Source organism: Camelina sativa, chromosome 20 (genome assembly GCF_000633955.1).
Source record: "Camelina sativa cultivar DH55 chromosome 20, Cs, whole genome shotgun sequence".
Classification (NCBI taxonomy): Eukaryota; Viridiplantae; Streptophyta; class Magnoliopsida; order Brassicales; family Brassicaceae; genus Camelina; species Camelina sativa.
Genome location: NC_025704.1, coordinates 29,253,013 through 29,323,963, shown reverse-complemented (window position 1 = coordinate 29,323,963; position 70,951 = coordinate 29,253,013). Strand labels below are relative to the sequence as shown.

General features: G+C 38.6%; 9 protein-coding genes and 1 pseudogene across 9 annotated transcripts; 7 read left to right on the top strand and 3 right to left on the bottom strand.

Annotated features, from left to right (window-relative positions):
* LOC104771982 (probable disease resistance protein At5g47260) lies at window positions 1,282-3,803 on the top strand. The gene is made up of 2 exons (XM_010496616.2): window positions 1,282-1,469; window positions 1,692-3,803. Exons 1-2 carry the CDS (start codon window positions 1,438-1,440, stop codon window positions 2,035-2,037), a joined length of 378 nt encoding a protein of 125 aa, XP_010494918.1. The 5' UTR covers window positions 1,282-1,437; the 3' UTR covers window positions 2,038-3,803.
* Window positions 4,079-4,878, top strand: LOC104772943. Its single transcript, XM_010497499.1, has 2 exons — window positions 4,079-4,423; window positions 4,501-4,878. The coding sequence occupies exons 1-2, from the start codon at window positions 4,079-4,081 to the stop codon at window positions 4,876-4,878; spliced, it is 723 nt and encodes a 240-aa protein (XP_010495801.1).
* On the top strand, window positions 17,564-17,891 carry LOC109131271 (putative defensin-like protein 126). Its single transcript, XM_019241983.1, has 2 exons — window positions 17,564-17,609; window positions 17,707-17,891. Exons 1-2 carry the CDS (start codon window positions 17,564-17,566, stop codon window positions 17,889-17,891), a joined length of 231 nt encoding a protein of 76 aa, XP_019097528.1.
* On the top strand, window positions 37,055-39,753 carry LOC104771981 (probable receptor-like protein kinase At5g47070). The gene is made up of 4 exons (XM_010496615.2): window positions 37,055-37,892; window positions 38,285-38,536; window positions 38,849-38,971; window positions 39,117-39,753. The coding sequence occupies exons 1-4, from the start codon at window positions 37,488-37,490 to the stop codon at window positions 39,588-39,590; spliced, it is 1,254 nt and encodes a 417-aa protein (XP_010494917.1). The 5' UTR covers window positions 37,055-37,487; the 3' UTR covers window positions 39,591-39,753.
* LOC104771979 lies at window positions 40,249-41,508 on the bottom strand. The gene is made up of 2 exons (XM_010496614.2): window positions 41,064-41,508; window positions 40,249-40,804 (listed from the first exon to the last, which is right to left on the bottom strand). The coding sequence occupies exons 1-2, from the start codon at window positions 41,432-41,434 to the stop codon at window positions 40,612-40,614; spliced, it is 564 nt and encodes a 187-aa protein (XP_010494916.1). The 5' UTR covers window positions 41,435-41,508; the 3' UTR covers window positions 40,249-40,611.
* On the top strand, window positions 47,967-49,232 carry LOC104772941. The gene is made up of 2 exons (XM_010497496.1): window positions 47,967-48,941; window positions 49,194-49,232. The coding sequence occupies exons 1-2, from the start codon at window positions 47,967-47,969 to the stop codon at window positions 49,230-49,232; spliced, it is 1,014 nt and encodes a 337-aa protein (XP_010495798.1).
* Window positions 49,423-49,965, bottom strand: LOC104772939 (uncharacterized protein At4g04775-like). The gene is made up of 2 exons (XM_010497495.1): window positions 49,804-49,965; window positions 49,423-49,725 (listed from the first exon to the last, which is right to left on the bottom strand). Exons 1-2 carry the CDS (start codon window positions 49,963-49,965, stop codon window positions 49,423-49,425), a joined length of 465 nt encoding a protein of 154 aa, XP_010495797.1.
* LOC104771978 lies at window positions 51,680-53,363 on the bottom strand. The gene is made up of 2 exons (XM_010496613.2): window positions 52,483-53,363; window positions 51,680-52,391 (listed from the first exon to the last, which is right to left on the bottom strand). The coding sequence occupies exons 1-2, from the start codon at window positions 52,912-52,914 to the stop codon at window positions 52,209-52,211; spliced, it is 615 nt and encodes a 204-aa protein (XP_010494915.2). The 5' UTR covers window positions 52,915-53,363; the 3' UTR covers window positions 51,680-52,208.
* LOC104772938 lies at window positions 59,299-60,213 on the top strand. Its single transcript, XM_010497494.1, has one exon. It carries the CDS (start codon window positions 59,299-59,301, stop codon window positions 60,211-60,213), a length of 915 nt encoding a protein of 304 aa, XP_010495796.1.
* On the top strand, window positions 61,402-63,262 carry LOC104771977 (annotated as a pseudogene).

Below are 70,951 nucleotides of genomic sequence, written 5' to 3'. Positions count from 1 at the left end.
ATTTACAAACTAAACACATAGAACAAACAATAATTAAATATAATCACAGTAAAAAAGAAAGAAAAGAAAAATTCCTAAGAAATTGCATAATCGGAAGCTGTAAATGTAATCAATTGGTGTATGTCTTCTTCACATCAGCATCCATTTTTGTCTTTGGAATAAGTTTGAACTTTGAAGGTTTGAGAGTAAATACTAACTTTGAATCTATGTATTTATAAGATGTTTGAGTCGGTTGTGAAATATGGAAAATCCGAATATGACTAATCAGTTATCACAAAATCCGATTTCAAAGATTCCCGAATAAACTAAAAAAATAATAATTGTGTGATTTCCTAGTTTTCTGATCGCTCAAATATAATGCTAAGAAGTAAGAACTAATATGGATAATTATTAAATATAGAATAAGAATTTGATATAAATGAATTTATTGCATTATTTTAATTTAATTATTCCGTATATTAGTTATAATCTTATGGTAGTTAAGATATTTAGGGATACCGAATTGTTTACTTTCCTAAAATATTGATATTAATCTCTTTTTTTTTTCAGTTACCCAATTTGGTGATGATATAAAAATTTCCTGAAATTGCGTTAAATAGTATCAAAGTATTTCTAATCTAACGGTTTTTTATTTGTCAATCCTAATCTAATGGTTTATGCTTTTTTTAACTTTATATATTTTAGTAATAATTTATTTCCTCATCTAACATATTTCTTCTTTCAATAACCACAAAAATCAGAATTAATTAATTGATACTTTCATTAAATTATGATTATTGTAGATTTTATTAAATTGGTTAAATTTATTTTTAAAAGTAAATTGATTTTCTAATAATTTAAATTTAATAACCTTTTTTATGGAAATAATTTGAACGATTTCCTAAAATATAATAAAGATGTTTTTTAATTTTTTTTTGTTTTTTTAATATATAGAAAATTGGGTCTGTTTGCCAATATGAATCTTTGATATGAATTTTTTTTTTTACTCTTAAGTGTACTCCCTAATTAATAGTACAGATATTCAACAATATAGAGGCACATAATATAATATTCTTATCGAGTGTGGTTGATTGATTTATGTACGTTTAAACTTTTTTCCTGGGGGTGATGGACGGTGACAACCATTTTTCTTCTTTGTTGCAAAGACTTTTCGCCTGTAAATAAGTACTGTCATATGTGGACGAAATGCATAAACAAAGCTTGATTTTTTTTATTTTTTTATTTTATTTTTTAAAGGGAGCACCCCCATAAGAACCACATATAGATTGGTCGTCCTAGTTTATGTAACTTGCTTAAAGTCTTGACAAAGAAACCTTATCTCTTTTCATTTGATGTTTCGTCTATTGTAAGTCATTAGGCGTTGTATTTTCATAGTTTTCCAAAAAGACATTGCCTTCAACTTCTCTTACCATTTTCCATCTCTCAAGCTCGTCTCTGATGGCTTCTCCTTCTTCTGGTACGTCTCGCAGGTACAGTTAAAGGCAGTAACCACAAGATTTGTTACAAGGGTGAATAATAATGGTGTTTGATGAGGATAGGAGAAATAACGCTGAATATATATGATCAATTCAAATTTTTATTGTATATATTAGAAATAGATGTCATTAGATTACTGGGAAGAGAGGTATGATGTTTTTCACCCATGACTGTTTTAATGGAAGCGGTGATTTTGCTTTCCTCTCTTTTGTTAGGGACAATGAAGCACATATGACGGAGAAGATTGCAAAAGATGTTTCAGATAAACTAAAGGCTACAGCGTCTAGAGATTTTCATGTCATGGACATGGTGGTACCTGAAATGCAGTCTGCGTTAGATTTAGATAAAAAAGAAGCTCTTGAGAAAAGCCTGGAGGCTTTGGAGATGGGATTTCAAGCCCTAAATGCAATGAGAAATGAGCTGCTGCAAAGAGTGTATAAAGAAGAGGGCAGAGGTCTACAAGTGCTATCAGAAGTCAAAAAGTGGATTTCAGATGTCGAAGAGATTGAATCCAAGGCTAATCCTCTGCTTGATAAGAGTATCTCGGAACTTCATAAGTGATCTAAGTCTGAAGATGAATCCCATATCTCTGAACCAACGTCAAATCATTACAGTGAAATGGTACACAAGAGGTTGAAAGAAGTTGAAACCCTCAAAACTAAAGAGTTTTCTGAATTGGCGGTTGACAGAGCTCCTCTGCTTCATGTGAGGAAGATCCTGCCACTTCAACCAACTCTTGATAAGGTTACGTTAGAAACTAAATGTTTGAGCCCAGAAGAATCATGGGATCTATTTCAAGAGATAGTTGGAGAAGCCACGTTGACAAGTCATCCAGACATACCCCAGCTCGCAAGAATAGTTGCTAAGAAGTAAGAAATGTGGTGGTTTTTGTTTTGCTCTTTATCTCATCGGTGTGACCATGTCAAGCAAAAGAACGACAAGGGAGTGGTACCATGCAATTCATGTTTTGGTTTCATCTGCAGCTGCGTTTTCTGATATGAAAGATAAGATTCTCCCAGTTTTAAAGTTTTCATATGATAGTCTGCCTCGTGAGAATATCAGGTTATGCTTCTTGTATTGTGCTTTATTTCCAAAAGGTGGTGTTACAAATAAACAAGGGTTGGTCGACTGCTTGATCGGCGAAGGAATTATTGCAGATGAAGAAGATAGAGAGATAGTTGAGATCAAGGGTTATGAGGTGATTGAGACTTTGGTTAAAATGTTTTTGTTGATGGAGGATGAATCTGGATATGGTGTAAAGATAGTTCGGGAAATGGCCTTGTGGATAGCATCTGATTTCGGGGCGAGAGAATACATCAGATGCCAGAGGTCAATGATTGGAGAATGGTTAGAAGGATGTCGGTGACATCTACTCATATTCAGAATATATCGGTTCTCCCGACTGTCCCAAGCTTACGACCCTGTTCCTCAAAGAAAACAACAACTTGAAATGGATCTCGGGTGATTTCTTCCGGTGGATGAAAAGTCTTTTACTATTGGATCTATCTAATAATAAAGAACTTGCTGACTTGCCGGAGGAAGTTTCTTGTCTGGTTTCTCTGCAGTTTCTCAACTTGTCATTTACATCGATAACAAGGTTGCCGCTTGGTCTGAAAGAGCTCAAGAAGTTGATACACTTGGATCTTGAGCACACATCTAAGCTCAAAGAAATTGAGGTGATAGCAGGTTTATCGAGTTTGCAAGTACTACGGTTATTCTGGTCCTTTCCTATGGATCTCGGATTAATGGAGGATTTACTAATTTTTAAAGGTCTAAAAGAGTTGAGTCTAACCGTGGAAGAAGATGCTGTTTTGCAGCGGTTACTAAGTGACAACCAGTTGGCAAGTTGTATCCGACGTTTACATCTCAACGGATTTACAATAACCAATGGAGGGATATTATTGCTAAAATCTGCGTCCAGTATTCGTAACTCAGTATCTCGGGATGTAATTTCCCGAAGATAACCACTGATAGGAGAAGCGCCCTACATTTTAGCAACATTGAGCCGTTGTCCGAAACTGAGAAGGCGTCCTGTCTACTCGGACATCGATAATGGAATTCGATGGGATCTTGTTGATGAACGGGAGGAAGAAACTGTGGAGACTCCGCGTTGGCATGACAAGAGAGTGATCTCTGCAGTCGGAGCTATAGGTGATAAGTACATAACAATAGAACTTAGACCACCATTATCGGTAGTAACAGTTGGCGTTACTCAATATAATGTATTTTAATGATTTTTTAAAAATATTATGATATATTTAAATAATAAATTAATATAAAAATACTGACCAATCATAAGCTGTTAAACTATTGAGGAATGTTCCTTCCAATGCTTGCCAGAGAAACGGTTCTCACTTTTTTATTTGCTTTATTATTTTTTTTTTAATTTTTAATTGAGAGTACCTTCAAGAGTAACTATGAGTAAAATTGCTCAGGGATCTACTTGTAAATATTAGTAAATCCTAGACTTTCTTTGTACTATATATATGTGTATAACTCTTTCTTAATAATATAAGAAACATTCAGAACATATATGGTATCAGAGCAAACGATCAAAATAACCCTAAAATTTTTCTAAATACACACATCCGCCACTGCTATCATGTCTACCTCTGGCAATGTCTCTCCATCGACTGGTGAGGTTATCACCACCGCCACTACTCCGCTTTTCATTGTTAACACTGGCCATGTCACCAAACTCAACAACACAAACTATTTGATGTGGAGCCTTCAGATCCACGCTTTGGTCGATGGCTATGAGCTTGCTGGATACCTTGATGGATCCACCGCTGCACCTCCTCTCACGGTGACTACTGGCGCCACCTCCATCCCAAATCCGGAGTTTGCTCTCTGGAAACGCCAAGATAGTCTCTTGTTTAGTGCCTTACTTGGTGTTATGACTCCGTCTGTTCAACCTATGGTCTCTCGTGCCACCACTGCTGCTGAAGTCTGGGAAACTCTTTTGCTTCTACCTTCGCCAAACCGAGTCGTGGACATGTCCAAGGCATTCGCACACAACTAAAGGTATGGACCAAGGGAAACAAAACAATTGATGAATATGTTCGTGGTCTTGTTATACGCTTTGATGAACTCGCTGCCCTTGGTAAACCGATGGATCATGACAATCAAATTGAGAAGATACTTGAAGGTCTTCCAGAGGATTTCAAACCTGTTGTCGACCAGATCGAGAGCAAGGACACTACACCGACGATCTATGATGTTCATGAACGATTGCGTAATCGTGAAGCTAAGCTCCTCGCCATTGCTGTTGCCACTCCAACTCCCTTTCCTGTTTCTGCTAATATTGCTCAGCATCGTTCCACCAACTACAACAACAGGAACAACAACCATTTTCAGTCTCAACCACAACGCTTCTCCAATAACAACAACAACGCACACTAGCAGTCCTACAACGGCAACAACAACAACAACAACAATCGGTCTTCCAGACCTTACTTGGGCAAGTGTCAACTCTGCCACACAAAAGGACATAGCGCTCGGCGCTGTCCTCAACGGCTCTCCATGCAGTCTGCTTCCTCGAGCAACTCCAGCCCGTTCACGCCTTGGCAACCCCGCGCCTATGTGGCTGCTGTTGTCGACTCTGGCGCCACACATCATATCACTTCAGACCTCAACAACCTCTCCTTGCACCAGCCCTACAATGGTGGTGAAGACCTGACCATTGCTGATGGTTCTACTATGCCTATTACTCACACTGGTTCCATGCTTCTTCCCACTCAAACTCGATCTTACAGTTGGATAAAGTCTTATGTGTTCCTGATATACATCGGAATATTATCTATGTGTATCGTCTTTGTAACGCTAACCAAGTGTCTGTTCACTTCTTTCCTGCCTTCTTTCAGGTGAAGGATCTGACTACGGGGGTCCCATTACTCCAAGGCAAAACTGAAAAAGATCTGTATGTGTGGCCGCTGACACAACCGATGGCTATGGCCATGTTATCTTCGTCCGGTCCAAGAACAAGTCTCCTCTTGTGGCATTCACGATTGGGTCACCCTTCTCCTCCAATTCTCAACACTATTATTTCTACCTTTTCTCTTCTTGTTGCTTCTTCTACTTCCAAACATTTATCTTGCTCAGATTGCTTTATTAATAAAAGTCACAAATTACCGTTTACACAATCTTCTATCACCTCCACACACCCTCTTGAATATATTTTCTCCGACGTATGGACCTCTCCCATTCTCTCTACTCAGAATTACAAATATTACCTTGTTCTTGTTGACCACTACACTCGATACACATGGTTATATCCTCTCCAACGAAAATCTGATGTCAAAGCTGTGTTCTCTACCTTCAAGCCCCTTGTTGAAAATCGATTTCAAACACGGATTGGGACATTGTTTTCTGACAATGGGGGCGAGTTCATTGCTCTTAGGCAGTTCCTCTCTACTCATGGTATCACTCACTTCACCTCACCACCTCATACTCTGGAGCATAATGGTCTATCAGAAAGAAAACATCACCACATTTTGGAGACCAGTCTCACACTCATGTCGACGGCAAACTTACCTACTGATCATTGGCCATATGCTTTTGCCACCCCGGTCTATCTTATCAACAGGATGCCCACACCTATCCTTGGCAACCAATCACCGTTTCAGAAACTTTTTCAGACGTCTCCAAACTATGAGAAGCTTCGGGTCTTTGGTTGTTTGTGCTTCCCTTGGCTAAGTCCTTATGCGACTCATAAACTTGATGCTCGATCTCTTGGCTGTGTCTTCCTTGGTTACTCCCTCACGCAGAGTGCATACTACTGTCTTCACATCATTTATACTTCTCGTCACGTCCAATTTGTGGAACACACCTTCCCGTTTCGTCAAACAATCTTGCAACACACTGCTGAGACAACATCATCTCAAAGCTCACCACCCTTGTCGTGGCTTCCTTCCTTCACTCCGGTTACGCCATCACCGGTGATTTCACCACCGTCTCCACCGTCATCGACGACATTACCGATTGAAGACGTCGCTGGTTCTTCACGACCTCCAATATTATTCACGTATCAACGACGTAATAACCATATGGGCAATTCTTTAGGCCATTAACCACTTCTCAGGCCCAAGATCAATCTCAAGCTCGACAAGGCCCAACTACTAGGCCACTTGCGTCGGCTTTTCCAACTTTGGTTCACCCGTCTCCGACAACCTCCTCGCCGCCGATAAGTTTGGGACCCCCCACCACAGATCCTCACCCCCGGTCATCTCCTCTCCCTCAGGTATCTTCTTCTATCTCTGTCACCTCCTCATCCTCTCCGTCTTCTCTCACTCCCTCAATATCTTTGGAGCCTACTGCTCCTCATGAAACTGAGTTGAATCCCACAACTCAGACTCAACCTCGTCTTCCTGAGCCTACTGCTCGACCACAAAATGAGTTGCAACCCACAACTCAGACCCAACCACCACAAAACCACCCTCCACACCAAGCTGTTCCCACACGACCACAGAGCCAAATACAACATGTTGAACCACCAGAAAATCACCACAAAATGAAAACTCGTTCCAAAAATAATATTACCAAACCCAACCCGAAGTTTGGTCTCCATGCAACAGTTCGCAACTCTTTATCACCGGAACCAAAAACAATAGTTCAAGCTCTCAAGGATCCGTTTTGGGGAAGGGCATGTTCAGTGGAATACAATGCTTTAATGGACAATTACACATGGTATTTGGTGCCTCCTGATGTCAAACAGAATATCGTTGGTTGTAGATGGGTATTCACCACAAAATTTCTTTCTGATGGGTCTCTTGATCGGTATAAGGCACGCTTAGTTGCTAAAGGATTTCATCAACAATATGGCAAAGACTACGCTGATACCTTTAGTCCTGTGATCAAGTCTACAACTATCCTTGTTGTTCTTGATGTTGCAGTGAAGAAGAACTGGGTAATCAAACAGCTAGATGTCAACAATGCATTTCTTCAAGGGGATCTCACTGAAGAAGTCTACATGTCTCAACCGCCGGGATTTATTGACAAGGATCAACCACACTACGTCTGCCGTCTACGCAAGCCTATCTATGGTCTTAAGCAAGCTCCACGCGCGTGGTATATGGCCCTTAAACAACACCTCCTTGATTCCAGTTTTACTAACTCTCTTGCAGATGCGTCCCTGTTTATTCATGGCTCCGGGTCTCAACTCACATATGTCCTTGTCTACGTCGACGATATCATCGTCACTGAGAGTTACTCACGCACCGTTGATGCTATACTCACTGCCTTTACGGATCGATTCTCCATCAAGGATCCTGTTGATCTTCACTACTTTCTTGGCATTGAAGTCTCTCGGTCCAAGCGTGGAATGCATCTCATGCAACGTAAGTACATCAATGACCTCCTGGTCAAGACCAACATGTTCGACGCCAAACCTGTCTCTACACCGTTACCTACAACACCAAAACTTACACTCACAAGTGGTGCTCCCCTTGATGATCCCTCTAAATATCGATCAGTTGTGGGCAGTCTTCAGTACCTTTCGTTCACTCGCCTTGATATCTCCTACGCCGTTAGTCGCCTCTCTCAGTTCATGCATCGCCCTACACAGGATCATTGGCAAGCCGCAAAAAGAGTTCTTCGCTATCTTGCCGGCACTACGACTCATGGTATTTATCTTCAGGCCTCCTCTCCTAACTCTCTCCATTGTTTCTCCACGTCTCCTGTTAAACTTTATGGTTTTTCTGATGCGGACTGGGCGGGTGATACTGATGACTATATCTCTACCAATGGCTATGTAATTTATCTTGGTCGCAACCCCATCTCGTGGTCCTCCAAAAAGCAGTCTGGTGTAGCTCGCTCTTCGACTGAAGCTGAGTACAGAGCGGTTGCTAACACTGCTGCAGAACTTCGGTGGCTATGTTCTCTGTACTCTGAACTGCGCTTGCATCTCCCATCCACTCCTGTCATCTATTGTGATAATGTTGGGGCCACATATCTCTGTGCAAATCCGGTCTTCCATTCCCGAATGAAACACATAGCCCTTGACTACCACTTTGTACGCACACAAATACAATCCAACCAGCTTCGTGTTTCACATGTTTCTACTCATGACCAGTTGGCTGACAATCTTACCAAACTTCTACCCCGCGCACGGTTTCAGGACGACTGTTACAAGATTGGTGTGATCAAGCTCCTTCCATCTTGAGGGGGCATATAGGTGATAAGTACATAACAATAGAACTTAGAGATCTACTTGTAAATATTAGTAAACCCTAGACTTTCCTTGTACTATATGTATGTGTATAACTCTTTCTTAATAATATAACTATATAAGAAACATTCAGAACCTATAGGAGCTGTGGAATCTCGACGTCATTCCCAGATAGCAGAACCTTCTCCCAGGAGACCGGACCCTGCTCCTCCTTCCAGAAGAGCAGGTCATGCTTCCTCCCGTAGAACGGACATTGTAAGAGTTGAGGAGCGTCCTCATCGTGGCTACGTTGCAGTTGGAATTAAGCAGCTGGAAGATGCCTTGGCTGAACATCTTGTGCTATAGAGGAAGCTAAAGGCTATGGTTTCTAAAGAGCTTAAAGGTAAGGTTCGTTTTGAACAAGTTAAGAGCCAGCTTTGTCGTACAGGAAGGACATTTGCTCAAGGTTTGCATCCGTTTGAACCTAGTGATCGTCCCAGTCGGATGTGGTTCCCGTGAAGCAACGGTTACAGTCCGCTATGATGAGCTCCAAGCTGCCTTGGTTCGCCTTAGCATGACAAGAGCGGAACTCGGAAAGGCAACTTCTTGTGAGCGTGAATTACGGATTAATATTGAACAGGCTGAGAATCAGCTTTGTGGTGTGGGAATCAGACCTTCTCAAGGTTTGCTTCCATCCACCGCACCGACAACCCGCGGAAGCAGCAACCACCGTAGTAATTAAAAACTCCCTTTTGCTCTTCCAAGTATAATTGTGATATTTAAAACTCTTTTACTTATTTTCTTCTAAGTTGTATATTGTAATAGTACGTTTGATAGATTATACTATACATGTTATGGTGTCTACCTCAGCATTTTCGATTTGTTTGTATAAATGTGAGTGTGAAAGTTTAATCTTCTAGTTTTCCGACAATAACAGATCGAAACTCACTCAAGAACATCACCAAATAAACGAGTTCTCCTTGATCACTGTGACTCTCAAACGGCAAAGTCCACTACTAAGTACTAATCAAAGGTTATACAAGCTTGAACCAATCATTATCTCTCACACTCTCTAGTACAGATTCTATATGTACTTAGAAACGATATGAAGAACAAGCAAGAAGGATAAGAGAGGCACAAAAAAGCTTGAAGGTGAAGTTAGCGAAGACTAAAAACGTTGAATTGTGATTTCTTAATCCCTGTAACCAAAGGAAAAAAAAACGATAAGCTCTGTTCATAACTAACCTCTAACGACCGTATACTAGCTTAAATTGTATATTTATCTGGGCCTGTACGGCTCAGTAGTCCTAAACCCACCACCACGATAGTTCTATTTATATTAACATTTTTGAAGTACAAAGGGTACCCTTTTTTAGTTATACTTGTTTACAAAGTTAATTCCTAAAAAATTGCACAAAAAAACAAAATCAATTATAAATGTCTATACCAATTTGGTTTATAATTTCCTAAAAAATTTTGTAGATTTATAAATTTATTACACTTAATAACATGTGTCAAAAATAATACAATATCTTTTCCTTTAAAAACTCTAATATTTAATAATAATTATATTGTTTGACATAAACAATTAAAATCTTTAATGGTTATTAATATGCTGATAAAAAAATATAAAAATAATTATTTTACGGGTAAATCTAAGAAATTTAAGTATTTATAATATAATTTAACTTGTGGTATACTGCATAATAACTTTTATAGATGTAACTTTTTCATGGGTTAAATAAATAAAAAATATTAAACTTAAGTTTAATTTTAAAACGCTAAAAAATTAAAAAAAATATAATTATGTACGAGTTTTTATTTCACCGGTTAAATCTAAAAAAGTAATAAGAATTTAAATTTTGATAACTATAAGAAATTCAATAGGTAAAATGTAACATTATTAGAAATAAAACTAAATCATTGTCCGGTTGTATCTGCGGTATACAGCTGGTCAAATTTTAGAATTAAAAATCAAAATACAATTATACAATCTTAAACACTAAACAAAAGAAAAAAAATTAACATATAATTTTAAAAAATTTAGTTTTTTTTTGTTATAAAATTATTGTCCCGCGGTATACCACGGATTAAAATCTAGTGTTAGTGTGGTAAGTGCTAACAGCTTATATTAATAATAACATTATTTATGGATATAGCAATAAATGTTTTTAAGTAACTTACTTAACACTTCTTAGTACTTCTCAGAACTACTACCACAGCAGTCTTCTCACAAGAAACTACTACTCCAACACAGAGAAGAAGAACAGCTCCGTTACTTACAGCTAGATGATGCAATGGTTACCTCTTGCGAAACTCTCCGTTTTCATGTTAGGGTTAATGTGAGCAATACAGGAGAAATCGACGGTAGTCACGTTCTGATGATGTATTCGAAAATGCCACCGGTTATATCTGGCGTTCCGGAGAAACAGCTGATTGGTTTCGATCGTGTTCATGTTCATTCCAATGAGATGATCGAGACGGTGTTCGTGATCGATCCTTGCAAGCATCTAATCGTTGCTAACGACGTGGGAAAGAGAGTGATTCCTCTGGGGATCCATGTCTTGTTCTTGGGAGATTTATTACAGCATTCTCTCTCTGTTGAACTTTAGAGAGTAAAAAATACTGTAATCCAATTTGAAAAAAAGAGGCAATAAAACTGTTTTCTTCATATAGTAAAAGCCACGTCAGATAAAGGAGGGTGAGACGCACGCAGTATTGAAAGCGCGTGTGGCCGCCTAGAGATTTTATTCTACAGAGAAAGGTGAGCTGTCATGGGTCCCACGATTTTCTGAGGAAAAGGTCCCCACATCTGTTGTAGTGTTTGGGGATAGACGCAACCTCAGCATAACATAACATTTACTTCCTCTGTCTCACAAAGATTGATATTTTGGGATATATTTTTATTCCACAAAAATTGATGTTTTGCAAATTTCAAAAAATAATCATTTAAAATATTAAAATTTTTGAATTGTTATTAGTTTATATTTTCTCTCTTTACCAATTAAGAAATTTTTTAATTTTTATTTGTTAATTAATTTATAATTACTTTTTGGTAGAGAAAGAAAATATAAACCAATAACAATTCAAAAATTCAAAAATTTTTTTATTATTATTGGTTACTTCTAAGAGGTAACCATTGCATCATCTAGCTGTAAGTAACGGAGCTGTTCTTCTTCTCTGTGTTGGAGTAGTAGTTTCTTGTGAGAAGACTGCTGTGGTCGGCGTATAGTGGAATTATCGTTTGTCTGAGAAGTAGATTCATTTCCTAGGAAGTAGAAACGTGGTTTGGCCATTCAATATTGTAGATTAATAAACTAAAATAGTAGCAAACGTACGCATCGTTAGTGTAATTTTATAAGCCCGAACTTTAGTGGAGATTTCTCATGTGGTTTCATTTAAATAATTAAGTAAAAAGAAATGTGAGAAATGAGTTGGTGTTGGAGTATTAGGAAATATTGAAACTATGTTGTTGTGGTTAACCATCCGATGAACAAACCCTATTTTCTTTCTTTTTTTTCTCTCGCCGCTCTCTTAGTTCAAAAGTCTCTGTCAAACCTTTGGCGCGTGGCGGCTCATATAGCGCTAGTATCAGTCACCTCTTTTAGTTTCTTGTTTAGTTTTCAATCCTTGTTGTAGTATCCTGTGGTTGTGGAAGCGTAGAGGTTTTTAGCGAAGTGGATCTGTAGATGTGGAGTTTCAGATCTTGCGAAATTATGTTTTTGGTCCCAGATTCATAGGATTTGATGGTTGTTGGTTTATTCGGGGTGCCGTTTGGGGTCGCGATTCACGGAGGGGAATATTGGCTGGGCTTAGTTAAGACGACTGATTCTCTTTGTTGAGTATACTCGAATTTGGAGGCTCCCGTTTTCTTCACATGATGGCTCTTCCCTCTTCCTTCATCAGCAAATGTTTGCATCATTGGATCTCGACTCTTCATATTCTCGGTACCCTGTTCGTCTCTACTGTCTTCTTTCTTGGGTCTCCTGTTTGCTCTGATCAGATTGTAACCACTTAAGATCTGGTATCATCAGTTGCTCATGTTCTGTAGATATCTCTTTATGGGCTGTAGTCTCCCTTGTTTGGGCTAAGTTTCTCATCCTCGACTATATCTCTTTGTTAGTTAGGGGATTGAGCTTTGGTTTGTGCTTGGTTTAGAACATTTAGAATTAAGACTTGTTATAGCTTAATTACTTGTTCTCTGTGGCGATGAAAGGTTCAAGTGGGTCTTGATTATCTTACGGTTACATCCCGGGAGACCAGAGCCGGCCAAGAGGCCAAGCAAGCCAAGCACTGGCTTGCGGCCGTTAATATTAACATTAAATTCCGGCTGGATTTTGATAAAGTTTCCCTTAGGCCAGTGGTCTAGTTAAAGTGAAACTAAGTCAACAATGCAGGTTTGAATCCTAGAGTTGCAAATATTTTTTTTGTTTTTGTTTTTGGCTTGTAGCCCTAAAAAATTCATCGCCGGCTCTGCGGGAGACCCTTGACAAAGCACTTATAGAGAAAGATGCATCTTATGCGGAGAAAGCCAAGTTCCATTTTCTTGTTTTGACCATTTGTGTTGAAGCCTGTTAAACACCAATTGGTATGCGGAAAATCCCTATGGTCCTTTGAGAGCTAATTCAGTTCCGAGACAAGATGTTTTTGGCTTAAGCAATGTATCGGTAAAATTTTTTCCTCTTCTATAGGTTATGGAAAGATCATTGTGTCTCTGTAATTTCACTCTCGTCTTTTATCTTGTGATTTGTAATCTTTCCAAACTTTATCAATATAATCCGTTCAGTCAAAAAAAAAAAAAAGGATTAACCATCCGACTTATTGACCTACAGTATTTGCTTATTAATCAATTTTTATAATGTACTTATAGACCTATATGACTCAATCCGCGACTCAATCCTGTTTAGTAAATGCAAGTATTGACTATAATCACACGCTTTTAATAATTTTCTTTTACAGCTTTAGACGACACGAGACTATATATACTTGTGTCAAACATTTTCAACATAAAATTATCAGACGATTCAGACAGTAAGATTTAATATCCCTTATTTTGTTCCACAACAAGTAGATTAATAAAAATTCCAGTTGACAAAGGAAAAAAAAAAGAAAACATAAAAAAAAAGGACAAAAGTAGTAGTATATTTCATTCCAAGCAATGTATCGATTATTTTATAGGGTCGTTTTTTTTTTTTTTTTTGACAAACCTATAGGGTCGTTTTTTTCTGGGTTCAAAAATGTAGGGAAAAAAAGATAGTAATACGTCCAGTGTTGCAACTTATATTTTTATACGTTGTTCAATAATTTTCTTTGTCATAAAAAATGCCATATCGAAGATAGCATTTGTAGCAACTATAATATGGGAGACAAAAAGAATTTCATTTAGCAGTTCATATTACTGTATACCTTTTCAAATTTTGTATTTTTTATTAATTATAGTTTTTATTTATTAATGAAATTGAAATATCAGTTTGTGCAAAAATACCTCACACGTATGTGGTAAACGTGGATACCTCTCCTAATATTCAAGTAATACATATGTAATAACATTATATCAACCAGTCTCAAAATGAGTAAATTTGAGTAACATATCGTAAAACTAAATTTTTAAATAATAATATTACAATAAGTAATAAAATTAATAGTGCATTTAAATTTATACAAATTTTAGAAACGAGAAAAACGTAGCGTATATAAGAAAAATACATTCAAAATGCATTTGCAATGTGGGAAATTGGGAATGTCGGAATGGGACAAAGCCAAAAGAAAAATGGATTATAATTTCACAATACAGATACTCAATATGAACAAAGGTCTGGCCAGAAAGACTTTAATTTTCTCAATGATTGATCACAAACTCAGAATATAATATACAGCCGTTAGAAGATATAAAATGTCTTATATACATATATATATATATATATGGAATTCCTATATATATACAATCAAGAGAATAAGAACGATAACGTAACTAAAAAGAATAAAATAAAATAATTATATGGATTCTTACACAAAATACCACTTCTTACGCCAAATGTTTTGTTTTTTTATCTTTTTTCCTCACTAAGTTTCAATTTTGTCATTTTTGCCATTTCAAAATATTTCAGAATTTTTTTCAAGAAAGACATATTTCATAAAAATATATCCTAAAAATAACTGAAACCTAATAAACCCAAACTTTATGTGTAAATTTGTAGATATTAATATTGGCATTTTTGAAAAAAAATTTGGACAAATGGCAAAACTTATAAACACCCCTCAAATAAGTCTAATTAACTCAATGTTTACATCATGTAAATCTTTTTCAAACTAATGCATGGAGTTTCTGAATGCCTAACTTTTCATTTGGTCTTATGAAATGTTTTCATATCTAAAAATATATCATAAATCTTTTTTTCTCAAGAAAGACATATTTCATAAAAATATATCCTAAAAATAACTGAAACCTAATAAACCCAAACTTTATGTGTAAATTTGTAGATATTAATATTGGCATTTTTGAAAAAAAATTTGGACAAATGGCAAAACTTATAAACACCCCTCAAATAAGTCTAATTAACTCAATGTTTACATCATGTAAATCTTTTTCAAACTAATGCATGGAGTTTCTGAATGCCTAACTTTTCATTTGGTCTTATGAAATGTTTTCATATCTAAAAATATATCATAAATCTTTTTTTCTCAAGAAAGACATATTTCATAAAAATATATCCTAAAAATAACTGAAACCTAATAAACCCAAACTTTATGTGTAAATTTGTAGATATTAATATTGGCATTTTTGAAAAAAAATTTGGACAAATGGCAAAACTTATAAACACCCCTCAAATAAGTCTAATTAACTCAATGTTTACATCATGTAAATCTTTTTCAAACTAATGCATGGAGTTTCTGAATGCCTAACTTTTCATTTGGTCTTATGAAATGTTTTCATATCTAAAACTAACTTTCTCCTTTTTTTTTTCCCCAAAGCATCATTCACACTGCTTATCTTAATTGGTGATAATTGAAAAATTTCATAAATTATAACAAATTTTATATTATTCAGATATAAAATTATTTGTACGGAAGAGTGACAAACCTATAAAATATAACAGGGACGGTAAGTTTTTAAAAGAATCAATTATAATCCACATTAAGATGAATAAATATTGAGATTAGAAATTTCAATTTTTTTTTGAGATTTAACTTTACATATTTATAATCTTAGATAAACTATGCAGTTATTTGCCCCAAAAAAAAAGATAAACTATGCAGTCGATTACATTACAATTTTGACAAATATTACTTTATTATATTTATAATAGTATCTAAATGTTTCACCACTGTTCCATAACAATAAAAAGAGAATCAAAATCATTATACCAACATATATAGCATAAAATATTTAAAATGAGAACCACAAAAAAATTATATAGAGAACACAAAATAAAGTAATTATCTTTACTTGTTTCTAATTCACTAACTAATTTAGCTTATGTTGACCAAAAACAATATACTTATCTTTACTTGTTTGTACTTTGTAATTTTTTTAACTTATCTTGACTAATGTCATATGTCTTTGCAATTGTTGTCTGGCTTTTTTAACCGTTCTTATTAGTTTTATACATGTTGACAGACAGAGATTAGGACAAAAACAAAAATTGAAGTTGTTTTCTCTCTTCTCTCTCCCAAAGCGACACCTTTCTACAAAACCATTTCCAATTTCCATAGATTCCGGCCAGTGTTGGGTTCTCCGGCGTCGGTCGGTCCTTTTTCTCTTTTCATTTCTTCAATTTATCTTTGTGCATAGTTTTTAGATAGTTATTTCGGCAAATCGGGTTCTCCAATTCTCATCCTTTACTCATTTGGCAAGATGGTGTGGGAAGATCTGAGTCCATCAACTTTACTGGTACCATTCCCGACTTGTGTGATGTTTCATCACATCCAAAATTCACCGGGAGTCTTGCATTTGAGGCGAAAAAGGGTTTTGTCGTCTTTTCTCTGTCACGGTTGGAATTTTTTCCAGATTTGCATTTTCATTATCTTCTTCTGTAAGAGTGTTGGAAGAGTGTTTTTCTGACCCTACTCAAACCTCAGGCTAAGAGTAATTGTGTCAGTCTCCTTCAATCTCTGATTGATGGTTTTCGCTTCATCTTCCATATATGCTCTGTTCTTTCTACTTTGTATATTTACTACATGAGAAACAGAAAACAAATTAATATTTGGGAGATGAAACAAGTAAAGATAAGTTCAGTGTTGCAAAAAGTTCAGCCTCAAGATTCTGCATGGAAATCGTAACAAAAAAAAATCAAATGAAGTTGGACAATAGCTGATCATATGAACGGTTAGCGACTAAGACTACTCTTCGTAAAGTATCGTCAATCTTCCTTCTACTCTGTTTTTTTAGTGTATGGCGCATACATATGTATATGTAATACTTATGTTCCAGTAATTTTGTATAATGTCTTTGTAATTACTCTTTAAATTTAATGGAAGTTTGATTTGTGGAAAAAAAAAATGTTGACAGACAAAATCATACTTCTTTTATGAGGTAAAAGCATGGAATACTTACCAAATTCATCACAAATTTTACACCAACAGATTCTAATTATCTTCTTTGACTAGAACAATTATCTTCTTTGACTAGAACAATTATCTTCTTTGACTAGATTTGTTTTTTTTTACTTATAAAATTCATGACAATTGTTATAAAAACAGATTCTAATTATCTTCTTTGAAACAGTAGGTTTATATAATATTGATATTTCCCCTTGTCTATAAATGGTTTTAATAAAAAGAATTATACATAAAGGGAAAATATCAATTTGATAATATATGCATGTATCTGAATATTATATATATATATATATATGTGTATATGTATGTGAAAGTTCATCATACACTAACACTACCACTACTCTTATTGTTTTTGTATTTTGAAAACTCCAATTACCATCAAAAATGATCAAATTCACCTTTCTTGTTGTCTACATTATCCTTATTCTAGGTTTTTTTTTTTACCATCTCTAAAACTATGAAAAAAATCTTGTCGTTTTACTACCATGAAATTGATAACGTTGTGTGTTTAAATATTATTTTTACAGGATTGATGGTGAATGAGATTCAAGGAGAACAAGGAATGTGTCATAAGATTTTAGCAGACACAGATTGTGGTTTTGGCTCTTGTACCGCTATGTGCTTACAACTATGGAAAGGAACTGGCAAGTGTGTTACAACAAATGATGGAAGCTTGATATGCCTCTGCAATTTTTCTTGCATTATTCCTTGATTTTTTCACTTTATTTGAAATATATAGATCATCAGATACTAAAGAATTAATTATAATAGAGAAAATCATATCCGATTGACCCAAAAAAAGAAAGAGAAAATCATATCCATTCCTATTTTAAGAAAATATGAAATGTGATTCAAACTTAACCCAAATAACCTAAAGTAAATAATCGGAAATTAAAATGTTAGTCAATAAAATAATATTAATTCTCAAGATAATCTTGCGATCAAAAATAAAAAATTACAAAAAAAATTGTAACGGCTCACCCGCCACTTTTTTAATAGGCTATATGTCAACTCCCAGTATGTAGGCCCACACATATATGACGGATGGTTTGCGCGTTCAGAAGGCTTTAATTACTTGTTTTTAATGTAATTTTGTTGCTATTAGTGTAATTTTGTTTTTTTAATGTATTGAGTAAAAAATTCATAGTTTAATCATTAAAAATGTGAATAAGATAAAATAAAACAGAATTTCAAGACCCAAAATAAAAGGCTTTGTGAGTTCTCCCAGACACGATTATCGAAAAACCTCTCCAACCAAGCTTTCCGACGCCAGCGAGGCCTCTGCTCATCGGGATCCACATGTTCTCTCAACTGTTCATAAAATTTCTGTTTTTTTTAGTTTGTCTTTTTTTCAAATCTTTTCCCCAATTTTTTCCCCTTTAAAAATCTTTTCAAATCCTAATAATTTTTACCTCCGATCCAAATCAAGACCATCGTATATCCCCGCTGATCTATCACTCACCGAAGAGACCTTCTTCGCAAATCTCGGGAAGTCTCCTTTATCATCCCTATCTATGGCAATCTAATATGAAACTAGGATTTTCCCCATTGGACCTAGCTTTCATCGTCAAATCAAACCGAGGCCACCGGTTGCTCCCACCGATCTTTCACTCACTGGAGATGCTCTGTGGTTTGCATGCCTCTCCACCAGCTTCGGACAGCTGTCACAGCTTCTTCCCATCTCAGCAATCGGTTCTACAACTAGGATTTTCCCCAGTGGACCTAGCTACCAATGACGACACTTGCCACGGCCACTGCTTATTCCTGCCGATCTCTCACTCATCAGAGAACCCACCTGCACCGCAGATCTCTCCGCAAGTCACGGGCGGCCGAAAATCTCACCATCCATTGCGCTTTCTTTTTGGATTCAAGGGTTTTCCCTAGTTGACCTAGGTCTCAAATTAGGCCCATTAGCGCAACAACGATCCATATCCATCTATTCTTCTCAGGTTGGTGAATATAGCAAGCAAAAGTCCATTACATCATTGTCCATGATTTATCATTGCCATGTTCGTGTTACTCCGCTCAATGGCCGAAGACTCCATTGGAGAAAGGTAACAACAGTGAGGCTTTGGTTATTCATATCTCCTAATTGGAACCTGGCTTTAGCTAAATATCGGGAGTTGAGGTTTGGTTTTAAAAGTATATGAATCTATGGTCTCTATTCCTTGAACTGTTCTAGCAATAATGGTACCCTTGATCTTGAACGCTTTATGTTCAACAACGGCTACCAGTTAAGCTGGTCACCTGATGTCTTCAAGCATCGTCTCTCAACCATCTCCATCACAAGGATCCCATCCCAAACAGTACCTATTGCATTTTCTCGAAGTGATCCAACCTTTATGCTTTGGGTTTCAAAGCAAACCTTAACCGACTACATCACCACAGTCTCCAGTTTCCTTGCTATCTTGTTATTGTGGGTTCTTAGTGCCCCGGTGGACTCTGATACATCAATTCTCTTGTCAACGTCACAGTGTCAGTTGACCGTGACTACTCATCTATCCTTTGAAGCTCTCAAGGATGGCCCTTCGATGTACCATGATGTCACATGTGTCAATAGGCTTCTAAGCTTTTGGTTCATAGCTCTCTTGGATTATACAATCGATGAACTATTTATATCCTCTTTTGGCATTGGGGAATGCCTTCTATGTATTGTATTGTATCAAACTTTGGCTCTAGCTCCTTCTTTGTACTTGTATTGGTTACATCTTGAATGAATGAAGCAAAGTGTTTTGACAAAAAAACAAAAAAGATAAAATAAAACGGTGCGGTTTAGATATCAAGTCAATATGTGCGGTTTAGATTCTGGTCTATCACGGGACTGTGGGTCCGTTTGGTGGTATTCACCAATTTTCTGCTATTTGAGATACTTGAATCAGGTTTCCCGGCTACTTGTGGGCACGTGGCGTGCTGGGCTTGGGCTTCTACTTGGGCCCATCTGGATTTTGTTGTTATTGGGCTCATTGAGTGTTCTTGGTTTCTGTTGGTTTCTGGCATGTTTTATGGTTTGTTTTTGGGTTCCTTACTTTGTTTATTTTCCCGAGGACCGGGCGGGTAGACTTTTGTGGTTTTTACCACAACAATTGGGTTTTAATCTATGAATATTGTTAGTTGGAATTGTCAAGTCCTGGGCAATAAGGCAACCATTGGTAATCTTGGCATAAATATCGGCCTGATGGAAACGAAACAACTTCCTAGTTTTTTCGAACAATTTGTGGGGCATTTTGGGTACACAAATTTAACTAAGATTGACCCTATTGGTTGCAGTGGTGGTTTGTGATTTTTTATAATCGAGAGGATTTTAACGTCTCTATTTTATTCGAGTCTAATCGGTTAATTGATGTTGAAGCGGTTACAAAGGATGGGTCATCTATTTAACGTTTGTTTATGGCGATCCTGTTCCCAAAAACTATGATTTGGTGTGGGAGCGGCTAGTGCGGATTGGTGTGTCTCGGTCATCACCTTGGTTCTCTGTAGGTGATTTTAATGAGTTAACTGGTAATCATGAAAATCGAGGGGGCAAACTTTGTCATGCCTCTTCATTTATTCCTTTTACTGGGTAGATTCGAAATTGTGGTTTTTGGGATTTCCCCTCTCTTGGAGATTGTTTGACTTGGTGGGGTTGGCGGGGAAAAAAACCCATTCGGTGTCGTTTGGATAGGGCTCTTGGGAATAAGGATTGGCATGAGTTGCTTCCGGATACGGTTAAAGAATATTTACCTATGATTGCCTCTGATCACAAGTCTATTATGATTAATATAGGCGTAAAAAGGCCGCGGGGCGGTGATGTTTTATGTTCGATCGTCGGTGGGTTGGAAAGGAAGATTTGATGGAGGCAATCTTGGCAGGTTGGGATGGGGGACACACTGAGGGTTCACCCACTTTTTTAAATAAAATTGTAAATTGTCGGCAGGCTTTTTCTCGATGGCGTAAGACGCAAGTTCCTTTTGGTCGAGATACAATTGAGGCTTTAAAGAGCCAGCTGGACGTGGCTCAAGCCGATGACGTAACTCCACTTTCGGTAATCTCAGATTTAAATGCCCGACTGCAGGAAACCTATAGGGATGAAGAGGTATATTGGTATTTGAAGAATCGTAACAGATGGATGCGGGTGGGGGATCAGAATTCTAAGTATTTTTATGCCCAAACAAAGCAGAGATGGGCCCGCAATCGGATTACAAGTCTTTTGACAAAAACGAGGTTTAGTTTACAGAGGATGCTGATATATGCAATACTGCAGTGTCGTATTTTGCATATCTGTTTACAACTCTGCAACCGACAAATTTTGATCTTATGTGAGGTACGCACGGTCATTATGGATGAGGTTTGTGCTGCTTTATTTATGATGCATCCAGACAAGGCTCCTGGCCCGGATGGGATGACCGCTTTGTTTTTCCAAAAAGGCGTGGCAGGTTGTTAAAGGGGACCTTGTCTCATTGGTTAATGGTTTTTTCGAGGAGGGAGTGTTTGATAAGGGTTTAAATACCACGCACATTTGTGTCATTCCAAAGGTGGAAAAAATAACCTGGATGATAGAGCTGCGCCCTATTAGTTTGAGTAATGTGGGATATAAAATAATTTCTAAGATCATGTGTCAACGGCTTAAGATATTTTACCATGGCTTATTTTGGAAATTCAATATGCTTTTGTTTCTGGCGGACTGATTTCAGATAACATTCTGATTGCTCAGAAAATGTTTCATGGCTTATAGACTAATCCGTCGTGTAAAGGGAAGTTTATGGCAATCAAAACAAATATGAGCAAGGCATATGACCGGTGGAATGGGTTTTGATGCACAATGGATTGGGTGGATTATGTTTTGTGTTAGCTCGATTGAATATAAAGTTCTTCTGAATGGTCAACCTAATAGATTGATCATTCCGGAAAGGGGTTTACGTCAGGGAGACCCTTTATCTCCTTATCTGTTTATCTTATGCATGGAAGTTTTAATTCCCAATATTCGGAAAGCAGAGGAGGAAAAAATGATTATAGGGATCAAGGTGGCTAATCAATGTCCGTCAATTACACATCAGTTTATTCTTTTGTAAGGTCGACAAAGTACAATGTGAGGTCATTTTCGGTATTTTACAAAAATATGAGGCTGTCTCGGGTCAACAAATCAATTTTGCGAAATCTTCTATTCAGTTTGTCATACGGTTGCTGATGACACGAAAACGAAGCTCCAGAGGATCCTTGGTATAACAAATATTGGAGGTATGGGCTCGTACCTAGGTTTGCCTCAAAGTTTAAGTGGGTCTTTGTAACAACCCGTCTCGTGGACCCCACTAGCCTCACTGCTAGCCCACTAGCCTCACTGCTAGCCCACTAACCTCACTGCTAGCCGCCCCAATAGACCCCAAGCTGGCCCTGCAGGGTATCGATCCTAACCCATCACTGTGCATATCCCAATCTACCGGTAGGTTATTGGTGCGCCAGGCGTTCCTCGAACCCTGGTCCTCACCCTTTAATAACCTTCCCACAGGACAAGTTGCCACAGCTTGTCTTGTGGGAAGGTTGTTAAAGGGTGGGGACCAGGGTTCAAGGAACGCCTGGCGCACCAATAACCTACTGGTGGATTTGGATGTCCACAGTGAGGGGTTAAGATCGATGCACTGCAGGGCCAGCTTTGGGTCCGTTGGGACGGCTAGCGGGAGGCTAACAGGGTCCACGTACGGTCCATTAGGGCAGCTAGCGGGGGACTAGTGGGGTCCACGGGACGGGTTGTCACAGTCTATAACAAAGGTCTTTTCGTTTGTCCGGGAAAGACTGTAGGGTCATACGACTGGTTGGTAGGCGAAACTGCTTTCCAACGGGGGAAAGGAGGTGATGATCAAGTCTATCGCCACTGCGGTCTCGATGTTTGTAATGTCTGGTTTTCGGATACCAAAAATAATTACATCTAAACTCACGAGTACTGTGGCAAATTTTTGGTGGAGTACGGATGGTAGGACGGGTGGTATGCATTGGTTAGCTTGGGAGAAACTATGTTGCAGCAAACAGCTAGGCGGATTAGGCTTTCGGAAGGTTGATGATTTTAATTTGGCTTTGTTGGCGAAACAACTATGGAGGCTAATTGACTATCCCGATTCTTTGTTCGCTAGAGTTTTTAAAGGTAGGTAAATATTATAAGAATTTGAATCCCATGGAACCGATTCGTTCATACTCTCTCTCTTACGGGTGGAGGTGTATAGTTTCACCTTGCTCTCTAGTAAATAAAGAACTTATTAAAAGGTTTGGATCTGGAGAGTCCATTTCTATATGGACCAACCCCTGGATACCAACTCAATTCCCGAGACCAGCTCTTAGTAAGGGCTCGTTTAAGGATCCTTCCCTTAAAATTTCTCACTTGATTGATTGTCATACCAATTCGTGGCGGATGGATGTGCTTTCTAAGCACTTTGATCATGTTGATGTTGCGTTGAGAGGTACTGATGTGAGCACCGGATCGGACATCCGACCAGGAACACTCGCACAAGACCCGGACACCATTGGAACACTCGGATCACCCGCAGGACAACTCCGGACCAGCATGCCTAGGATAACTCCCGGTGCAACCACTCGCTCGAAGAGCTCGGCCAGAACATCCAAGCACAAGATTAACCACTTCGTCCAAGCTTTCGTCCAAGAAGACCAAGAGAGCGACTCGGACAAGGCAACCATCGGCGAGACCGTCCGTACAGCCTTCGTCCTTAACCAAGGATGAGGGCGCCAAGACGTCAGGATCATGACTCGTACTCTTTTCCCTTACTTCGGGTTTTTCCCATGAGGTTTACCGGAGAAGGTTTTAACGAGGCGACGAGTCCTGACGCACAACGCCGCGTTTTGAAGCCAGTGACGCGGTTCCCGCGTTCAGCCTAAGGACGTGGCCTATTTTGTCTTTTTCTTTAGGCTTTGCGTTTTGAACCTTTTCTAGATCCTTCCCTTGTGAACGTTGGAATAGTGTGACGTGTTCACAGTCTGTGGAGACGCGTCAAGGGCTACGTGTGCGGTCCATTATGAGTCCGCGTGCCCTAGTTCCCTTTAAACCCTTACGCTATTTAAGCGTCCAACGCCACGAGCTTAGGTTTTCAGACTTGAATAAAATATAACTTTTCCCAAAGAGAGATTCTTTGTGTTCTTGTCTCCCCTCTCTTTCTCGCATCTTAGTCCGGGACTGGGCTTGAAAGAAACCCTAGAAAGACCGATCCGGGATCGATCTCTCTAGACGGCGTACGACGCTTTCCACCGCTCGTGTACACCGCCGTTCGAACCATATCGTCTCTATCGCACCGCGGTCAAACCGATCGTTGGTTGTGTTTCCCTTTCGCCCCCATCTCTTCCTAGTCAACCGAGGTCGAGTTTCTTACTCGGTTCGCTAGCCATCGTTCGTCTCCGACCGTCCGTCCGTAGCGTCCGACCGTCCGTGCGACTCGGCAGACGACCGCGTCCGGCGTTCCCATCAGTTGGTATCAGAGCCGAAGTTTCCTCCAAAGGTTGTATCTTTCCTTTCTTTTAGTTTCTCGTTTCTATTTCTTTAGTTATTGTCTTTAGCGTCGCATAGATCCGGTAGTTCTCGATTTGTGCTTAGTTCGGTCGATAGATCGTTAGTTGTGTCGTCGTTTTATCTATTTCTGGGTTTTTGTTCGACACAGTTCTTGCTTAGGAATCGCTAGATCGATAAAGTAGCCTGTTTGCTTTTCCCTTTGTGTTGTGGTCCTAAAGTTTAGCTTTTTGTGCGTGAGTTTGCTTTTAGGCGCGTGTAGTTACTTTTTGTTTAGTCATAGGTTGTCGTTTAGCTTTGCTGTCTTCAATCATTGACTGTCCCAAAGAAATATCTCATCCGCCAGTTTTAGACGCATTATACTCACGAATATTCGTTTTGGTTTGGACGAGGTACGTGACTCATTCGGCCAGCGCATCGCGTACGGACGAAGTCCACGTCATCGTTCGAGAATCATCTCTTGACCGTGATATCTACCGTTCTTGACCCGAAGTTTGTCCGAGATATCAACCGTTCGAGTTTCCTGTCAATCCCTCGGCTCCAAGTACCGTATCTCCGTCAATCCGTACGACCACCATCCGTACCACGGACGCTATGGCTGCACAACAACAACCGGAGATTCCGTTACCCCCGCCGGAGATTGGTGCCACCTTAACGGCCCTTCGTAACGGCATAGAACATCTAGCCGAACGTTTAGCCCGACTTGAACTTGCCAATCCTCCGAGAGAAGATCCGCCGCCCGTGCGACGACGTAGGCAAGAACCAGAACCGAGTGACCAGTCCGACGACGAGTATGAACCGCGTCCAAGACAACGATACCGACGCGATGATCGGTACGAACCAGGGCACAAGTTGTCACCTCCGACCTTTGCCGGCAAGTCTGACCCCGAAGCGTACCTCGACTGGGAAAGCCGGATGGACCACATCTACTCGTGCTACAACTATCCGGATTTACGCAAAGTTTCATACGCCGTGGCCCAATTCACCGACTACGCACTCACATGGTGGGATCGTTTGGTCGCTGATGAGCGTCGCAACCATGACCGACCGATTACCACTTGGGAAGTCATGAAAACCGTCATGAGACGTCGTTATGTTCCACCACTTTACCATCGCGAGCTCCAAAAGAGATTTAGGAGACTCACGCAAGGTTCGCGATCCGTGGAGGAATATTACGAGGAGTTTGAGCACCTAAGCAACCGACTCTAAGTAGAAAACTCCGAGGAGTCTCTCATGGCTCAGTTCCTTGATGGATTACAGGACCGTATTGCGCGTAAGGTCAACGCCAACCATACCAGGGGTTCGAAGAGCTGCTACACTTAGCAGTGCAAATCGAAGCCCAAGTCAAGAAGAAGATCGCCACCACAAGCCGGACCAGAGCCCAAGGTGTTCCCAACTGGTCGCCAAGCGCATCACCTTCCAACCGGCCACAAGAGAAGTCCCAAACGGCCGTCGTCGACTCGCGATTCAAGTCAAGAGAAACCACCAAGGATAGCCGACAAGATCCTCGCAAGACAACCAGCGACGCGCGCAGTCGGGACATCGTCTGTTTCAAATGCCAAGGCCGAGGCCATTATGCCCGCGACTGTCCGAATGCCCGCACCATGATCATTACCGAGTCCGGAGAACTCGAGTCCGAAGGAGAAAGGTCCGAGGCGAATGACCAAGACAATGCGGACTTGGAGGAAGCCATAGCTGAGCCCGAAGTTGGAGAGCTGTTGATGATCCGAAGAATCCTCAATGCCAGCCAAGAGCCGGACGACTCCAACCAACGAGACAACATCTTCCACACGCGATGCACGGTAAGCAGGAAGGTGTGTGGCTTGATCATTGATGGAGGCTCCTGCACGAATGTAGCGAGCTCCTACATGGTCAAGAAACTTTCCTTGCCCACCACATGCCATCCCAAGCCCTATAAGCTTAAGTGGTTAGACGATAAGACCGTGATACGCGTAAAGGACCAAGTCCTCGTCCCATTTAGTGTCGGACCGTACAAGGACCAAGTCCTATGTGATGTAGTACCGATGCAAGCTAGTCACCTCTTACTGGGGAGACCATGGCAGTTTGATAAGGGAACGTCACATTGCGGACGCACCAACCAGTATACGTTTGTACACGATAACAAACGTATCAGTTTAAAGCCTTTAACACCGACGCAAGTCCGCGAAATGCAATCCAAGTTGTCTAAGGATTCGGACTCTAAAATGAACTTCCTGATCCAGTCAAGTGACGTTAGAAAGTCCCTTAAGGACTCCAACCAAGTGTTATTGATGGTTTTTAGAGATTTGTTGGTTGAAGGAACAGGAGACTTGGGGGATACACTCCCGGACGAAATCAAGGACGTGCTTAAGCGATACTCGGACGTGTTCCCAGATGACTTGCCCAAAGGTCTACCACCTCTTCGAGGAATCGAGCATCAGATCGACTTGATTCCTGGAGCCCAGCTACCAAACCGTCCCGCATACCGAGTAAACCCGGAGGAAGCTAAGGAACTGGAGCGGCAAGTATCCGAGCTCATGTCGCAAGGATATGTCCGAGAGAGTCTTAGCCCCTGTGCCGTCCCTGTCCTACTTGTTCCGAAGAAAGACGGATCTTGGCGCATGTGCGTCGATTGCCGGGCCGTAAACAACATCACGATCAAGTACCGGCATCCGATTCCGCGTCTTGACGACATGTTAGACGAGCTCAGCGGATCAACCATCTTCTCTAAGATCGACCTCAAAAGTGGATACCATCAAGTGAGGATGAAAGAAGGAGATGAATGGAAGACCGCATTCAAAACCAAGCAAGGTTTGTACGAATGGTTGGTTATGCCATTCGGTCTATCTAATGCACCTTCGACCTTTATGCGTCTAATGAACCATGTGCTTAGAGCTTTTATCAACAAGTTCGTTGTGGTCTATTTCGATGATATCCTCGTTTATAGCTCTTGCCTATCTGACCATGTCGAGCATTTGGAACTTGTTTTAAGCACTCTCCGCGAAGAGCAATTGTACGCTAACTTGAAAAAGTGCGTCTTTGCTGCTAATGAACTTGTCTTCTTAGGTTTTGTTGTTAGTGAACAGGGGCTTAAGGTGGACGGCGAGAAGGTCCGAGCCATAGAGGAATGGCCAACACCTACCAGCGTTTCCCAAGTCCGATCGTTCCACGGGCTGGCCAGTTTCTACCGACGGTTCGTGAGAGACTTTAGCACGGTCGCCGCACCCCTTACCGCGGTGATCAAGAAGAATCAGGAGTTCAAGTGGGGAGCCGAACAAGAACGATCCTTCCTGGAACTCAAGAAGCGACTCACTCAAGCTCCTCTCCTTGTCTTACCCGACTTCAACAAGACCTTCGAGGTGGAATGCGACGCATCGGGCGTCGGCATTGGAGCCGTTCTCACGCAAGGCGGCAAACCGGTGGCCTATTTCAGCGAAAAGCTCAGCGGAGCCACTCTTAATTATCCCACTTATGACAAAGAGCTGTACGCGTTGGTCCGAGCCATGGAGACTTGGCAGCACTACTTGTTAGCTCGGGAGTGCGTAATCCACACGGACCACGAGACTTTGAAGCATTTGCGCGGCCAAACGAATCTCAAGAAGAGGCATGCGAAATGGCTGGAGTTCGTCGAATCCTTTCCATACGTCATCAAGTATAAGAAAGGAAAGGAGAACGTTGTCGCCGATGCCCTATCCCGAAGACACGCCTTAATCACCACCATGGACGCCAAAGTTTTGGGGTTCGAGAGCATCAAGGATGCGTACGCGGAAGACGCTGAGTTTGGGGAATGTTTCAAAAATTTCGGTAAAGGCAACTATGCGGAGTTCTATGTATATGAGGGCTACTTATTCAGAGGTCGGCGCCTTTGCATCCCAGCCGGCTCTATCCGCGACCTATTAATCCGAGAAGCGCATAGTGGAGGTCTGACCGGACATTTTGGCGTGGCTAAAACTTTAACCATGCTTCAAGAACACTTCTTCTGGCCAAGGATGCGGAGCATGGTCGAGAAGCATTGCGGCCAGTGTGTGGTGTGTCGAGCCTCAAAGTCAACCACTCATCCCCACGGACTCTACACACCGCTACCAGTCTCGACAGGTCCTTGGGTCGACTTGTCCATGGACTTTGTCCTCGGACTACCGCCTATACATCGGAATGACACTATTTTTGTGGTGGTCGATCGTTTTTCCAAGATGGCGCACTTCATCCCATGCCAGAAGAGCAACGACGCAGTGCGCTTAGCCAATCTATTCTTTAGCCATGTAGTCCGTCTTCATGGCCTCCCGCGGACGATCATCTCGGACCGGGAACCGAGATTCCTTGGTCACTTCTGGCGTACCTTGTGGAAAAAGCTGGGCACGAAGTTACTCTATTCCACTGCCGCGCATCCTCAGACCGACGGACAGACCGAAGTCGTCAACCGGACACTTGGCGCATTACTCCGAACGGCTATCGCAAGCAACAAAGGAACCTGGTTAGAATGCATTCCTCTCATCGAGTTTGCCTACAACCAAGCGGTTCACTCGGCCACCAAGAAATCACCATTCGAAGTCGCCTACGGATTTAAGCCTTTAACACCGATGGACTTGCTACCATTGCCACCGGACGAGACCGATTGTCAAGATGGAGCCACTAAGGCCGACATGGTTAAACGTTTGCACGAAGAGGTCCGAGCCAACATCGAGAGGAAAAACGAGCAATACGCACGCCTTGCCAACAAGGGCCGAAAGCCAATGCTCTTTCAACCTGGCGATTGGGTCTGGCTGCACCTACGGCCGGAGCGTTTCACGCAAAAACGGAAAGACAAACTAAGCCCCCGAGGCGACGGACCATTCCGGATCGTCGAGAAGATCAACGACAATGCCTACCGCCTCGAGCTGCCCGGTAAGTACAATACGTCCACATCGTTTAACGTTGCTGATCTTGTTCCGTTTGATGCAGGTGATGACGAAGATGTTTTGGGGACAAAACCTTCGCAAGGGGGAGGGAATGATGTGAGCACCGGATCGGACATCCGACCAGGAACACTCGCACAAGACCCGGACACCATTGGAACACTCGGATCACCCGCAGGACAACTCCGGACCAGCATGCCTAGGATAACTCCCGGTGCAACCACTCGCTCGAAGAGCTCGGCCAGAACATCCAAGCACAAGATTAACCACTTCGTCCAAGCTTTCGTCCAAGAAGACCAAGAGAGCGACTCGGACAAGGCAACCATCGGCGAGACCGTCCGTACAGCCTTCGTCCTTAACCAAGGATGAGGGCGCCAAGACGTCAGGATCATGACTCGTACTCTTTTCCCTTACTTCGGGTTTTTCCCATGAGGTTTACCGGAGAAGGTTTTAACGAGGCGACGAGTCCTGACGCACAACGCCGCGTTTTGAAGCCAGTGACGCGGTTCCCGCGTTCAGCCTAAGGACGTGGCCTATTTTGTCTTTTTCTTTAGGCTTTGCGTTTTGAACCTTTTCTAGATCCTTCCCTTGTGAACGTTGGAATAGTGTGACGTGTTCACAGTCTGTGGAGACGCGTCAAGGGCTACGTGTGCGGTCCATTATGAGTCCGCGTGCCCTAGTTCCCTTTAAACCCTTACGCTATTTAAGCGTCCAACGCCACGAGCTTAGGTTTTCAGACTTGAATAAAATATAACTTTTCCCAAAGAGAGATTCTTTGTGTTCTTGTCTCCCCTCTCTTTCTCGCATCTTAGTCCGGGACTGGGCTTGAAAGAAACCCTAGAAAGACCGATCCGGGATCGATCTCTCTAGACGGCGTACGACGCTTTCCACCGCTCGTGTACACCGCCGTTCGAACCATATCGTCTCTATCGCACCGCGGTCAAACCGATCGTTAGTTGTGTTTCCCTTTCGCCCCATCTCTTCCTAGTCAACCGAGGTCGAGTTTCTTACTCGGTTCGCTAGCCATCGTTCGTCTCCGTCCGTCCGTCCGTGCGACTCGGCAGACGACCGCGTCCGGCGTTCACATCAGCTGGTATCAGAGCTCTAAAAGCTCCTGACTCAAAGGTTGTGTCTTTCTAACCCAGAAACTCCTTCCTTTTGTTTAAAGTTTCGATCTTTAGCCTTTGTCTTAGTCTAGATCGCTTATTCTTGTTTCCGCTTGCTGAGTTAGTCTTTAGTTTTTTTTTTTTTTTGGTGTTTGTGTTGTGTTATTAGACGTGTGCTTAGGTTGTTTCGTGTTCTTCCTGTTCTTCTTTTGTTCGTCGTTGTTCTTGTCTAGGACTCCTTAGATCCATAAAGTAGCGCGTTTGCTTTTGGGTTTGTGTTGTGGTCCCAAAAGTTTTGCTTTTTGTGCGTGAGTTTGCTTTTAGGCGCGTGTAGGTTTCTTTTTGTCTAGTCATAGGTTGTCGTTAGCTTTGCTGTCTTCAATCATTGACTGTCCCAAATAAATATCTCATCCGTCAGTTTTAGACGCATTATACTCACGAATATTCGTTTTGGTTTGGACGAGGTACGTGACTCATTCGGCCAGCGCATCGCGTACGGACGAAGTCCACGTCACCGTTCGAGAATCAGCTCCCGACCGTGATATCTACCGTTCTTGACCCGAAGTCTGTCCGAGATATCAACCGTCCGAGTTTCCTGTCAATCCCTCGGCTCCAAGTACCGTATCTCCGTCAATCCGTACGACCACCATCCGTACCACGGACGCTATGGCTGCACAACAACAACCGGAGATCCCATTACCCCCGCCGGAGATCGGTGCCACCTTAACGGCCCTTCGTAACGGCATAGAACATCTGGCCGAACGATTAGCCCGACTTGAACTTGCCAATCCTCCGAGAGAAGATCCGCCGCCCGTGCGACGACGTAGGCAAGAACCAGAACCGAGTGACCAGTCCGACGACGAGTATGAACCGCGTCCAAGACAACGATACCGACGCGATGATCGGTACGAACCAGGGCACAAGTTGTCACCTCCGACCTTTGCCGGCAAGTCCGACCCCGAAGCATACCTCGATTGGGAAAGCCGGATGGACCACATCTACTCGTGCTACAACTATCCGGAGTTACGCAAAGTTTCTTACGCCGTGGCCCAACTCACCGACCACGCACTCACATGGTGGGATCGTCTGGTCGCTGATGAGCGTCGCAATCATGACCGACCGATCACCACTTGGGAAGTCATGAAAACCGTCATGAGACGTCGTTATGTTCCACCACTTTACCATCGCGAGCTCCAAAAGAGATTTAGGAGACTCACGCAAGGTTCGCGATCCGTGGAGGAATATTACGAGGAGTTCGAGCACCTAAGCAACCGACTCCAAGTAGAAGACTCCGAGGAGTCTCTCATGGCTCAGTTCCTTGATGGATTACAGGACCGTATTGCGCGTAAGGTCAACGCCAACCATACCAGGGGTTCGAAGAGCTGCTACACTTAGCAGTGCAAATCGAAGCCCAAGTCAAGAAGAAGATCGCCACCACGAGCCGGACCAGAGCCCAAGGTGTTCCCAACTGGTCGCCAAGCGCATCACCTTCCAACCGGCCACAAGAGAAGTCCCAAACGGCCGTCGTCGACTCGCGATTCAAGTCAAGAGAAACCACCAAAGATAGCCGACAAGATCCTCGCAAGACAACCAGCGACGCGCGCAGTCGGGACATCGTCTGTTTCAAATGCCAAGGCCGAGGCCATTATGCCCGCGACTGTCCGAATGCCCGCACCATGATCATTACCGAGTCCGGAGAACTCGAGTCCGAAGGAGAAAGGTCCGAGGCGAATGACCAAGACAATGCGGACTTGGAGGAAGCCATAGCTGAGCCCGAAGTTGGAGAGCTGTTGATGATCCGAAGAATCCTCAATGCCAGCCAAGAGCCGGACGACTCCAACCAACGAGACAACATCTTCCACACGCGATGCACGGTAAGCGGGAAGGTGTGTGGCTTGATCATTGATGGAGGCTCCTGCACGAATGTAGCGAGCTCCTACATGGTCAAGAAACTTTCCTTGCCCACCACATGCCATCCCAAGCCCTATAAGCTTAAGTGGTTAGACGATAAGACCGTGATACGCGTAAAGGACCAAGTCCTCGTCCCATTTAGTGTCGGACCGTACAAGGACCAAGTCCTATGTGATGTAGTACCGATGCAAGCTAGTCACCTCTTACTGGGGAGACCATGGCAGTTTGATAAGGGAACGTCACATTGCGGACGCACCAACCAGTATACGTTTGTACACGATAACAAACGTATCAGTTTAAAGCCTTTAACACCGACGCAAGTCCGCGAAATGCAATCCAAGTTGTCTAAGGATTCGGACTCTAAAATGAACTTCCTGATCCAGTCAAGTGACGTTAGAAAGTCCCTTAAGGACTCCAACCAAGTGTTATTGATGGTTTTTAGAGATTTGTTGGTTGAAGGAACATGAGACTTGGGGGATACACTCCCGAACGATATCAAGGACGTGCTTAAGCGATACTCGGACGTGTTCCCAGATGAATTGCCCGNAGTTCGTGAGAGACTTTAGCACGGTTGCCGCACCCCTTACCGCGGTGATCAAGAAGAATCAGGAGTTCAAGTGGAGAGCCGAACAAGAACGATCCTTCCTGGAACTCAAGAAGCGTCTCACTCAAGCTCCTCTCCTTNTGAGCTCATGTCGCAAGGATATGTCCGAGAGAGTCTTAGCCCCTGCGCCGTCCCTGTCCTACTTGTTCTGAAGAAAGACGGATCTTGGCGCATGTGCGTCGATTGCCGGGTCGTAAACAACATCACGATCAAGTACCGGCATCCGATTCCGCGTCTTGACNCAACTATGCGGAGTTCTATGTGTATGAGGGCTACTTATTCAGAGATCGGCGCCTTTGCATCCCAGCCGGCTCTATCCGCGACCTATTAATCCGAGAAGCGCATAGTGGAGGTCTGACCGGACATTTTGGCGTGGCTAAAACTTTAACCATGCTTCAAGAACACTTCTTCTGGCCAAGGATGCGGAGCATGGTCGAGAAGCATTGCGGCCAGTGTGTGGTGTGTCGAGCCTCACAGTCAACCACTCATCCCCACGGACTCTACACACCGCTACCAGTCTCGACAGGTCCTTGGGTCGACTTGTCCATGGACTTTGTCCTCGGACTACCGCCTATACATCGGAATGACACTATTTTTGTGGTGGTCGATCGTTTTTCCAAGATGGCGCACTTCATCCCATGCCAGAAGAGCAACGACACAGTGCACTTAGCCAACCTATTCTTTAGCCATGTAGTCCGTCTTCATGGCCTTCCGCGGACGATCATCTCGGACCGGGAACCGAGATTCCTTGGTCACTTCTGGCGTACCTTGTGGAAAAAGCTGGGCACGAAGTTACTCTATTCCACTGCCGCGCATCCTCAGACCGACGGACAGACCGAAGTCGTCAACCGGACACTTGGCGCATTACTCCGAACGGCTATCGCAAGCAACAAAGGAACCTGGTTAGAATGCATTCCTCTCATCGAGTTTGCCTACAACCAAGCGGTTCACTCGGCCACCAAGAAATCACCATTCGAAGTCGCCTACGGATTTAAACCTTTAACACCGATGGACTTGCTACCATTGCCACCGGACGAGACCGTTTGTCAAGATGGAGCCACTAAGGCCGAAATGGTTAAACGTTTGCACGAAGAGGTCCGAGCCAACATCGAGAGGAAAAACGAGCAATACGCACGCTTTGCCAACAAGGGCCGAAAGCCAATGCTCTTTCAACCTGGCGATTGGGTCTGGCTGCACCTACGGCCGGAGCGTTTCACGCAAAAACGGAAAGACAAACTAAGCCCCCGAGGCGACGGACCATTCCGGATCGTCGAGAAGATCAACGACAATGCCTACCGCCTCGAGCTGCCCGGTAAGTACAATACGTCCACATCGTTTAACGTTGCTGATCTTGTTCCGTTTGATGCAGGTGATGACGAAGATGTTTTGGGGACAAAACCTTCGCAAGGGGGAGGGAATGATGTGAGCACCGGATCGGACATCCGACCAGGAACACTCGCACAAGACCCGGACACCATTGGAACACTCGGATCACCCGCAGGACAACTCCGGACCAGCATGCCTAGGATAACTCCCGGTGCAACCACTCGCTCGAAGAGCTCGGCCAGAACATCCAAGCACAAGATTAACCACTTCGTCCAAGCTTTCGTCCAAGAAGACCAAGAGAGCGACTCGGACAAGGCAACCATCGGCGAGACCGTCCGTACAGCCTTCGTCCTTAACCAAGGATGAGGGCGCCAAGACGTCAGGATCATGACTCGTACTCTTTTCCCTTACTTCGGGTTTTTCCCATGAGGTTTACCGGAGAAGGTTTTAACGAGGCGACGAGTCCTGACGCACAACGCCGCGTTTTGAAGCCAGTGACGCGGTTCCCGCGTTCAGCCTAAGGACGTGGCCTATTTTGTCTTTTTCTTTAAGCTTTGCGTTTTGAACCTTTTCTAGATCCTTCCCTTGTGAACGTTGGAATAGTGTGACGTGTTCACCGTCTGTGGAGACGCGTCAAGGGCTACGTGTGCGGTCCATTATGAGTCCGCGTGCCCTAGTTCCCTTTAAACCCTTACGCTATTTAAGCGTCCAACGCCACGAGCTTAGGTTTTCAGACTTGAATAAAATATAACTTTTCCCAAAGAGAGATTCTTTGTGTTCTTGTCTCCCCTCTCTTTCTCGCATCTTAGTCCGGGACTGGGCTTGAAAGAAACCCTAGAAAGACCGATCCGGGATCGATCTCTCTAGACGGCGTACGACGCTTTCCACCGCTCGTGTACACCGCCGTTCGAACCATATCGTCTCTATCGCACCGCGGTCAAACCGATCGTTAGTTGTGTTTCCCTTTCGCCCCCATCTCTTCCTAGTCAACCGAGGTCGAGTTTCTTACTCGGTTCGCTAGCCATCGTTCGTCTCCGTCCGTCCGTCCGTGCGACTCGGCAGACGACCGCGTCCGGCGTTCCCATCAGGTACTGTCTTCGTAAAATACCAACCAAGAGGATCAAAGTGCTCCACCTTTATGTAGTTGTCTGAGAGAGAAATCACTTGGTTGGCATTTTACGAAGAATGGGCGATATACGGTTAAGTTTGGCTATCATGCGGCACGTATGACGATCCCAGGACCTTTTTAGGCGCTTGGTGACGGGCAAGAGATTACCCATCTCCTAGCTAGTGTTTGGAAGGTTCATTGCCCTCCCCCCCAAAACTCCAACACTTTATGTGGCAAGTACTGTTTGGATGTGTTTCGGTTTCAAAAAACTTGCGGCGGCATGACATCGCGTGTGATTTTGTTTGTTCATTTTGTGGTGCCGAGGAGGAAACAGTTAATCACGCTCTGTTTCTTTGTCCACCGGCGCAGGTGTGGCATTATCTCAGGTACCAGTAGGAACACATTGTTTTCCGATGGAGTCTGTCTATGCTAATGTGGATCATTTCTTTGACCCCAAGAGCCTGGGATCCCATGTGTCGGCCTTCCTGTGGATTTTGTGGTATTTATGGAAAACACGTAATGCAAAGGTTTTTGAAAACATCATTGAACGACCAGAGGAGGTTATTCGGGTAGCCGAAGGTGAAGCATTGTCCTGGCAGCAGGCTCAGGAGGAAGGTGAAGATGTGGACTCCACAGTCCAGCCAACGGTAACCGAATCTTGGTTACGAGGGCCAGTTATTTTTCTTCCCATGTTCTTTTCAGGCTATCGTTGCTTCTTTGATGGCTCTTGGAAAGCCGGCGATCCATTCGCAGGTGCCGGGTTGTTTTGTACCCAGTTTCAGGATCCGATGCCAAGTATGGGAGCTAGTAACTTCTGACAGAGTCTTTCCCCCTTACACGCTGAAATCAAAGCTTTCATTTGGGTTATGCGTTGCATGATCGGACATGATTATCGTAATGTGGCGTTCTACTCAGACTACTCTGATTTGGTGAAGATGGTGTGTTCGCCACATGATTGGTCGGCGTTCTCGACATACCTTGATAATATCAAGATGGACAGGGAGGAATTTTCTTCTTTTTCCTTATCTTATATTCCTAGAAATGCAAATGTAAAAACGGATCTTTTGACACGACATACGTATACATCTTTACATAATATTCTGTATGTAAATAATGTCTCTTTTCATTGGCTCGTTTGAGCTAATCTTTTACTGATAAAAATATATATAAAAAAATATATATATATATATAATAAAACGCGTATGAAATTTCTGTTAGTCTCATAAATTCATTCGGAAATTCCATAATATTGTTACAAAAAGAAGGTTAGAATTGTATGGATTTAAAAACAAAGAGCTTAGAATTGTATGAGTGTATGACAAAGTCCAATCCATTGTCCACATTGATCACTAAAATCTCTTTCTCTTCTTCTTTCACACATACTTTTTCTACGTGTGATCCGTACGGACGCGATTTCTTCTGTTTTTTTTTTTTCTTTTTTTTCTCTCGTTTTAAAAACGCGATTTCTTCTTTTCTCTTTCTCCTTTATCTTATTAAGCAATGGCGTAACGTTTTTGTGTCCTTTTCCAATCTAAAGAATTCTTTTTTTTTCTTTCTCTCGTCTTTGTATCTACTCATCAACCTCTGGCTTTTAGTGTTGTCGCTTGTCTCTCTCCTTAATTTCCAGGAAAAAACTCTGTCTCCTGAATTTTTTAAATAGATCTGTGTTCATATACCCTTATTCCTATTTCCTCATCAGTTCTTTACTCAACACAATTCTTTTATGTTCTTCAGCTTTCTTTCTTCATAAATAATCTACCTTTCTCTGTTTTGACAGGAACCCAACTTTTCAAAGAAAAAAACATTTCTTTTTTGGGTTTAAACTAAGTCAGCTCAAAAGTATCAAAATTCCCACTTGTTTTCTTCATAAAGTTTCAATCTTTTTTCTCTGTTCTTTAAGACATGAATTGTCTGTTCTTGTTCAAATCAAAGAAACCCAGAAATCAACAGAAAGACAAAGACAAGAACAAGAAGAAGAAGAGCAGAAGGAAAGGTAAAGATTTGTTACAAAACTCAGCTCCAGAGTTGACGAATCGGAGTGAAACGCAGTCTTTTAATGTCCAGACGCCGAGATCGTTGCCTTCTCCAAGAAGTATCAAAGATTTGTATACAGAGAGAGAACAAAACCTTAGGGTTTTCACTTACGAAGAACTCAGTAGAGCTACTTATGGGTTTAACAGAAGGCTTAAGATCGGTGAAGGTGGATTCGGTAGTGTTTATAAAGGAAAGATTCTGACCACTGGAGGAGCTGATTCTGATCCTCCACTTGTCGTCGCCATTAAGAAACTCAACCGACAAGGTTTACAGGTCATAATTTAATTACTTTACTTTCTTGTCTTCTCTCTGTTTTTTTTTTTTTTTTTTGGCTAATCTAATCATTAGGAGGTAATTAAACAATTAGTTAAAGCTAGCTAGCTAAGAGATTCTTCCAAGTTGCTTTGATGTAAAAATTTTGGGAAAAAAGCTTCTTAGAATCGTCAAGAAAAGAAGATTAGATTGATGGACCGATGAAGAAAACTCAAAATTTGTCACTTGTTTCATGATGGTGAAATAAAGACTAAGAATGGTGAAGGAAAAGAGTAGGAATTAGTCAATGGACGTATTTATTAAGTCAACATCGTTTCTTTAGAGTCAATTCTGAAGTTTTCTTTAAAAGTTTTTGAATTTTCCCTTGACTGTGGTTGAATGGTGTATTTTAGGGTCACAAGCAATGGCTAGCAGAGGTTCAGTTTCTAGGGGTAGTGAATCATCAGAACGTTGTGAAACTCGTAGGGTATTGCTCAGAGGACGGCGAGACTGGGATCGAGAGGCTTTTGGTTTATGAGTACATGTCGAATAAAAGTTTAGAAGACCATCTCTTCACCCGTGGATCACGCACATTACCGTGGAGGAAAAGACTCGAAGTCATGCTTGGTGCAGCTGAAGGATTGGCTTATTTACATGACCTCAAGGTACAAATTTAAAACCTGTCAGGAGAAATCTTGTTTTAGGCAGACCCTTTTGATGATTCTTGATATTTTAGGAGAGGAACAATGTTAGGCATTATAAGTTCTATGTAAATGTCGACATAGAGCCATGATTTAGGATTGAGATGTTCTGTGAACCGTGTTGTGATCTTTAGGGGATGAAATATAGGATTGAGAGTTGAGACATTTTGTGAACCGCGTTGTGATCTTTAGGGGATGAAGTATAGATTGGAGTTTCGCCAATTTGTGTGTTTAATGAATATATTGGATGATCAAGTCTTATTTATTTATTTGCAGGTTATATATAGAGATTTCAAATCATCGAATGTGCTCTTAAACGATGAATTCTGTCCGAAATTATCGGACTTCGGGCTTGCCAGAGAAGGGCCTGAGGGGGACAATACTCATGTCACAACCGCAGTAAGTATTGAAAACTTCTCTGTTAATTATGTCGTTGTTTTAGTGTTGTGTATTTGGCTTGTTCTGTTTGGTTTGACATGTAAGCTCACTCATAGTTTAAGGTGATGAATCTTTGACAATGTTCATTAAAATGTTGTCTGTACAGAGAGTTGGTACACACGGCTATGCAGCTCCGGAATATGTGCAAACCGGTCATCTTCGCTTAAAGAGTGATGTCTACAGCTTCGGTGTTGTGCTCTACGAGATCATAGCCGGACGCCGAACCATTGAGAGGAACAAGCCAGTAGCTGAACAAAGGCTATTAGATTGGGTCAAAGAGTATCCTGCTGATAGTCAACGCTTCAGCATGATCGTTGACCCTAGGCTACGAAACAATTATCCAGCTACTGGAGCTAAGAGTTTGGCTAAATTGGCTGATCTTTGTCTAAAAAAGAACGATAAAGAACGACCCACGATGGAATCTGTAGTGGAAAGATTAAAAAAGATCATCGAAGAATCCAGTAATGAAGATTATCCGATGCCTATGACTACGACTAAGGAAAGTAGTCAGGTAAGGAGGAGACAAGCTGCGGAACCTGTGAAACCAAGTTTGAGAGGAGGTGTTAGTGTTAGAGGATGATTTTGAGTTTAGAAGCTTTTTTGCAGTTTTATTACTAAATAAGTTAATGGTTTTTACAATTTGTTGGTTTATTGTGAGAATTAGCGGTATATTTATTTTGTGTTTATATATGAAATTTAATACAGTGAATGAGAAGAGAATCATTGGAGGTTGTGAGAATGTATTTTACTGTTGATAACGTTACATCTTAGCCAAAGCTTTCGATGATAAAAACTTTATTGGTTATGTGCAAATTATTTGTTAGAAGCGAACTTTTTTATGCATCAGACTATTATTGAATAAAATAGCCTTGTGATTACCTAGATCTCTAATGTGACCCTGGTGGTAATTTAACTAATTATTTGCTTAGGAAATATTGTACTACTACTCTCTCTACCAGTTCGTGAAGAAAAAGAAACTGTACTACCACCAAAAAGCATTTGAAGGAAAAAGATATTTATACCTTTATTTTCCACTTTTCGCAAGTCACCAAAACTTACCACAAAAAGAATCAAATGCAATACTATTACTCAATCTTCTATCAAATCATCAAGAAACAAAAAAAAACCTTATTCTTGTAGTTTTTCTCGTATATATTTTTTTCATAATTCCAACATATATAATTTGATTTTACATCTGTATACTCATCGAAAGATGATATTACCGAAACAGAAAGAAATTAAAAAAAGACAAGAAAATTTACTCAAAGATGCCATGCACTAATATAATTCACATAGGCATTTACAATTTTCTCTTCTCATACTCCCAAAATTTTAAGTGAAGAAACTCTTTTTTTTCCCTTACAACAAAAAAAAAAAAAGAAAGAAAACTAGAAAATTTAAAGGATCTTTAGCTTCCTTTTTTTTGTTCCCCAAGACTTGAAGCTAAAGTTAAAAAGATCTCAAGATCGGAAGAGAGAATCCAAAACCAGAGCTTCATAGCGTCAGAGACAATATAGCTTCTTATTTTCTTCATCTTTTTTCTTAAACCTAATTTATAATTATTATAATATCCCCCAAAGTCTGGATTTTTTTTTTTATAATTAAGCAGCAGCAACAGTTCCATTGCGAAAAGCATAATCACGAGATCTAGTTGGTGAAGAAGAAGAGCTTCTCTGTTCTTTCCTCCTCATTGCTGATTTAACAGAATAAGACAGATTCTGTTTCTTCTCTTTCGCTTCATCTCTCTCTATCTGTTCTTGTCTACACTCTTCACTACAAAACGGTGTGTCCCCTCTGCCAATATAAAAAAAACTTCAAATCAGACACAAAAGCTTGATCAAATCAACAAATTTGAAGAGATGGAAAGTCTGTCCTATTCCCCTAAATTTCATAATTTCAACCAAAACAGAGGAATCTGAAGAAATGGGTATCCAAAAAAAAATCAAATCTTTTTTAATGGGTTTTCATAAATTCGACTAATAAAAGAGAAAAAATTTCAAAAAAAGAATCAGATCTGATAAAGTATTAGTTATATCTTAAAAAGAGTTTTTACCTGTACATGTAGATGTCTCTGTTATCACCAAGAGGTTTCTTACAGAGGAAACAGGAATCCAAGAAATGAGGCTGTTGGTTGTCGAATCTGAAATCATGAAACCTTCCAGAGACAACAGATCTAGGAGACGAAACAGCGTACTGGTTGTAATGATTATAACAATAACCCTGAGGGTAGTTGTTGTTATGAATCCTGAGACTGTTCAATCTAGCGTATGAGAAACGGCTAGAAACGACGCCGTTCTGGTTGTTATTATTACCAGAAACCCCAGCTTCCATCTCCGATAAAGAAGAAGCCAAAGAAGTATTATCAACTTCTTCTTCTTCTTCTTCTTCGATGAAATAAGGCTTTCTCGATGATGAAACCTCCATTTTTTTGTTTTCTGGTTTTGAGAGAAAGAGAAAGAGAGAGAGGGGTTTTGTTAATGTGAAGAAAGTGTGAAGTGGGATTTTTATAGGAAAAGATCTTTTTGTATTTTTTTGGGGGTTTAAAGAGAGAGAAAGTAAGAAACTAGGGGCGAATTTTGAGAGAAGAGGAGAATCTATTGGCTTTTTGTAAAACTTTTAAACGCTCATTTTCGAAAATACAAGAAATCGAAAACCACTTTTGTTATTTTCTTTTTCTGAAATTTTACTTTATTTTGACACATAAGAGGGAATAATCGAGAGGAGCGTTATAAAACAAAAAACTGGTTCTAGAGGAACTCTCTAGAGAAGAGTAGTAGAAAGTAAAATAGTTTCTTTTTTTCTTCACATTTGTTGCTTTTTAGTTCAATTATTAACTTTCACATGAAAGTAAAATTACTCAATTTGATTTTTTACTATGACATGAAAAAGTTACATAAGTTTGAAAATTTAGGTAATTACTGTAAAAAATAACTACAATTTTTACACTTTCTCAAGGGTACATATATATATATATATGATATTTAGAATAAAAAATAGGTATTTGTTTAAAAACAAAAGAATAAAAAATAAATAATGCAATTATATAATCATACATATTTATAGCTTATATTACTAATCACCTTTTACAAATAACTTTTTTACTAATCAGATTGTTTAAAATAGTAGGTGGATGGATTATACTAATCATTTCTATTAGCTAATACAGTAGTAATAGTATCAATCAATATATTGCTATAACCATATTGAATTCATAATTTTTCACACATTGAATTAAATATGAATTCTGATTTAACCACTATTAGTAACAACTAACAAGTGAAGAAGAGCCTACAGTCGTACAGTGAGTTAACAACTGTGAGATCACATCCGTCCAAAGAGAAACAACTTTTTTTTTAAGGTTTACAAAAACAACAAGGAAAGCAACAAAAATAGCGGCAATACTGTAAATTAACAAAAACAACAGGGGCCATTTGTAAAACAAAGTTAAAACTTCCATCACGGTTCGGTTCCATAAACCGTAGGTCCCACCACCAGCACTCGAGAGACGTTAAGAAAATAAAAAAAAATCATGGGGATTCGCAGGGGGAAGAAGAGTTGAGTGGACCCCACGAGCGTGTGGGGGTTTTGGTTTTTTCGGAACCGAGCTGAGGCGTTACCACTTTTACTACTTGTTGTTCTGTCTCTCTCTCTTTTTCTTTCTTCTAGTAGTATAACTCGACAAAATGGTGAATTCGAAATTTTTTATTTTTATTTCATTGAAACAATGAATTTGAAAATGGAGAAAGTTGTCGTATTGTCCACTTTATGAATTTCCGTGGGTGGGTGACGTCTTTAGCGAAGACTTTGAGGGAGGGAGCTGCTTTGTGGAAGAAGGTACAAATAGTATAGTGGTGCGATGAGGTCGGTGTTTTTTTTATGTTTTTGATATTTTACTTGGTAATATAATAAGCAAAACAATAGTTTCAATCTCTAATACTAGTGTGGACCTTTGTATAATAGTGGTTAGTTTCAATTTCTCATTGTTTCAAAAGTTTGCATGTTTTTAACTTCTAATGATATGAATATAAACTCTCCTCTTTTTAGAATGGTGAAATAAGGATATTTTTGGTACGTTACAAGTTATAACCTCCTCTCAAACGAACTTAAAGTTCACACCATTAATACCATTACCCCCAGTCACCAAACACCGTCCCAATAGTTTAGTTACACCGCAAATCGTCATTTATTTCAATTTTTGTCAAACAATATATATGTATAAGTTACATGCGTGTGTATATATATCAGTCAACTAAATATTTGGGGACTGGGATTTTGATTTTATTAATCTCCAAGTGGTTAACATAATCAGATCATCTAATACTAGGTTCTCAACATGCTGTATAAATTCCCTATGACTATTGAATATATATAAATTTTACAAGTACCGGTAGACTAGCAATTGCAAGCAAAAAGAAAAGTGTTTCCATGTTCAATCGCTAAACAATATAAAATGAATACTATAATAGTATAACTTATTGATGGGGAGAAGATATTGTAAGAGGATCTTGGAGTGTGATACACCTTACGTACACGAGCTAAGGAATACGTGCAAGCAAATATTTTAACAAGTTGACGTCGCACACTTGCGCAAGGCTGAGGGCTCCGATGTTATCGATACCCCACTTGTTTGTGTGTTTCGTTCTCCGAACTAAAACCTACCTAATTATAGAAATTCCATATCTAATTTCAAATTAATATTTATAAAATGTACCTTTTTATCATTTACACCTCAACCATCATTCAAAATCAAAAAAAAAAAAAAACTATTATTGTCTTTCAGATAAATAAATAATTTATTGTATTGCTTATGGTGGTATTATTTTGAACTCAAAAACAACATACACCAAAAGTAAATAAATAAAACAATCGTTTCCCTTACGTCGGTCTTTCTCTATCTTTTTCACCTTTTCCCTCAAATTCGTATTTAATTATTCTCTCCTCTTTTGTCATTTCCACTTTTCTTTATGGAAAAATCGTGGTAACTTTGTCACTACATGACGTGGACTCACCGCCCAAACCCATAGGGTATGGTCCACTCATATCTGATATCTCCAAGATTTGAAGTTCGTATTTACTGTCCTCTGCAATTGCCTCTCGAATTATTTGTTTCATCCGTTGAACCGCTATCACTATTATTACTAGTGTCCATGATAATTCGTTTTTCTCGTGAGATCAATAAATTAGAGTTACGTTACAGTCCAATCAATATAGATGTGTGTGAATAACAAACTTTAATCTTCTGTGTGTACGTACACTTAGACGTTTTACCTAATTTTGAATATCGTTCAAACTTTTATATTCTCGTTTAATGTACTACTACGTACTATCCGGCAGAAAACCGCGGGCTAAACTTTATTTTGATGAAAATTCGTAATAATGTATTTTGTTATTATATTATTTATAATGGTTTGTGATTAAAATTTTGTTGCTTATATTATAATTTTTGTATTTTAAAAATATTTATTGAAAATCTGTCAATAAACATTTGCATGTAATAAATAAAATTATTTAAACCTTTGTGAAGTCTTTGCTATAGTTGTGAAGTAAGTAAAAAAATATAACTAACATGTAAAAAAAAATCTCATTTGTTAGTTTTTTAAGTACAAATTAGTTTTAATTCTAATAATTTTTTTTTTTTTACTTTTCTACAATTTATTTTATTTGATGTTTCCCTATTTACGTTTTTTTATTAAAAATATTTATATAATTAATTATTTAATATTAATTAAATTTTTTAATGGTATTTGAATGTAATTTTTTACACATCTTAAAGTTAGTTATATATTTGTAATTCCCAATTAATATAGTAGGATAGTCTATATATAGTGGTTGGTTGATACTCATAACAGGAAATGCTAAAATGGTTGCAAACACTACTAAGGAAATAATTAATAAGCTTACGTTATACAATTATTTGGGTCAATAGTTAATAATTATAGAATTGATGTTTTCTTTACAAGTGTTTTATTTTTCCTTTGATTTGAATCATACACACCTATTAAAACAGACTCGTGTGTAGCTTTTGTGTAAGTCTGTCAAAAATTCAACATGGTGATGTCATAGCCAATAATGTATGCTTCTAGATTCCACCTAAGAAACTAAAATAAGAAACAATTGTTATAAAATAGCAAAAGTGCTATATATTTCTTTACGAGGTTTGTATATTTCATCAACCACTCCTCTTTGCCGGGAATCCATCGCCCCCTAGCTAGACTTTTTCTTCTTTTTTCCTAGTATTAAATATTTAGAAATTGTGCAAGACTTGTCACCAAGAAGAAGAACAATATTTTCTAGTTGAACCTACTTCTTTGAGCTGTTTGAGCTTACTTACCATAAGAAAGAACATCTTCCTAGATGGAGAGTCGAAATATATGTGAAACATCAAACATAATATAGTGGTGAAATCATAAATTACTAATATTTTACTACTTATATTTGTGATACTGCGTAAAATTGTAACATGTTAATTTACAAGACATATGCACGAAACCATTATATTAATACACATGATGAATGAATAATTGTTTAACGATTATATCCAACCATTATTATAGTGACGATTTGACGAACATATGATGAAGAATAATTTAGTTGTTATAAGTTCACCAATTTAAACAAAAACAATCAAGTTAACCAAAAAAATAAAGGTTCACCAAACAATTTGTCAAGAATTAAAAAATGCCTATATTTTTGTCACTAGACACCTACATGATATAAATATCTTGGAAATAGTTTAGACCGACGTAACAAGTCGATCGATACTTCATTACAACCAAAAGGAAAACATATAATAATGGCATTTTACATTCGTTGTCCTCAGATGTTGGATGTCTATAGTACACGTGTAAACCAAGGCATGATAAAATCGTGACACGTAAGACATAACCGATCAGGATTTGTCTGCTTCACCAATGAATCTAGTAGTATCATCATCTGTTGTTTTCACAATCTGACGGTCGATAAAATTATAAGCATTTCACGCGATTTTGTGACCGTCCGATTGTAAACTGATTCTTTCGTCCCCACATTCACCGGATCGGGTAAGTTTGAAGTACAAATTTCGCCAACGAAATGATATATTTTTTCCTTTTTTTTTTGCAAAATTATTAGGAAAAATTATAAATAAAAGAGTTTTTTCTAAAAATTTGTTCATATACTTTTTTTTTTTTTTTAAGATTGTCAATTGTAACAAAAATGCCCCTACTAATATAAATAGTGAAGTTTTTAGGAGTTTGAACCAAAAAACAAACAGAAACCCCATATTAGTATACAACTGTGTAAAAAAAAAATTGAAAAAAATGTTTTGGATGTCAAAAATCAGTTTGTAAATTGCTGATTTCTGGTCTAAATTGTTTAGAATAGATTTTCTACGATTTTTCCTCTTTCTGAAGTATTTAGATTGTTCATTCTACAGTTTGTACATGTTCTACGAAGTTTAGACGAAAAATTTGTTCTAGAAATTTCAGAACCTTAATTTTGTATACAAAATTAAGAATATGTATTCTACGTTTTTCTTCATTCTACATCAATTCAGAATTTGTTTTCTAACGTTTTACCCTATATACTAAAAGAAGTAGAAAATATATCATAGACATTTTAGAATTTGTAATCTGTAAATCTTAGAATACCCTAAAAATTGAAAAAAAATAAATTAAATAAGGAAAGTGAATATTTTTAAATATTCTTAATTTATGGTTAAGACTTTGTAATTATTGTTTAGATTTGTTCTAATACATTTTAGAATGCGTATTCTAAATTATTTAGAAAATAAACAAATTAAGAAAAATCGACATTATACTTTAACGTGATTGGTAACACCATCTCTTCCACCTTCCACAAAAGCTTTCACTTACCTGTTTATGATGCAAATCTATGTTACTTGTGGTGTATGGACACTAGATGCCAAGAAAGAGTGGAGATTTATTGATGATGAAGAAAAACGTGCTAGATTACTGACTTTGCAACCCACTACGTCTCTTGAAGAGTTGAAGGTGATGGTTTCAAAAGACTATGAAATAGAGCAAAATATGTTTGATGTGGAATTCAGTTATCTACCCACAGAGGTTAAAGTTGATTGTCCTCCTGTTGTATTGACAAATGATAGAGGTATGAAAAATTTTCTTGCATATCTGAAAAAGATAAACATGATTCGGTTGTGTGTTACATTCAAAAGAGTAGTTGATGGTGATAGGAGTAAAGTCCAGTTCGATCTAAATAAGTTCCCAGTTGATACTAGCAATGGTTGTAATGTGGAAGTTGATGTGGGAAATTCAGTAGGTATTATTTCAAGGAATTCACCTAAGCCGACTAATGATGTATTAGAAAAGCCTACTGATGCTAATCTTGGTGATGCTGCTGGTTTAAAGTTGGAAGATTCAATGGTAAAAAGGGTAAATATTTCAGCAGTAAGGAAGCTTTACATGCTACTATAGAAATGTATGCAATGAAATATAACTGCGACTACAAGATTACAAAATCTGATAAGAGATGGTGGTGTATACGCTGCATTGATAGTGCTTGTAATTGGCGTCTCCGGGCTGAGTGTTTACAAGCGTCTACATATTTCAAAATTAACAAGTTTGTGGGTAACCATACATGTGCCCCTTAAAAAAAAAACTCATTTTGTAGGACTCCATCTGCAAGAACAATTGGACATCTCATTAAGCAAAGATATGAGGGTGTGAAGGAAGGTTCTAAACCGAATGATATAGTTAATATTATTCGTTCAAGGTACAGCTGCGAGCTAACATATCACCAAGCTTGAGAGTCTCGGGAGTATGCAGTTAACGAAGTTAGAGACATTTCTGAGAAAAGTTATGCTAAGATTCCAAAATACTTGCACATGCTACAAGAAGCGAATCCTGGTACGTTCACGAATTATGAAATTGACTTTGATGGAAGATTTAAATATCTATTTATTTCTTTTGGTCAATCAACAAGAGGGTTCTACAAGTCAATGCGGAAAGTGATAGTAGTTGATGGTACATTTTTGAAGAATAAATACAAAGGGGTTCTCCTAGTTGCTACAGTTGTAGATGGTAACTCCAATTTGTATCCAATCGCATTTGGAATTGCTGATTCTGAGAATGATTGTTCCTGGGAGTGGTTTTTTTTGCAACTTAAGATGGTTATAGCTGATGAAGAAGGTTTATCATTTGTGTCAGATAGACATACATCGATTGCTAAATCAATTGGAAACATCTATCCATTGGCTAAACATGGTATTTGCATCCACCACTTGATTAGTAATGTGATAACATATCATAAGGGCAGAGGTGTCGCTGGTAAGGTTGCAAAAGCATCAAAAGCTTATAGAGTTGCTGAGTTTGAGAAAGAATTTGGGCGAATTAACAATATTAGTCATGCTATTGGAAGTTATCTAGATGAAGCCGATGTGACAAAATGGGCTCGCCGTCATTTTCCGGGTTATAGGTATGACATTAACACCAACAATGCAGCTGAATCAATCAATGCTGCTTTGAGGACACCCAGAGAGTATCCAATAATTCCTTTGTTAGACAGCATCAGAGAAATGATGACACGCTGGTTTTATGAGAGTAGAGAGTTAAGTGCAAAGCATAAAGATCCTTTAACTGTTGAGGTGGAGAAAAAGATTTCAAGAAGAATAGAGAAAGGTAAATTCATGAACGGTTATTTGATGAGCAGATCGCAGATCCAGGTTAAAGGTAATGGAGTAGACTACATTGTTGACTTAGAAAGAAGGACTTGTTCATGTGGAAAGTTCAGCATCCAAAAACTCCCTTGTAGACATGCTATAAAAGGAGCTTTTGATATAGGCAAGGATCTATATCCTTATGCTGATGATGTGTATACCACTACTGCATGGAGATCGCAATATGAGGAAACTGTTAATCCAATAGGTGTTCCTGAAGAAGAATGGCGAGTCCCACAGCATGTTGAAGATGCAAAAGTTCGACCACCTGAAACAAGAAGACATCCAGGACGGCGAAGAAAAAGAAGATATGAATCCGCTGAAGACAAGATAAAATCATCACAAAACTCACAAGGGTCAAAGAGACATAAGTGTGCGCGGTGTGGCAAAGAAGGGCATAACAGAACGACCTGTGATATCGTGATATAACAATGGTTTGTGCATCAACTTAAGATTCATGTTTTTGAATTTTTGATTTCATTTATATTTACGGTACTCGTTATGTTTCAGGTAGCCTCTGGGTTGTGTTTCACGGCAGCTGCTTTGTGATGAATGATGGTGTTTGATAGTTTTTATTTTCGAGTAATAGACTCATGTGTTTTGAAATTCGTTGATGGTGTTGATTTAAGATTAATATAATACTCATGTGTTTTGAAATTCCTTGATGGTGTTTTCTTTCAATCAAACTTTCATTAAAACCAGAGTACAAAAAACAAGACTAACAAAAAGTGTTAAGACATCATATCATCTTCTTATAAAGCCGCGCCACTGAAACTGTCAATACGACTAGTACACAAATCCTCTGCTTGTTCGACTTCTCCATACTCTCTTTTGCAACCATTAGCTCTTGCCTGATGATCTCAATCATATGCTTCTCCATCTTTTCTTCCATCTCCTTCACCATCTCCTTTTGGAGCTCCACATTGTTTGTTACCATCTTTTTTAGATCCTCTAAGAGTTGGTTTTGTTTGCTTTCAACCATCCTAATCTCCTCTAGAAGAGCATCATCAACCCAACGGAACATGTGTTTCTCCTTCTTATCCTAAAATCATTGTTTCGATAACAATATTAAATAAATTTCAGCTATTGTGATGAATAAGGACTGATAAAAGTAAATTACCTTCACACCAACAACACATCTATAAAATCTTCTACAGGGATTCTCTTTCGTCTTTGAAGTGTAGGTTCTAATCTCTCCACCACACCAGCACCTACACGGAACTCCAACCTGAGAACTTCTCGACGGTAACCATGACGAACCAGCCGAAGAACGCTGGCTCATGGCTCCTATCAGTTTTTAGGATGAAGAAGAAGAAAGTATCGGGAAAGAAGAAGAAGAGAGTATTGGAGAAGAAGATCGAGTATTGGAAAAGAAGATCCCTAATTTTATTTTTTTCCCTAAATATTGAAATTAAAAACCGGGTCATCGGTATGCTTACATTGGGTCAACATTTAAATTGGGTCAATAGCTGGTTTAAATCTGATCGACATTTAATTATGGTTGATGCAAATCGGATATGTTTTTTGTGTTGCTATGTTAACATTTAAATCGTGTATGTTTTTGTGTTTTTATGCTTATGACCTTATGTTATTGAGTCTCATATTAGTCAGTCCTAAAGCAACACCATCAAGGATTAATACTAATGAGTCTTATATTAGTCTAACAAGCAAAAGCATCAAAAACCATCATTTACAAAATAATCATAAAGATACTTAATTAGCCAAGGTCTACAAACTCAGCCGCATACAGTGGATGCACATAATTTTTCATTCGATCCACTAGCACAGGATCCTTTGCTGCTGACCAAAGATCGACTGCCAACTTCAAACGAGCATGCTTGATGTTTTCATTGTCAATCAACTCATAAGATAGATTACGCATGTGACACTCGATATACTTCAGGGTATAAACTCCACAATCACAATTTGACCGATTTAATTTAGGTGGCATACGAACCTGGATGATCTCGTATTGAGTCAACAAGGGAGCTTTTCCATCAATCTTTTTGTGAATCTCCTTCACAAGACGAGGGAGGACATTAGCGAGTGGCTCAACGTGTCTTCTGCTTTGGTATTGCCGTATTGATTACAGTCAAAGACTTCAATTGTTCTTAATCTGAAGTTAATGCAAACTGAGATCCAGTGATTACCATTAATGAAGACCGGTGCATAAATTCTGTCCAAATCTACAGCCCAACTTTTTCCTGTCTTTCCATGAGATAAACAATTCACCTTTGGCATACTATAACAAAAGGTGATTCCAAGTGTGGGTTCGTCCTGCCGATCTAAACTTATTGTAGTCGGCCTTGACGTGCTCGCTAAACTGACAATTCATGAAACCTATACGATGCAACTCTAGGCGGCCTAAAGATGTATGCTCCCGAAAAATATACATCATTGCATCCATTCCTGAAAATATTTAAAGACTCAGGTTTGTCTTACTTAAAGAATATAAAATATAATATTTAAAAAGATTGATATGTACCTCGTTTCCAAGCCATTTGCAGCCCATCATGACTCGGTTAAATAATTCTAGATCAAGTAAAGTTGGACCCAGTTGAATGCTTCTGTAAACGTAAAACAATTGTAAGATTACAAAAAAAAAATGATAAATCATAACATGTATATAAAAATGTTTGAATCACGTACTCGAGATGCCTATTCCACTCTTCGAAAGCATTCCATAGATCATCAGAAACGAAAGTCAACACCGCATCCGGTTCATCTTTACCCGCGTCTTTGGGACTCAGTGTAGGATCAAATCTGGTCGCAACAGACTTTTGAGATAAGTGTCTTACTATGTTCTTTAGATAGTCTTGTGTATCTACATTAAGGTCTATCAACAAATTATCTAAATCAAACAGTTCAACCTGTGAAAAAAAAATATATATAAAAGGCTTTAGTTAAAGTTTACAACACATAAGTTAAAAGGGAGTTTACGACACATAAGTTACAACACATAAATTATGTTTACAACATACACATACAAACAAAGATATAACAAAAAGGAAAGACCACACAACATATTACAATATAACTAGATCGAACAAGGCATTGAGCTACTTCTTACGTACCGAAGTTTTGGGCTTCACTCGTGATGGACTAGGATCCACTTCTGCTGGCTTAGGATCCACTTCTGCTGGTCTGGATGGCTTCACTCGTGATGGACTAGGATCCACTTCTGCTGGTCTGGATATCAAGGCCTTGATATCTGATACATCTTTCTCCAATGTTAGCAATCGTTCCCCAAAGGTCTTTGTGAAGCTCTTGAAAGAAGAGTCAATCAACTCCTTAAAGAACCGCTTCATATCATCTCCATAAGAACAATGTGAAGTTGATGCTCGCTGAGATAGCACCATCCTTTTCCGTGTCTCTGCTCCATGGTCAACTTGCTTCTTCTTCCTCTTCTCTAAGCTAGACACTTCTGGGATATTAGCTTGTTTCTCACCACTCTCCCCTCCAACCGAAACTTCATTGTCCCCTCCAACAGTCAGAGATTGTTCCACACCAACATCCTCAATGTTATCATCTTCCACACCATATCCTTCTGACACTTTCCCAAATATGATCTCCAAAATCATAGCCAGATCTGATCAAAGCTTCCAATTTTTCCACTTCACAATCTTTAATTTCATCACCCCTCAAATATTCAATGGACTCCAATACATCAAAGTTTCCAGTGGAGGAAATGCATGGATAAACAACATCCTGACAAAAAAAAAAAAAAAAAACCAATTCAAAAAAAAACTCAACATATTCGCATATAAACTTTTTTTTTTTTAAGAAAAAGTCAACTGACCTTGTTTCCAATTGATTTCTCTACAAGAAGGAGCTCATCATAGGATACTTTAGCAGCACCTTTCCAATTAGAGATTCGGCTAACTGTAATCTCTGTGTCAATCTTCTCTCCCATAAGTTGTCCAATGAGAGGAATGGCTTCCATAACCCAAACTTGAAGAGCATATGAGAAACCATTGAGGATGTAACTAATGGGGTTCTTCAGTTTCTTTCTTGCTTCCACTATAGAGCTAACTAAATGGTCAAAAGCTACAAGACCCCAAGGATAAGTCCTAACCTTCTCTAGATCCATGACCAGCTTGATGTATAAATGTGGTATAGCTTTCTTCTCATCCTTAGCCACTACCAACCCAGCAATCGCGCAAACATACACAAACCGGATTCTATCTTCTTGTTTTCCCCACGATGGAGCTGCTTCAAGGTGGGTCTTCATCAAGGTTTGAATGGTAATGATACCATCCCTCTTCAACAATTTGCTCTAAAACCCATTATCATCTGTCCAACTCTCTGGATCATGACTGAAATCGTCATTATGCTTAAGACCAGTAACAGCATGGAATTCTTGCATTGAGAATCTAAGCGGCTTCTTACCAAACACAAACCACAGCTCATGTTTTCTCTTAGTCACCAACTGCCTACACATGATGTTGTGTATCAACCGAGCTGAGTACGCAAGACCATTCTCATACAATGCAAATACAGATGCGAAAACTGGATCACTCTTCACAATCTCATACTCTTCTGGTAATGCCTTCTTGATTTTCTGTAAGATAGACATTCGACAAGTGTTATTTATCTGTCCAACTTGTGGCTTGCTTCCATCTTCCATAAACCGTTTAGGGTACTTCTTTTCCATTCCTGCCGAAAAAAGTAAAAGATGAATTAGTATAAATTAGCCAAAACTGAAATAAATCATAACAATAATCAACAAAGATATTAGAAAATTACATACTAAAGATTACTAAAAGTATGATTTAAGAACAAGAAAACTCTGGTTATTAATCATTTAGATGCGAAACAGGAATTTAAAGACAAAAATACACTAACGAATTGAAAATTAAACAAAGTAAGACTTAACGATCTTAGTTTAATCTTAGAAAATGATAACTTTCATATAAGATATACACTTGTTTTGGTTTCTTCTACGCATACACAACCACATACTACAATAGTAGGAGGATCCAAGCCTAAGAAAAAAGCTACTAACTTTGATGTCAGATTCTAACATGAACATCAACCGCAGGATGATGGTAAAACCACCTTCCAAACTCATATTTCAAGATCCAAAATCATAAATTTATGAACTCCAATAGTAATATTCAGCTCTAGAACAACCATTATATACAACGAAGCCTAATAACTTCCAATTCATGTGTATATGAATGGAAGAAGCCATCATAAAAACACTCCGGTTTTAAAAAATTATCGAATCCACTACTGTTAATTTGGTTCAAGAACAACTACTGTAACCAAAGTAGCCTAATATCTTCAAATATATGGGAAACTACAACAGCTTCACATTAGCATGAAGCCTCAGCGCATTGAAGAGCAAAGATAATATCTTTCATTAAGGAAAGCTATGCTTAAGACTGTTAGAGCACCACCCACAATAGCCAGAGTTTTGTGATAAGCGCAAAACCTGAATTCAACAAAAAAAAAAAAAAATTATAGTTAAGGATCTTAGTTTAAATTTCCAATCTTTCATATGAGATATACACTTGTTTTGGCTTAAGAAATAAAGTAGAGACGTATGTCAAATACCAAACCGAACCCATTGTTAATCAGCTTTTTTGTAATATAGCTCTTTGTTAGTTTTAAAATATCCAAAAATAGTTTCATAAGAAAACAAAAGTATACTCGTGAACACTTAAATTGTTTAATTGCCTACGTCAAAAGAAAACAAAAGAATACTGGTTCCATAGTGTCAAGAAACATAGGATGAATCTAAGTTTGAAATTTAGATGGTAGTCCATATATAATGTGGGGATGGTTAAATTTTTCCTCATCTCAAAGGAATCAATTAGAAATCAGAGATCAATGGTTGTTAACCAATTATTTAGAAGGGAAATGTGAATCTGAATCATGATAAACACATGATTTGTACATAGAAAATACGAAGAAAAAAAACAGAGCGACAAAACTAAATGTTGCGATTTGAGCGTGTGTTAGTTCAGGTTTGTACATGAACGTAATCTACGAGTGGGCAAGAAACATCTCTTTTAATCACGAAATTATTGTAATCAACATGCAAAAATTGAAATCGAATAAGAAAAAATTGGGTTGAAATCTGGTTTGAAATGGAGTGAACAAATTTAAATAATCTTAAGAAACGAACACAACATAACAATCAACATGCAAAAAAATCCAGAAATCTACATACCTAATACATGGAGAGATGGAGCAATGGTGAAGATGGAGATGTGGTGAGATGGTGAAGACGATGAAGAGGGAGAGACGGCGGAGGATGGTGATGGAGAGACACGATAGAATACCGGGACGATGGAGAGACGGCGGAAGATGGTGACAATGGAGAGAGACGCTGGTGGCTAAGGAGAAGATGGAGAGAGACGGCGGTGAGGTTAAAGATGGAGGAGAGAGACGACGGTGAAAAGTTTAGATTTTTTCCTTTTATTTTTTTAAGGGTTTCGCTTTCTTCCCTACCCAAATATTATAATTATTTTTCATAAACACCCAATATCCCATTAAAATTGATAGTTTCCTAATTTGATTTGATTAAAATCTACAAATTAAATCTGAATTTGTAATTGAGGGTATTATTGAATCTGAATATATAATTAAGGATATTATTGACTTTTAACTACATCCTAAAACCCATTTAACCAAACTTTTTTAAAAAAAGTGTAGATGGACAAAAGTTGGGAAAAAGCTCCTTTATTTATAGTGTTCCCAAATTATAATGCCATAGGAAAAAATTTAAGAAACGAAGTTAATAATCAGAAAAATCGTGGATTAAAGCCATGAATTGTTTGTANAAAAGTTTAGATTTTTTCCTTTTATTTTTTTAAGGGTTTCGCTTTCTTCCCTACCCAAATATTATAATTATTTTTCATAAACACCCAATATCCCATTAAAATTGATAGTTTCCTAATTTGATTTGATTAAAATCTACAAATTAAATCTGAATTTGTAATTGAGGGTATTATTGAATCTGAATATATAATTAAGGATATTATTGACTTTTAATTACACCCTAAAACCCATTTAACCAAACTTTTTTAAAAAAAGTGTAGATGGACAAAAGTTGGGAAAAAGCTCCTTTATTTATAGTGTTCCCAAATTATAATGCCATAGGAAAAAATTTAAGAAACGAAGTTAATAATCAGAAAAATCGTGGATTAAAGCCATGAATTGTTTGTAATTTTTAAATATTTTAGTTTTTGGGTATAAAATTTAGTTTCTTAAAAAAATGGTAATTTATTTAATTTTTAGTTTTTAACCATGATATTTCTACTAAACGTTTTTATGCTTTTACTGTTACTATTTTTATTTTGTAATTATTGATAAATTATATTTTATATAAAATATATTTAAAAAATGAAAGAAGTGATGAGTATTTTTGGAAAGAGACACAATTTTGGTTTTTCTTTGAAAAATTGATAGAACATTCCAAATTTAAATGTCTTATTACTCTAAAAAAATAATCATGTACAGATACAAAATAGATATAAAACAGAAACCAAAACGAAAAATCCCAAAAATTATAGCCAACCAAAGCCTAAATTTTATATAATCACTCATAGTGACCAAAGAATATAATGAAACAATCCCTGCGAAAAATCTAGGCACATGTTTTCATATGATAGTTTCTAGATTTTTATTTATAATAATAATGAAACATAATTAAACATATAATTGATTTGCCTAGTTGCTGAGTTCGTTACATGTGATGTGTTTTATAGAAGAAGTGAAACCATTGTGGTCGCACCATGGGCCATTATTAGTCTACATATTGTGGTATACCACATACATATAAAAACAATGAACCTAATGTACCAAATACATATAAAAGTAATGAACCAAATACAGATCAATTGGGTAAATGTTTTTGTCATAACTGATAAATCCAAGAACACGCTTGCTCTACGACAGATTCCCTTATATTAGGTGGGATAAAGCAAAATACATACCTATTCAACAACTTTTGGTTTTGAATCAACCATGATGTTATTTCTTTTAAACAAGAGTGTTACTATCATAGCTAAATATAAAATTGCATTTCTGGTTTACAGTTCATTTTTCGTTATTAAAACTTACACCATCTTCAATTCATCTTTATTTCTATTTTTGTAATGGAATTTGGATTCGATTTTATTTCAACTCATCTCCCTTTTTATCTCCAAAATAGAAATTTCTATTTTTTTCTCTCTATATTTGAAGACTTTCATTTCTATTTTACACTAAAATTTGTAGATCTCTATTTTTTACTCTAAAATAAAGTAGGGTTGGAGCAAAACCAACTCTAAAAATAGAGTTATCTTATTTTGAAAAAAAAATGTAGAAATGGATTGGAGATGTTCTTATATGAGTTCTTCTCATAAAGATTATGTTATAAATTAGATTTTTTCTATCTAGTAATATGTTAATAAAATATCATCTAACATTATTGTGATGTTTAGATTCTAGTAATATGTCTGGGGGTTCGCCCTATTTTTCTCTCCCAAGTCCAGCCGCCGCCGAGAAAAATAAGAAGTCTTTCATTTGCCCTCTCCGGCCACCGGGCTCCATGCCGGAGCTGTGGGAGGGCGTAGTTCTTTCGTCTTGCTTCCTAGTCTATGTTCTCCTTGGTTTAGATCTGTTATTTTCGGTGTAGTAGCTGTTGTCACAATCCTCCTTTGAAGCGAAGTTCGATTGAAGAAGAGGAAGCCTTCGCCGGCGAGATCTGGTTGTGGTAGAGACGTTTCTGTGTGTTAACGGGATAGTCTTGGTTGGGGCTTGGTTCTGGTGGTTCTCTAGCGGCAGGTGGTGTGAAGGAGACGACCGCTCGTTTCCTGGTCTGGTATGGTATCTCTTTCGATCTTTTCTTCTTTGGACTGCGGGTTTTTCAACTAGGCTGTGTTGTTGGTGTTAGTATGGCTTCAATCGTTGGTTTCAAGTTGAGAAGTTTGTGGTTTGTGTCTTCTCTCAGACTTACATTCTCTGTTGGTTTGTACTGAATCCTTAGTTCTTCTGCTCTATTTGGTCTCCTGGCTAGTCAGTGTTTGCGCTATATGCTAGGTTTCGTTCCTTCTGCTTGTCATCCGGATGGTAATTTGTTGCTAGCCATCTACTAGCTCTCTTCTGCAGATCTTTTGAACTGCGGTTTTGGGTTTTAGGCATAGTAGTGGATTCGTCTTTCAGCTGTTCTCTTGCGAGGAGGTCACCAGTTTTGATTCTGTAGATGGTTAAAGCTGGGTCGACGAGGGTCTGCGTGTAAGAGCTGTTAGTCCTCCTTGGCTTGTCTCAGGTCGAATCTCAAGGTTATCTTCCTTGTCCCTAGTTTGGCTCGCCTTCTTCCGACTGGTTTTGTGCGACGGGATGGTTGTGGTTTCTGTTTCTCTGATATCGTTCGAGCTTGCTTTCGTTCCTGCCGGTGCTGATGATGGTTTGTCGACGGTGTGCTATCAAGGTTTATAGCACTTCCGGTCTTATTGGTACTCTCCGGCTCTTACAGGTTCTATGGGAAAGCTTGTGAGCTTCTTTCTGATTCAGCTGGGCAGTTTTAGATCTTTGGTTTTTGTTTATTCCTTAGTGACCTGTTTTTCTAGGTTATTTAGTCTTTGTATCTTTGTTTCCGGAAGTGTGTAACTTGCCGGCTTAAGCTTCCCTTGTTTGGGCTTAGTGCTTCCCTTGTTTGGGATTAGTCTTAGGTGATTTCTTTGTTTTCACCTTTTTGTATTCAACAGATGTAATCTGTTCAATGATAATATAAACCTAGATGACTAAAAAAAAAAAAGATTCTAGTAATATGTCTATCTAGTAACATATAATGTTTACCAATCATAACAAAAATTTCAAACCTCACATCACTAAATAGTCTAGATTAGTGTTGTTTGAACTTGTGTTGGTCAAATTGTTAAATTTCATTGTAAGAAACTAATTGAAGAAGTGAAGTGACTTTAGTGCAGTGGTAGGAGGTAAGTCTAATTATAGAAGGCACCATCATAACCGAGATCGAATCCCGGTTCCTACAAATGTAAGAATTTGGCTAATAGGTCAGCTAGTCGTGGTCCAATAGTTTACCAAAAAAAACTAATTGAAGAACTTTTTGACCATTATTAATTGGGAATCATTTAATATGGTTTGTGGACAAGGGAACAACATTTGTTGAAATATCGTTTAATTGGGAATCATTTATGCATGGCGCAGCATCTTACATGGCCGAAATTTGTTGAAGCAGGGATTAATGAAGACAATTGGGAATGGTAGAACCACTTATGTTTGGAAAGAGAAGTGGCTTTTTGACAAACATCCTCGAGCACCCTATCGGCTACAAACTTTCTTTGAGGTGAACTTGCAAGTTGCTGATTTAAGAGCCTCAGTTGATGGACAGTGGGATATGGGGAAGATTTATAGTTTATTTCCACCGGATGATGCTAAACAGATCTTAGCAATGGACGTTGCGTAGGCTAAGGAGGATCGATTCATATGGCCTTACACAGCATCGGGAGCTTATTCGGTTAAAAGTGTTTATTGGTTGCTCCGAACCCTGCCTACATTATATACACCTCGCTCAGAGGATGTCATCAACACTACTGCGCTGAAGGCAAAGGTTTGGTCTGTAAGGACAGTCCCAAAAATTAAGACATTTCTCTGGAGAATGTTATCTGGGGCTCTGGCTGTTTCTGAGAGGCTTGCATCGAGAGGGTTACTGATAGATACAAGATGTATGGTGTGTGGTCATACGGAGGAGACTATCTGTCACATGTTGTTTAAGTGTCATGTAGCTAGACAAGTTTATGCGGTATCAAATGTTCCATCACCACCTAATGGTTTCTCGGACCATGATGTGGTGAAGAACTGGGAATTTTTGATGGGTTTAATGCAGGAAGAGAGACAGCCGGAGGAGATTCGCCGAACTATTCCCTGGTTGTTATGGGGTACATGGAAATGGCGAAATAACTTTATTTTCCAAAGTAAGCAAATGGATATTCAAGAGTTGGTGAACAAAGCTTATCAGGAATCCTCACAGTGGGTCGCAGCTCAAGTTGTGGTTGCTTCTTTGGATAAATATTTGGTTGTAAAGCAACCAAGTATTGAGATGAAGTGGAGAAGGCCAATGGTAGGGGTTGTAAAATGTAACATTGCTGCTTCATGGAGGAATAAATTAACAATGGTTGGTGGAGCGTGGATTACTAGAGATTGTCAAGGCCATGTGTTACATCATGCAAGGTCTGCCTTACAGGCTACTGACACGGGGATTTTAGCAAATCTGCGGTGCTCACTATGGGCATTGGAGGCGTTGCAGATCTTACATGTGACTAGGGTGGAAGTGGTGATGGACAACGCAGCAGTGGTTGATGCAATTAACAGTCCGTGTGAGTGGCCAAGATACGCTTTCATATTGAGAGACATTCACCTGATACTAGCAAGCTTTGACTACTCGGAATGTCACCAGGTGGCGATATCAGCGAATCAGGTGGCTGTGGTGATTGCAAAAAGTGTTACGTCATATCTATCACTTGGAGGCCCTTCGTGGTTGCATGAGCAGGTGCGGGCTGATATGGGTTTTTAGTTGTAAGTTGAATAATTCAAAGAATCCATAAAATTTTACCTAAAAATAATAACAATATTATTATTAAATGTTTAGTAATTAGAGTAAAATAAAAATGAAACAAACCAAACAACATAAGAAGATAGAAAAGTCTAATTTCTTATTGAGTTATTTACAATTTTACTCTTTAAAACCTAGGGTTAAAGTTTTAGATATAATTAAATCTAATTTAACATAAATGAATTCATAAAGAATATAAGATTATGATTACATATTATACAAAAATTATGAATATTATTAATTAAATTAGTTAATAAAAAGCACATTGGGTTATCAGTTCGGTTTGGGTTTAAACCGAACCAAACCGAACCGTTTGGGTTGAGAAAAAACTTAACCAAATGGTTCGAGAGTAGGATTGGGTCTGGTTTGGGTCGGTTTGAGTTCGGTTGGGTTGGTTCGGTTCGGATCGGTTCGGTTAAAATGCCCACCCCTAGGGACAAGTACGGTTACTCCAAAATAAACGATACAAAATAATGTTTGATTGGTGAAAAACAATTTGCGGTACTGAATTCATATTATTTTATTAATAACTAGTATAATTATATATTTTCATTTTTTGTATCAATAAATAAAAAATTTAATTTCAAAAATTGTTATTATATTAAAAGTTTCAAAAAGAAATCTATGGTTATTAGAAAAATGGATTTATTATGTTGACCAAAAAAAAACTGGTTTTATTAATGATTATATATGCATATATATATACTACTAAAATTACTATTATTTATAGAATGATTTTGTTTTTTAGTACATTCTAAAAGGAGAGAGAACACAGAAAAGTTATTTTTTATTTGTTATTTGCATATATATATGTAGGTGTATATGTGTATGTAGATAAAAGATATATAATTATTATCATAAAAATCGAAAAAGTATATATATTGGCGGTTTTTCTTAAAATCCGCTGGATAAATGGTGTTTCTGTTTGAGAAAGCGGAACAAGGCTTTATCCTTTACATAAAATCGCATCTGCTTTTTTTTTTTTTTTGGAAAAACGCAAATTGTAAAAAAATTTATGATTGGTGTAATGCAAGCGTTTTTTTGGGAAAAATATTTTGAAACCGCTCCTACTGGTTGCCGATCACAGCCTTATAAGAGCAAGTTTATCGCAGGGTTCATAGAGGAATCCTTAGTGTTTTGTTGAAAAAAAAAAAATCAAAACAAAACAAAAAAAATGTAAGATCTCCCCTTATATAGTATACTCGGATCGTGGGTTAAGAGACGCTACATGTCGTCTTTCTGTTGGGCGAACTGAATAATACAAAACGAAAAAAAAAAAATTGTTTAACATCGATTTTATTATTTTTCCTCTCTCTCTCTTTCTCTTTCTCTTTCTCTTTCTCTTTCTCTTGCGATTGAATTCCCCAAACCAGAAAAGAATTTGGAATCAGAATGAAGGGTTTGGAATCATGGTCTGTAATCAGAGGAAGGGTTTGGATTCAATGATTCTTCCTCGTCTCCGGTGAGTGATATAATTTGGTGTTAGATTTAGGGATTTGATTTGATTTGTCGATGAAATTGGAATCAATTTGACGAAGATTCCGTAAAAGGATTATGGAATCGTGTCCTTTGTGTGGTTCGTGCTTGGGAATAGCTCCACATTCTGAAATCGTGTTCTTGTTTATGGTGCTAGTAGTCGCATTTGAGTTTGATTTCTGGATCTCATGGTTCTTCTTGACGTTATTGTGTTAAGCATTCTGATTCATGGTTTAATTAGTTAGGAGGAAACTGAGGAACCTAAGCTAGAAGATGTGATGCGTAGAGCTGCAACTAAAGATGGTACATTGATTTTGACAACTTTGAATGAAGCTTAGGCAGCTCTGGGATCTGTAATGGATGTCCTCTTTGAGAGTTTTAGAATTGGTAAAGGAACAAGAAAGCTTTTGATGTGCTGTGTAGAGCTGCAACTAACGATGGTGATAATTTCTCTGGATGCTAAAGAGTATTCGCGTTGCAATGCATAAGCATTGTTTCAGACTTGAAACAAAAGGTGTTCATTTCTCTAGTGGCGACGCTTATTTCATGACTCCTTCTTATTTGAAAGTGATGTGGAGAAGAATCATTTTCCTTCGGATTGTACTTGAACAAGGTTACAACTTTGTTTTCACGGTATGTTTCTTAAACTCTTGGTAACTGAAAGCCAGAACTTATTGGTTCGTATATTGATTGATTCATTGTCTTCCCTTTTTGGTCTCCAGGATGCTGATGTGATCTGGTTCAGGAACTTATTTGTTTTTCAAAGCTTTCAGTATTTAATGTTGTCTTCTGATTCTTTTTATGAACTGCATTTGATTGAGACCTCTTGTGAGATCATTCACATACTTACAAAGCCTTAGTCTGCTTGGCAGGGAATACTGTGTCCTTTTTGTTTGATAAACTCACATGACACATATGTCATGTATTTTGGGAGGCTAAGCGTGGCATTTCCCAAGGTATATATTGTATTGTATTAGCATGAAGGATTGAGCTATAAATTGGTTGATATATGTGTTGGAGATAGGATGTATTTTATATGTTTTATGGTGTCATGAAATCAGAATTGCATTTTGGGTTTGGTTTGATACTTAAGCTGCTCATATATGTGTCTCTGTTTTTTTTATTTGAAGAACTATTATTATGTGTGTATATCCGAAGAATTGATTGGTTTAGTGAGCAGAGTAGAGTGAGTAAAGAGATGGCTGGGCACAAGATCGCACATGCAACTTTGAAAGGTCCAAGTGTTGTGAAGGAGTTAGTAATCGGTCTCGCACTATGGCTTGCGGCTGGTGGGCTATGGAAAATGCATCACTGGAACGAGTAGAGGAAAACAAGAGCCTTCTATAATTTGCTTGAGAAAGGATAGATTGGTGTTGTTGCTGCAGAAGAGTAAGTTAGTAATAGAGGGAGATTTGATGATGACGATTACCTCAAATTCTAGTGTTTGCTATTAAAAAGGCTGCAATGTAACATACATACAAATTAAACACTTGCAAATCGAATTCTTGTGTTTGCTCTTTATTTACCAAAACAAGATCCAAATATTTTTGATTTTGCCACTATCTAAAACAAATTAAACACTTGCAAGATGATTTGGTTGAGAATATTTGGGCAAAATTTGGAGCTAATCAGTATTAAAATTAATCATTAATCTCTCCATTTATAAATTGCACTTCTGTTGTAATATGTATTAATGTTTTTATTATGTTTTGTATGTTTGAAAATAAATAAAAATGGAATATTTTCTAATTTTATAAAATCTTAAATGTTTACACATTTATACCACTTCTATTCTATTTAAAATTTTTAAATTTAAAAAAACAATATTTTCAAAAATAAGAGACCTAAAATAAGAACCTACCAATAAAAGAGAAAATTTTATCTAAGAGATCATGAGTTTTTATTACTCTTGATATGATCTATGTACTGATAGGGGTCAGTAACATACTTAATATTTCATGTGATTTACTCTTGTAGCGGTTACATATCCCCGGAATACGTGACGCGAGGCGTATTCTCAACAAAATCTGATGTCTTTAGTTTTGGAGTCTTAGTTCTTGAGATTATATGTGGTCGACATAACATATTCTCCAACGAGTCGGATACTACAGCTGAGAATTTAGTCACATATGTGAGTTCCAAAGAAGAACTAAGTTCTTGGTTGATGATCCAATGACTAAACCAACAATATATTCTTATCATTGGGTTCTTGATTGATGGTTTAATTTTGTTACAGGTTTGGAGGTTGTGGAGAAACGGGTCACCATTAGAAATCATAGATCCAACCATTTTAGAGAATATTCAAACCAATGAAGTGACAAGATGCATCCACATTGCGCTCTTATGTGTTCAGAAAGAACCAAAAGAGCGTCCCAAGTTGTCGACGATCATGTTGATGCTAACTAGCAATACCCACATTTTACCTACTCCTAATCCACCTGGATTCTTGTTTCCAAATGGAAGCAACCAAGAACGAGTACCGGAGTGCATAGAGTTGAGGCAGTCTATGATAGGGTCCAATTCTCTCATACTGTCAATTAATTCATAAAAAATTTAAGAACTCCCCTTCTAACAACCCACCAATAAATATGCTCTAAGTTTGTTCACTTTTGCTGTTTGTGAAATTAAAAAATAAAATAAAATAGAATTGATATCAGATATAAGCCCTAACTTTATATGGGCCAATCTTTTTGTTTCTTACCCTTTTAAACCTCTAACTTTGCCTGTTAAACGTTTCCTTCAACTTTTCCAGATCAGATATAAGCCCAGGAGTAGGCCTAACATCAGTTTTGTGTCACTAGATAGATTACAAATCTTATTTATTTGGATTTCCTTTTAATATCTAATATCTTTTGTCACTTTCTTTTTTAACCTCTTTTATTTTTTCTTCTAATCGTAGGTTCCAAGTATTGGTTCGTCAAGTCTCAAAGTGAATGATACAGTAAATGAATAAATCATGCTTCTATCCTCAATTTTGATTTTGATTCGGTCATATATCAAATAAATGTGTTTGTTTTTCGAGATGTATACGAATAATGCACTCAAACGCCACGTCATATTGATATTGTATTGTTTTGTGTCACATATGTAGTTTTTTTTGGTCAACAAACATTCCATTAAGGCTCTGATTGGCAGGAGACTTTTAAAACTTTAAAACAAATAAAAGACTTGACAGCTAATAATTTGCCAATCAGACTTTTTTTACTTTTATTTTTTTAAAAGTTTTGTAAACCACTTTTATTTTTCTCTTCGTTGTTTACTCAGAATTTTTAAAGCCTCAAATTCAGGCTTTAAAATTAAACAAATAGAAAAACTTTATTTTTTTTTCTTCCCATTATATTTAAAATCTCTCCACAAGTTTATATATATATTTTACATAATTTTATTTTTATAAATTAATTTTTCTTATTTTATTCTCTTTCTTTTAAGATCCATTTCAATAATAATTATTTTTATTTTCATTATTTTCATTATTATCATTAATATCATCATTTTAATATATTTTAATAATAAAAGTAATAGTTATCTTATTAAAAGTATTTGTTACCAATCAAATTTTAACAGTTAAAGTTTTTAAAGTTTCTACAGATAAAGCATTTACAGCCAAATTCTCTACAGCTAAAATTTTAAAGTTAAAGTCTTTACAGTCATAAGTAACAGCCGTTACCAATCAGGGCCTAAATTAAGTTATAAAGTTTTTGGTACTCCCTTCTAGGGAACCATGATACAACCAACTAACTTACAAAGGAAAAAAACGATCTCTGGTGTGTTGCTTGAACAAGTGCACAACATCCAGGTCAAACTACAACATAAAAGATAATAAGCTTTAAAGCTAACGAACAAACAGCTAAAGCAAAGATAAGAAGGTAATGAAACCATAAAGATAGTGTGATCCACTAAGAAGATAGGCCACATGAAATGGCGGAAGGCTGACCAAGACCGAATCACTGGCCACAGAACGACAAATTGCCACACTGGAATAAAAAGATTTTGACGGGTTTTTAAAAACCTAACTCGCACTAAAGATGATGAATCTTCAGCTCCCTGAAAAGGGAGGCAGCATGTAGGTTGGGAACGAGTTCCCAAAAGTCGAATGCCGGGAAAAGGGTCTAAGATAAAACCACATTGCCACACCACATTGCAAGATCTAAACCAAGTGGATAAAGAAGGGCGGAGAACATAACGAAACCAAGTAGTCAAAGGACATTGAAATGATGAGGAAACTTTTGTATTATATCTCTCAATACATGAGGAATTTCTCCCACTTAAAGAGGAAACTGAAATGTTTTCAGTAAACTGCCTGCTTAGTATTGCATTATTTTCAAATATGCCAAAGCGTAGATGGGCACAAAAATCTCTTTTCTTTGAGATGCATAAAAAGAAGGTGCTCTCCCCTGAGGAGGAATTAGACATTACATTCCATAATAGTAATTGGCTTTTAAAGCAATACCTTAAAGCCAAAATTCTTATAGAATTAATATTAGTACATAACCAAAAATTAATGGACCTAGCCTCAAATGATTTTAATCTAATGGACAAAAATGGCTTTAAGTATGCTAGTCTAGTTGAGAAATTCTTGGGCCTGGCCCAGAAATGATTTAACAATTGCAACCCTAATTCATAGGTTTGGTGCTCTAGATAGAGGGCACAACAACGACGGCCGCCTGAGGCGAGGTTGGCGGCTGGGCACACGCGTCGGAGGCGAGATCTGACACAATCACCGCTTAATGAATCTATATCTCCAACACCTAGATGGGATAGTGACAACGGTGAGAACAAACTGCGGTTGGACATGGACATGACCGGCAACGGCGACACCGGATCTGGAAGACCCAAACAATGGCCGCCAGAGAAGCCAACCGAGCAAAATCCATGCTCTCAAGACTTCTCGCCTCCTCAAGATTGAAGGATCTAGGATTTCGCGGAAGAAAGAGGAAGCAGAACTCTCTGACGACCAGAACGTGCGGTGGAACTAGGGAACAGACGGTTGACAAGGCGAGATATTGATTTCTGGCCACCAGATCTAAAAATCCAAGTACTGCCTCGACGGAAGATAAACCAGCAAATCTCACAGCAATAGAGATTGAGATGTGGGTTTTGTCTTGGCAGAAAATGGAACAACATCCATCGGCTAGACTCAATCCCCATCTATAGCAATCGGAAAGAGCAAGATCTTTTGCAGATCCATGTGAGGAGGCTCTTCGGCTAAACGCCGAGACACAATCTTGACCACCGTAGGTTAGAGTAGCGAATGGCGAATAGAGTAGCCATGTGGTGGTTTGGGTAAAAGAGAAACTTTGGAAGAGAACAGAGAAATTCAGAACCAGAGATCTATGTTCTGGATTCGAGGCGGCGAGGGATTCTGCAGGTGGTTGTTGCAGATGAATGCCTACAAGATCTCCGACCGCCAGATCTGGCAAACTAGATGAAGCACGGTGGTCGAGAAAAGAACTTCGGTTATAAACCGAGAAGGAATCAGCTCCAAAGGAGGTGAGTGAGCCGCTGAAGTGCAAGTCGAAGCATAGAAGACTCAGCGAGGAAGCCGGAAACAGAAAGAGAACAGAGGAGAAGCAGAGAGGAGGAGATTCAGTTCGACGCTAGCGAGCAAAGGCTCTACCGGCGTCGGAGAATGGAGAAGTTTTGGTTGTCTCATTAATAGTGCCCGAGAGAGAGTTTTGTGTCACATATGTAGTTCAGTATATGCATTTTTGTCACGTGAAATTTAAAAAGTCTATTAAAGCAACTCATAAAGATAGTTGTCACACTAAACTTGGAATAATATATCAAAGGATTTTAATCTCTCTGCCCCCTAATTTAAAATTGTATTTAAATGTTTATTTTTATTTAGATAATTAGTAAAAGACAAATACATTTAAGGTTTCTTCCATATTTACAGATTCAACTTAATTTTGGATCTAGATATGGATATCCATATCTATTTCGGATCTTAAATCCCCAAATCCATAACCAAACCCTAATTTCTTTATTTTCTTTTTTTTCTTCTCGTGTTTCTTCTCCTCCGACTCGAGTCGACACTCGATAGTTACAGAGGAGGATCAATCTCTTAATCCAATCTCGTTTCATCTTATTCTTCTCTTCTTCTCTCGATACTCTCGTTTTTTTCTTCTCTTTTTTGTCATCTGTTTCTCTCAATCCCCTTTCTTCTTCTCTTTGGAGAAATCTACCGTGAGAAAAAAAAAATCGCCGTGAGAAATCGGAATTCGCCGTTCATTTCCTCTCAGCTGCCGGTCATTGTAAGCCATTCTCTTTATTTTTTTGCTTTGATCCCTAATTCGACTAATTGTTGGGTTTAGTTATCTGAATTATGTGAAAAGGATATGAATTTTGTGAGTTCTAAGTTTGGGAAGTGTGTTTTTGAAATGATTTTGTGAAATGTGTTAAAAACACATTTCATTTCTTATAATTATGTAGATATATAATGAGATCCGTTTATGTGAGGTTGTGTTCGATTGAGTTTGTGAGATTGTGTTTGTTTGAGTTTGTGTTTGTGTTTGTGTTTATGTTTGGATTGTGTGAGTTTGAGTTTGTTTTTGTGTGAGTTTTTATCTCTTTGCTTTCGATAATGAGATTGTGTGATTTTGAGTTTCTTTTGGACCCGTTTGTTTTTGGATTATTTTTGTGTTTGGATTGTGTGAGTTTGAGTTTGTTTTTGTGTGAGTTTTTATCTCTTTGCTTTCGATAATGAGATTGTGTGATTTTGAGTTTCTTTTGGACCCGTTTGTTTTTGGATTATTTTTGTGTTTGGATTGTGTGAGTTTGAGTTTGTTTTTGTGTGAGTTTTTATCTCTTTGCTTTCGATAATGAGATTGTGTGATTTTGAGTTTCTTTTGGACCCGTTTGTTTTTGGATTATTTTTGTGTTTGGATTGTGTGAGTTTATGTAGATAATGAGACTGATTTTCAAAGTTTGATTTAAATTTGTGTTTTTAGGTACCAATCCAAATGGCTAAAACCAGAGGAGGAGGATCTAATGTAAGAAGTGGTACTAGAAGATCCGAAAGACTAAGGCAATTGGAGATACCAGGTGAAAATGTAGTGGATGATGTCGTGGGAGATCAAGTAGGTGAAAATGTAGTGGATGATGTCGGGGAAGATCAAGTAGGCGAATCTGGTCCGGTGAATTCATCACCTATCCATCCGAGACATGTCTCTGACCAGGAGGTAATTTATTTTGTTTAGTACAACATATTACAACTATGCTGTGACACTTAATTTCTTTGTAAATTTGTGTTTGTATTTCAGGAAACAGAGATGGATACGGAGGAGGACACTGAACCTATTGAACCAAAGTTATATTTTAGTGATCCAAGCGTCTATGGAAATCATGGCAAGATTTCATCAAGGTGTCAAATTTCTAGTACGTTGGATATGTTAGAGAAGCTCGAACCATCAGAAAAGGCATGGTTTAAGAAACACAAGCAGTTCAGGAACGTATGGCACATGGCTAGGCACAAAAATAATAAGGTTATGGCAATGTGAATGCTTCTATTACGGACAGCTCGTATAGAGAGAAACGTAAAGTCTGCTGGTTCGTAGTGAATGGCGTACCCATACACTATTCAATGAGAGAACATGCTCTCATCACTGGTTTTGATTGCCATGACTATGATTTAGGATTTAATGAGAAGGAATATGGAAAATTTGACTTTGTCTTAAGGGTTTTTGGGTCTAAAAATGTTACAATGAAGGATGTGGAAGAAAAGCTAGATTCAATGAAGGATAAATGCAATGGAGATCGCTTGCAAGTGGCTGTCCTTTTATTCTTAGCCAAGGTAATAAGAGGAAAGAAAAAGTATGATAGCATATATCCTTTCATTCTGAAGATAGTGGGTGATTTGAAAGCGGTAGAAACATTTCCATGGGGGCGAATGGCTTTTGAAGACAATATCAAAACGATATATCATGAGATGGAACATTGCAAAGGCAAAGTGCTAGATCAAATGGTATTTCCAGGGTTCATAATTCCTCTTGAGGTAACAGATAAAGACTAATTAATAAGTCTGTTTATTTTCTATGATTTTAAGATATTTGATTGTGTAACATATTTTACAGGTTTTGGCGTTTGAGTGCATTCCCCAGCTGTCCAGAGAATATCATGAAGTGGTAATAGGCGCTAGAGATGGCTGTCCATTGATGTGCAAGAAAAAACTTAAAGATTCTTTGATGAAAGGTTATCCACTTGAAGAAATAAACGAAAAACTTGGGACAGATAAGGTAAGATGTTGGTACCATTAGTAGATTAGCAAAATTTTATAAGATCATTATTTTAATCTTTGTTTTATTGTACTTTACAGGACATCATAAGTATCTTAGAACCATTGGAGGAGCAGCAAGATCTTTTGCATCGCATCATGGAACAACATGAAGATGATGATTTTATGGACCCAATTGCTGATGAATGGAACAAGCGTCTCGATGTAGAGAAGAAGAAGATTTGGTGGGAAAATCTTTATAAGTTAGATATTGTTTCTCGAGGATTTGGAGAGGCAAATGTTCCATAAGTCGAACATTTGGAGGAGCAGCAACAAGAAAACGTGTCAGCAGCTGAACATATGGAGGAGCACCAACAACAAAGAAATCTGACTAGTTTGAAGGAGCTTGAGGAGAGGTTGATGAAAGCCATGGAAAATGGATTTATAGAAGTTAATGAGAAGATAGATAAGAAGATAGATGAATTTGATAGGAGGCTCAAAAATATTGAAAACTTGGGAATGAATTTCCAGTATAGAGAGAATCTTGGGAATGCATTTTCTGCATGTAGAGATGCTGAGGCTGGGAGGACAGAAGGAACTATTGCTGGTGATACAGGAACGGGGACAAAAAAGAAGGAGAAGTTGAAATTCAGATGGGAGAAAGAACAGGAACGGGACCAGAAAAACAAGGAGAATTTGTGAGTGACATGCAAGAAGGATTTGAGGTTCAGATGAGAGAAGGAATAGGAAATGGAATAGAAAAAGAAGGAGAATCTGAGAGTGAAGGAGAAGAAGGAGGAAAAGAAGGAGAAGGAGAAGAAGGACAAGATGAGCCAGCTGGTGATGGTGAAGGAGAAGAAGAAGGAATAGAAAAAGAAGGAGAAGGAGAAGAAGAAGGAATAGAAAAAGAAGGAGAAGAAGAAGGAATAGAAAAAGAAGGAGATGGAGAAGAAATAGAAAAAGAAGGAGGAAAAGAAGGACAAGGTGAGCCAGCTGGTGATGGTGAAGGAG

Bases quoted from the DNA above. Each gene is read 5' to 3' on its own strand.
- LOC104771982 (XM_010496616.2), top strand. From the start codon at position 1,438: ATGGCTTCTCCTTCTTCTGGTACGTCTCGCAG. The intron at 1,470-1,691 runs GTACAGTTAAAG...CTCTTTTGTTAG, and splicing joins TCTTCTGGTACGTCTCGCAG to GGACAATGAAGCACATATGA.
- LOC104772943 (XM_010497499.1), top strand. From the start codon at position 4,079: ATGTCTACCTCTGGCAATGTCTCTCCATCGACTGGTGAGGTTATCACC. The intron at 4,424-4,500 runs GTCTGGGAAACT...ACACAACTAAAG, and splicing joins GTGCCACCACTGCTGCTGAA to GTATGGACCAAGGGAAACAA.
- LOC109131271 (XM_019241983.1), top strand. From the start codon at position 17,564: ATGATCAAATTCACCTTTCTTGTTGTCTACATTATCCTTATTCTAG. The intron at 17,610-17,706 runs GTTTTTTTTTTT...TTATTTTTACAG, and splicing joins CTACATTATCCTTATTCTAG to GATTGATGGTGAATGAGATT.
- LOC104771981 (XM_010496615.2), top strand. From the start codon at position 37,488: ATGAATTGTCTGTTCTTGTTCAAATCAAAGAAACCCAGAAATCAACAG. The intron at 37,893-38,284 runs GTCATAATTTAA...GGTGTATTTTAG, and splicing joins TCAACCGACAAGGTTTACAG to GGTCACAAGCAATGGCTAGC. The intron at 38,537-38,848 runs GTACAAATTTAA...ATTTATTTGCAG, and splicing joins CTTATTTACATGACCTCAAG to GTTATATATAGAGATTTCAA.
- LOC104771979 (XM_010496614.2), bottom strand. From the start codon at position 41,434: ATGGAGGTTTCATCATCGAGAAAGCCTTATTTCATCGAAGAAGAAGAA. The intron at 40,805-41,063 runs GTAAAAACTCTT...TTATATTGGCAG, and splicing joins AGAGACATCTACATGTACAG to AGGGGACACACCGTTTTGTA.
- LOC104772941 (XM_010497496.1), top strand. From the start codon at position 47,967: ATGCGGAAAGTGATAGTAGTTGATGGTACATTTTTGAAGAATAAATAC. The intron at 48,942-49,193 runs GTTCGACCACCT...GTTATGTTTCAG, and splicing joins AGCATGTTGAAGATGCAAAA to GTAGCCTCTGGGTTGTGTTT.
- LOC104772939 (XM_010497495.1), bottom strand. From the start codon at position 49,965: ATGAGCCAGCGTTCTTCGGCTGGTTCGTCATGGTTACCGTCGAGAAGT. The intron at 49,726-49,803 runs GTAATTTACTTT...CAATGATTTTAG, and splicing joins GATGTGTTGTTGGTGTGAAG to GATAAGAAGGAGAAACACAT.
- LOC104771978 (XM_010496613.2), bottom strand. From the start codon at position 52,914: ATGAAGACCCACCTTGAAGCAGCTCCATCGTGGGGAAAACAAGAAGAT. The intron at 52,392-52,482 runs GTCAGTTGACTT...TTTTTTTGTCAG, and splicing joins AGAAATCAATTGGAAACAAG to GATGTTGTTTATCCATGCAT.
- LOC104772938 (XM_010497494.1), top strand. From the start codon at position 59,299: ATGTTATCTGGGGCTCTGGCTGTTTCTGAGAGGCTTGCATCGAGAGGG.